The sequence below is a fragment of the Arachis ipaensis genome, chromosome B6 (genome assembly GCF_059453495.1).
Source record: "Arachis ipaensis isolate K30076 ecotype BB chromosome B6, ASM5945349v1, whole genome shotgun sequence".
NCBI classification, from domain to species: domain Eukaryota; kingdom Viridiplantae; phylum Streptophyta; class Magnoliopsida; order Fabales; family Fabaceae; genus Arachis; species Arachis ipaensis.
The window spans coordinates 149855235-149927323 of record NC_142441.1 but is presented as its reverse complement, the minus strand read 5'-3'; the positions used below and the strand labels follow the sequence as shown (position 1 = coordinate 149927323).

General features: G+C 32.5%; 5 protein-coding genes and 1 long non-coding RNA gene across 15 annotated transcripts; 3 read left to right on the top strand and 3 right to left on the bottom strand.

Annotated features, from left to right (window-relative positions):
* Positions 1-9744: 9744 nt before the first annotated feature.
* Positions 9745-12077, bottom strand: LOC148563126 (DNA binding protein). The gene is made up of 5 exons (XM_088491182.1): positions 11763-12077; positions 11493-11688; positions 10443-10528; positions 10319-10376; positions 9745-10041 (listed from the first exon to the last, which is right to left on the bottom strand). Exons 1-5 carry the CDS (start codon positions 11990-11992, stop codon positions 9892-9894), a joined length of 720 nt encoding a protein of 239 aa, XP_088347308.1. The 5' UTR covers positions 11993-12077; the 3' UTR covers positions 9745-9891.
* A 23147-nt stretch (positions 12078-35224) lies between these two features.
* On the top strand, positions 35225-40150 carry LOC107605573 (squalene monooxygenase SE1). 2 transcript variants are annotated; one of them, XR_002349521.2, is made up of 9 exons: positions 35225-35700; positions 36419-36530; positions 36993-37167; positions 37582-37750; positions 37980-38198; positions 38335-38610; positions 38751-39029; positions 39456-39642; positions 39931-40150. XR_002349521.2 is itself a non-coding variant. In XM_016307484.3 (8 exons), the coding sequence occupies exons 1-8, from the start codon at positions 35452-35454 to the stop codon at positions 39561-39563; spliced, it is 1587 nt and encodes a 528-aa protein (XP_016162970.1). In that variant the 5' UTR covers positions 35225-35451; the 3' UTR covers positions 39564-39828. The 2 variants fall into 2 exon arrangements, 1 of the variants encoding a protein (XP_016162970.1); XM_016307484.3 differs by lacking the exon at positions 39931-40150 and having other exon boundaries at positions 39456-39828.
* A 1737-nt stretch (positions 40151-41887) lies between these two features.
* LOC107605572 (uncharacterized) lies at positions 41888-45532 on the bottom strand. Of its 2 annotated transcripts, XM_088491994.1 has the most exons (6): positions 45333-45532; positions 44758-44886; positions 44187-44459; positions 43490-43547; positions 42195-42246; positions 41888-42103 (listed from the first exon to the last, which is right to left on the bottom strand). In XM_088491994.1, the coding sequence occupies exons 1-6, from the start codon at positions 45435-45437 to the stop codon at positions 42028-42030; spliced, it is 693 nt and encodes a 230-aa protein (XP_088348120.1). In that variant the 5' UTR covers positions 45438-45532; the 3' UTR covers positions 41888-42027. The 2 variants fall into 2 exon arrangements, with proteins under 2 accessions (XP_088348120.1, XP_016162969.1); XM_016307483.3 differs by lacking the exons at positions 41888-42103; positions 42195-42246 and adding an exon at positions 42971-43392 and having other exon boundaries at positions 45333-45529.
* A 2426-nt stretch (positions 45533-47958) lies between these two features.
* LOC107647725 (F-box protein At5g07610-like) lies at positions 47959-48845 on the top strand. Its single transcript, XM_088491181.1, has 2 exons — positions 47959-48688; positions 48775-48845. The coding sequence occupies exons 1-2, from the start codon at positions 47959-47961 to the stop codon at positions 48843-48845; spliced, it is 801 nt and encodes a 266-aa protein (XP_088347307.1).
* Positions 48846-56713: 7868 nt separating this feature from the next.
* LOC148563125 (uncharacterized) lies at positions 56714-61170 on the bottom strand. Of its 8 annotated transcripts, none has more exons than XR_015885758.1 (7): positions 60791-61170; positions 60346-60704; positions 60137-60247; positions 58972-59376; positions 58717-58842; positions 57643-58581; positions 56714-56940 (listed from the first exon to the last, which is right to left on the bottom strand). It is a non-coding gene; the product is annotated as an uncharacterized LOC148563125 (long non-coding RNA). The 8 variants fall into 8 exon arrangements; XR_015885755.1 differs by having other exon boundaries at positions 56714-56935; XR_015885753.1 differs by having other exon boundaries at positions 56714-57789; positions 58350-58581.
* A 1350-nt stretch (positions 61171-62520) lies between these two features.
* On the top strand, positions 62521-66363 carry LOC107605569 (putative pectin methylesterase CGR2). The gene is made up of 7 exons (XM_088491495.1): positions 62521-62642; positions 62757-62987; positions 63382-63421; positions 63532-63573; positions 64567-64941; positions 65335-65390; positions 65879-66363. Exons 2-7 carry the CDS (start codon positions 62874-62876, stop codon positions 66029-66031), a joined length of 780 nt encoding a protein of 259 aa, XP_088347621.1. The 5' UTR covers positions 62521-62642; positions 62757-62873; the 3' UTR covers positions 66032-66363.
* Positions 66364-72089: the final 5726 nt, after the last annotated feature.

Below are 72089 nucleotides of genomic sequence, written 5' to 3'. Positions count from 1 at the left end.
ATAAGGAGTTCGAACCTAGTTCATTCGAATCAGTTTTCGAATCTCATACCCCACAAAATTCCAGAGAAAACGACCCAAAACCGGCCCGAGAAAGTCTGGAGTGGCAAAGTTAGGCAATGGGGGACGATCCGGGAAGGCTGTATCGACTGGATGGAGTCGCTCATATAGCCAGGGTGATCAACGACGAGGTTAGTGGTTTATGATGGTGGTTTATTATATTTGTATATGTTAGTGGTTTATGAAAGCGGTATTTCAAGTGGTTTATGATAGCGGTTTTAAATGCGGTTTTATTGGCGGTTTATGTCAGTGGCTTGGGTTAGTTGTAGTGCATGCGGTTTATGTAAGTGGATTTGCCCATGGTTTTTGTAAGTGGATTTGCCCGTGGTTTAATGAGTGGTTTTGCTCGTAGTTTTCGTAAGTGGATTTGCATGTGGTTTAGTTTTCTAATTTTTTGGATGAGATTTGAGTACGCGGTTTTGCTTGCGGTTTTGATAGCGGTTTAGTAGAATTTGCTTTTGCATGTGGAATTTAGATGCGGTCTATGTGTGCGGGTTTTGTTTGCAATTTCCGTAGTGGACTGATATATCTCCTATCGCATTTTTTTTGTTACTTGTTTACGTCGTGAATTTTATCTGTTAGTGGTATTGTAAATCGTTCTAATTATGCGGTCCATGTAATGCGCAGCCCCGGCGTTGCATATCGAGCATGCGGCGGCAGCAGGGGATGCGACTTGATGAGAGGTACGTTCCATACTTGCAGATGGCCGGACTATACCATATTGCGAGACTGAACGACAGATGGTTCCGATTAGACGAGACCCTTGTCAGTGCATTCGTAGAGCGGTGGCGTCCGGAGACGCACACGTTTCACATGCCGTTCGGCGAGTGCACCATCACACTTCAGGACGTCGCATACCAGTTGGGGTTGCCAGTGGACGGACATTACGTCAGTGGTTGCCTGACAGACTTCCACATATACATAGAGGGTGGCAGGCCAGCTTGGCAGTGGTTCCATTAGTTTCTTGGTGTGTTACCTCCCGCGAACCAAATACAAAAGTTCGCAGTGAACTGTACCTAGTTCCAGGAGACTTTCGCAGAGTGCCCCAAGGGGGCAGATGAGGAGATGGTCAGGCGCTTTGCCCGTGCCTATATCATGATGTTGTTGGGCACCCAGCTGTTTGCCGACAAGTCCGGCAATCGTATTCACATCAGATGGTTACCGTTTGTGGCTAGGCTTGAGGAGATGGGTGGCTATAGCTGGGGGTCGGCGGCACTAGCATGGTTGTACCGGTGCATGTGCCGAGTGGCCAACAGACATGTAGTGAAGTTAGCTGGGCCGTTACAGTTACTTCAGTCTTGGATCTTTTGGCGTTTTCCGGAGAGGTCATAGGACACGAGTTCCACGCCGTTGTGGCACGGGGTCGCACCTCTTTAGATGATTTGTGTATCGTGGTATATGTTATTTCCTGATCTTTATTGTAAGTTATATCGTTTCGTTATCGGTGTTGTATGTTAATTTGTTAGTCCATCAGATCATGCAAAAGTTAGTTTAACATTGCATTATTGTGTACTAGTCACGGTGAAAACATGTGTATTTTCCTTAAGTATTTTATTTCCATAATATTTAACACATTTAACATACATGTCTTCTACGAGACAGATTTTTCAACACTGAAAACTTACTATTTAGCAAAGGAAGTACATCTTTTTCTAGAAAAAAGTACAGATGATCAAACTAATACAAAGTAGAACACAAATCCAGACATAACTATTCACTTCACCCTGCATGACTGGGTCCTCCGGCCTGTGGACAACTCCGGCGAGTGTGTCCGGGTTGCCTACAGAGGACACATCTCTTGGGCCGGTTCGGATCTGCCTCATCCATATTGGTCCGTATCTGAGTGGACCGCGGACGACCATCCCTCGCACGCCTCATATTCGGGTCCGGTATAACGGTCGGCCCGTCATAAGGTGGCCAGAAACCCTTCGGGATGGGAGGTGTGAATCCTATCCGATATACACTGAAAACCGAACTAAGTCGATAAACCTGGTGGACGTATGGCTGCCAAGTAACACGTGAGTAGGCACAGCATGCCAATGCGTGCGGACATGGAAAATGAAGTGCCTGGAAGTAGCCACAATCACATGTCTGCGATGCTAGTGAGACCCTGTAGCTACCCAGTGAGAATGAACCAGTCGGAGTCGTCTCTGCCACGGTGTACTCCGAATTATCCCTGTCATATACAGTCACCGTGAAGCACCTAGCCGTCTTCAGATTGGCCTCGATACACTTTACCAGGTATTGACTGAATTTTTGTCCAGTACCCAGCTGGGCCTCGGCCTCCCTCCCCTTGCGAACAAATAGTTCAGCCAACCTGCCGTATGTGGATTTTACCAGCGAGCACACAGGGAGGTTCCTAATACCCTTAAGGATTGAGTTCACACACTCAGATATATTGGTCGTCATGTGTCCGAATCTGCGCCCCTCATCACAATACTGTGTCCACAACGAGTACTCAATCCTGTTCGCCCAGTCACACATGGCCGGATTCTCAGACCGCAGAATGTCAAACCAGTAATCGAACTCCACTTCGGTCTTTGCATATGCGGCATTCACAAGAAGCCTCCAAGCGTCTTTGCCCTTGAAGGTGAGGGCGAAATTTGCTACTACGTGTCGAATGCAGAATGCCCGGTATGCAGCCGGAGGTAGCCATCCCCCATCAGGAGCCTCAAGCGCGGCCTTGATGCCGTTATGCCTGTCCAAAATAACTAGAAGACCTGGCTGCGGTGTAACATGCTGACGGAGATGAGAGAGAAAAAAGGACCACGAATCAGCATTCTCACCCTCAACTAGTGCAAATGCCACAGGGAGTATGTTGGAGTTCCCATCCTGTGCAATTGCGACAAGCAACGGTCCCCCATACTTACCATATAGATGGGTGCCGTCAATACTCACCAATGGCTTGCAATGACGGAATGCCTCGATACAAGGTGGGAACGTCCAGAACAACCTATGAAAATAAGCATGAGACTCGTCCAACTCGAACAGGGCATGTCCGAAGGACTGCTACTGAACCAAGCATGGTCAACTGGACTCCTAACACCCACCTAGGGAGCTCGTTGTACGACTCATCCCAGTCACCATAGATGATGGCAACAGCCTTCTGCTTCGCCATCCAGACCCTCCTGTACGTCGGCCTGAATCCAAAGTGTGCGGCCGTGGCATTTAGGAGCACCTTGATGTTGACGGATGCATCAGCCCTCACCATTGGCATAATGAATGTCGCTATCACATGATAATCCAAACTCCTATGGTCGCTGGAGATAGAGGTGGCGAGACACGTATGCGGTCTGTTGTACCGTTTCATTTCCCAGATGCCCTTGCGCTGCCGGAGACTCAACCGAATCAACCATGTGCACCCATTCCCAAACTCAGAACACTTTCCCACATACCGGCGATAGTCAGACTCAACTACCTTGTACTGTACCCCTCGACGGATGCTGTAAGTCTTCACACTCAACAGAGCCTCATCTTTATCCTGAAACTGCTGACCAACCTGGAACTCTGTCATACCAGCAGACCCGTCCACATCTCTAGCGCCAAATCCAGCAGCCTGCCCAGGAAGCCCGTCCTGCTTCATGGCATCCAGGTCCAATGATGAAAAATGGGGTGGATACTGCTGTGTGCCAGAACTAGATCCACCTGCAGCCCCTCTCGGATCACTCGCTCCGAGATCATCGCCACTGTCGTCAGCAATCAGATCCGGCTCAACATCATCGTCATCTGGATCATCAAACAATCCGTCTCCAACACCAGCTGGTGTAGCACAATGTACTGAGGTCGGAAGATGTTCTCCTGTACCAACCTCGTCGCTGACATTGTCGCTGAGATCAACAGCGAACGAAGGGGAGGCGACAGGCTGGGTCGGTGGCTTGTACGCAGGGACGGAGGAAGAAGCAACGGCAGGTCTCGAGCTAGAACCAGCCACCGTGGCTAAAGTGTGCGTATTCCGGTTCGAACCCCCCGAGCTGGATACCACATCAACCAACTTTGCCAACAGCTCTGGTGTCCTCACCTCGGGAAACTGCCGGCGACAATGATACATGACCTGCAAGTCATCATCACTCCCGATCGTGAAACAATCATACTTCACGGTATCTTAGAGCACCGTCGTTGGAATGCGATAGAAAAACTTCTTAACCCTTTTCAGACCCTCTAGACCAAGTTTCAGCAGTACATAGCTGACAAGGTCATCATAGCTCGTCGTTGGCCTCACGATAATACAGAGAGGATCCTTATCGGTGAACTTCACACCGGATCGAGTTTTTCTCTTAATCGATCCTCTGTGGTGAACCAACACTAGAAAACTATCCTCACTAGCCATCTAACCCCTCTATTGAGAGCAACTCACGTACACATCATATATATAGAGCTCTCCTTCTTAGTAATTCGAATCAACTTCATTCGCACTATATATATAATTCGAATCATATCAATTCGAATTACTTTTACTTAGAAACCAATAGTAATTCGAATCTACTAGATTCGAACTCTCTCTTGATGCAGCTGAAGCTAGTAATTCGAATTGACTCAATTCGAACTATGCTTACTTAAGTCGATGCATATTGATTCGAATTACTTAGGCACGTTACTTGGGAATAATTCGAATTATGTCAATTCGAATTACGTTGATATCTAATTCGAATTGTATTGATTCGAACTACATTAATTTGTCCTTTGGTGGATTGATGTATCAAAATTTTGTTTGACTGATTTGGGTAAATTTCAACTCTCCTTAGCGCATTTTAGTGTTTTGCCCAATTATTTAAATACATAAAGGTGCATTTTTTTTTGTCATATATAGATTATTGCAATATCTTTGTTTATTTTAGTGTAAATTAAATAGATGATGAACTAAAACATAATAAATCTAATTAAATTATTTATAATAAAAAATATTATATTTACATATTAATATTATATATAAAATTTTATAATCATCCTTTTGTATATGATATTGATAAAGGAATACACTACACTTGATAACTAGTCAATATATATAATTAATAATTTTTTTATATATAAATTATAAAAAACATTTCAAATGCATCAAGAGTACCGGTGCTCCAGTTATTTTAACTGTTAATCTGAATTATAAAATATATATATAATATATATTAATTGAAATCAACAATTAAAATAATTAATGCACCGGTACTTCCCGGTACACTTGAAATATTTCCTAAATTATAAATTATATTTATATTATTTGAAATAAATTATAACTTTTTGGTAAACTAAATTTACAAATAAATTTGTTTGTTGATAAATTAAGTCATAAACCGAATTCATTCTTCTTAGTTGAATTTGAACTTGACTCGATTAAATCAGCACATGGGCATGAAGTTAGTTATATAGGATATTATTATTTGTTGCACATTAATTTATTGATTATTATTTGATGTTGGTTATAAACTTATAAATGTTATGTTGTGTGTGATCCTTATCACTGGGTAGGAGTAGGACAAGACATGGCGTGATCACCGATCTGCCACGGCGGCCGGCGGGGCCCGTTGAACCGCCCACTTGTTTCAGCGCAATCTTCGCTATATTTCTAGTTTAATTTCTTTTCTTTAAATTAGGTTTACAACTCCAATTTTTTATTATATGTATTTGAGTTAAATTAATTAGTATTTAGTAGGTGTTGATTTCATGATTATTATTGTAGAAGAGAACACCCTAAAAAGTAATAGAAAGCAGTCAAAGCACCCATAAAATGATTAAACAAATTTAGGAAAAAATTAAGGGAAAAATATATGCATTTAAGGTAGTCAAATAAACACTTATAAAAACTATTATATATATATATATATATATATATATATATATATATATATTTATTTATGATGTAAATAGTGTGATACTCTCGAACATGTATGTAATGTTTTCAACTTTCATGGATGACAGCTCTTCCAATGATGACTCTCTAATTTTTCTATTTTCCTCCACTCAATAGAAGGTGGATAATTGTAGAACTCTCTTTTATGTGCATTATTATTATTATTATTATTACTTTTTTCTTTATATAATTTACAATTTGTTTAATTTGTCCTGTTTAATAATAATAATAATAATAATAATAATACACTTTCACTATGTACTATGTAGGACCCAATGCCGTGTGATGCGTCTTTTATTGCCTAATGAAAGGGATTAGGTATAATTAAAGTGAAGGTTAAGACACGTAGTGTGTCTCACTGTCTTGTTCTTCTTATATATATTACCTTATGTTATTTTTGTACTTTATAATTTAATATTCAAAAGGTCATATTGCATTGCCAAAGAATCATGGTGGGTCAATTTTGTTATTCGCAATTCAGCCCTAAACAATTCAATCACAGCTAAACTAATTCTGATTTTGTTGTATAATAATGGCTAAACATTGGACTATACGAGAGACTGTGCAGAATGTCACCGACACCTTTTATTTGAAAAACAACAAATGCTCTGAAAAAAAAACATATATTTAAATGGGGATTTTTTTTAATTCATTTTATTAATATAATGTTTAACATTAATATGCAGTCAAAGGAATATACTTATGTATTAATAGATATTAAAATTTGCATTTTAGATAACGTCTAGGGAGGCCATTACTACATAAACTAGCCCCCAATTAAGAAGGAGGTTATGCAGTCATCTGATTAGTTATGATTAATTCCACAAATATACTATGATTGTAAGATTCTTTTCATTCTTAATTTTTTTTTCTCTTTAATAATCGGACTCTCATTACTTTGTTAAAGATGCGATTTATTATCTATAATCCTTGATAACCCAATTATTGGAGGGGGAAGAATATTGAAAAATAGGTATGTCAATGAAGAACACCTGAAATCCTCACTATCCTTTTTTTTTCTCCTTTATTCTTTGTTTTTTCAAACTTCTGTTATATCCATTGCTTCAGAAACAACCCCCCCCCCCCCCCCCCCCCAAAAAAAGTGATCCTTTTACACTTTCCCTTTTTTTTTTTTGCCCCCTCTCTCCATTATAAATTAAGAGGTTTCAGTTCAACCACAAAATGTCAAAAGCAAAATCTCTTAGAACTTGTTCTATAATTTGTGACAACTTCACCATTCACAAGTTAATATGCCAATACAAAGAACATATTGCTTTGGAATATTGATGCATAGTTTTGTACTTTTCAACTTGCAAAAGAGAAAAAAACAAGGATCCAACTTTAGGGGATTTTTTTTTCTGTCCCTTAATTTTAAACAAAACTTTCCGAACCAATAATTCCGATTATAAAATTGTGAATTATTATTTATTTGAACTGTGGCTGAAGATGGAGCGTTCATAATTTGATCAATTGGTATAATAAAACCGAATATTCACCAAAAGATATTGAATATGTGTCTACTTATAAATCAATGCCCATGTTCTGTGGCCTTGATCCGTCGCAGAAAACAGGCCACGAGTTGGTCCAATCAAGACTTAAACACATGCAATTTTGTACCAGCTAACCACCAAAATTTGTTTTACTGATAATAATTGAGTGTGTAATTTGGTGTTTTGGGGAGACAGAAGGTAATTCTTAATAATATTCAAAAAGGAAGTTAAAGCTTTTATTTTGAGTTAAATTGATGCGAGCACACATTAAAATCAAAATGTAAGATGTTGGCATGACTAGAAAGATTGAAGTTATGTGAGTGATCTAATGGAGACGAGTTTCGATAACATATATATTATCCTTTTATATACTTGAGAATTAGCGCAATATATTTGTTTACAATATATATAAACAAGAATTCTTCAATTCAAGGTTTATTGATGTCCGATTTTGATAAAATTTTGTATAGATAATATTCACTATAAATTGTTGTTATCTAATAATTATATCGATAAAATACATATTCTGTGAAAAATATGATTGATGCAACTTTACTTAACCGTGTCTATGAAATTTTGACTAATACAAGGCTTGAATAATAACATTTCAAAATATAAAAAAAAAACACCATATTTAACTCTTAAAGAAAAGACCAAGTGAACAAATGAGATTATAGTTATACTTGAGATTATGTTCTTTATATATTTTTAGTTATGGTTTATTTGTTTTTTTCTGAGACTGATTTTATCTTATATCTATCTACATAAAGAATATGATGTTTCTTGCTTAAGCATGCACGACAGATCACAACGACACAAATAGAACCACCCACGAGCCTAATAGATTAGCACTACCTAAATAATAGGCTCATTCCTATAAGACATAACTGATCATAAAAACTTAAAAAGTGAAAACAAGTCTTCATCGCATCGGCAAAGTGTACAAATCTGAATGATTTAATGATTTTAACTTTTGAGGGTTGAAAAAAAAAGCACCAAAGATGATTAGATAAACCAAACAAGAGAATGATAAAGAATAATGAAGCCAAGGATGTCACTAACTTACAATCATTAAATGAGTCAATGTAAGTTAAAACCTTTTCAATTATCTATTTATTTATTATTTTTTAAAAAGCAATAGAAACAAAGTAAACATGTGCAGCCAATAACATGTACTCTATTGGTGAAAGGGTCCATCAGAAAGGCTTTTATGACTAAGCTATCCAGCAATTACAATTTAAGATGAATTTACCCCTTTGTTTCCCGTTTTGGGTTATTTCAATTATCTAAAATTTAACTGAGCTAATGTTATTTTGGTCCCTAAAAGTTCAATTTAATCCCTAATTTTTTAAAATGACTAACTAATTCTCCCACTTTCAGAAACACGACTCTTATTAATCCTTATCCAAACTTTCGTCTCACATTTGTTAGTATAATATTGATGTGTAGAGGTAAATATCACTCCTAAATCCCACACACCATCTAAACAGATAAAGACAGTGTGTTAGTTCAATGCATGAAAACAAGTTGAGAACATGTAACACGTCTCTAAAGTTAAAACAAGCCAAAAACATTTCAACATGAAAATCATGAGTCAGCAAAATTCTTGTTAAGTTGTAACATCAGGTTTCAGATGCTGCTGCTGCTTAATTATTCAAGATGCTATACAAGTCACTAGAGATGGTCACAGTGCTACACAACACAGACAAAAGTATCATCAAACAAGAAAACATCTTGTCTTTTTTGCTGCAACCACAAAAAGAGTAATGACAAAAACAAGTATGATAAAAGGGAGAAATTTTTGTGAGTTAGAATGTGTGTATAAAGTATAACTATACATAACTTTTAATTCATACAAAAAAAAAAATCCCCATTTTTACCCTCATACAAATTTCAATGTAGGCACGTTAAAGTAACAAAATTTCCCCATTTGTTGGTTTTCTTTGGGGTATAGTGAAAAATACATAAAAGTTTCAAAAACTGTAGCTATATGAAATGATTCAGTAACATATCTAGTTACAAATGCTAAATTTTGTAAGTATGCTTACATTATGGACAAGATCCTCTGAAGTGAGAACTTAAACCTTGGATGTACATCCTATTTCATGCTTTTCAAATTGTAAAAGAAGTGATTCTTACATTGTCAATAAGATCCTATCTTCATTATGCATCCTACACTATGGTTTCTGAAATTGTACAAGAAGCAACTCTTTCATTGTGGACAATATCCTCAGATGAACCAACAGCTACTGCACGTACTACATTATGCTATCCAAATTATATAATTAACCATTACATCTAATCCATCATAAGTGAAGTTTCAAGAAAAGCAATGTTAGCAACGAACAAGAATGATTAACTTAGCCACAACTTATATATTAAGATATTCGATTCGATAAGCATCAACGGACAGAACCTCCAAAAGAAGGGAGTAAAGCTAGCAGATCCTAGAAAGAACAGATAATTACTTGTTTCAATCTCATTTGTTGATAGGCTGCAATGTCAATTTTTCCTCTTTCTTTTAGAGTTCCTTTTTGGATTGGTCTTTTGATCCTCAATCAATTGGGGTGTTGATGACTTCCCTATAGCGTAACTCCACAAAGCCCTTTCTACATCTGATGGGGTGAAGGTATCCCCTTCTGAACTTAGTTCCTGCAGATTAATTTTCCACCAGATATTCAGGGAAAACAAAAAAGGAGCCGAATCCCCCAACATGATTACTCTGCTTCTCAACTTGATGCCAAAATTGAAACCAAAGGAGGAACTTCATTGAAATTTCGAAGCAAAGAGTACTACTTGTTTAATCAGGATATAATCTCACTCATCACAGTCAAAAGAGAGAGACATAAAGTTTCTTAATATTATAACTCAAATTAATGAGGAAAAATCATCAACCCAAAAATGGATGAAATGTATAATGATCTAATACTAATATCACGGCCTCACTAGCAAGCATTGGAATTTGCATTGCATATTCACATTCAAGTCTATTCCAATCTTCAGTTAAACAACAAACATCAATCCTTTTATATTAGATTTGGATACTATAATACCTTTGCTTTGTTCTGCATTTATCTGCAAATATTAGATACTGCTTCAGTGTATAATCCTTTGAGTTTCCAAGAGCTGCCTCCATAGCCTGCAGTCAATCACATAATCTCATAGTTACCACTTACCAGAAAAGATTAAATAAATAAATAAATTTTAGCCAATAATGAAACATACAAGACATATCCATCCAATTAACCTTCTAATATGTCCCCACAAAACAAATAGCTTTCTAAAAGATTTTTTTCAATATTTATAATGGCCATCAGTTAAGCCCAACAAAAACTATGTAAACATCAATTCAATCTCTTAAAATTAATATCTTACACATCAAAGAACCAAACCGATGTTTTAAACAGAAGATCTCTAAAAGGCTGAGTAAAGCTAAAACCAATTTGACCATGTATCCTACTAACACTAACATTCTCCACAATCCTCTTTGAACCAAAACATCAATATCATGGTGAAGTTAACCCAACAAAAGGTTTTCAGTCCACAAAGCTCAAATCCAACGCTTTAATTAAGGGAGTCAAACATATATCACTTAAACCAACATTGTTACTAACACTGACACCGATACTAATACTAATAATAGTAAAATTTCAAAGTTCAATCTCATCCTTGACTGAAAACACCAAAGACAGAGTAGTCCGTCTCCCTCAAGATTTTGAACGTGATACATCCTCACCATTGCTTTACCGAATATAGGACTAGTTCATTCATAAAATGTTCACAACTAAAAGAAATAGACATATTAGTCTTCGCATACGTGCGCACATTCTGGACAAAGGCATTAAGATGGATACTCATATGAGGATGTCTTCGGGGCAAATGAATCGATAAATGGCTTGACATGTTTGATTAAACTACTTAACATGATAAGTATCAATATCTTGACTATCATCTTCACATGAACTAATGTTCATGTGCCAAGAACTAATCTATCACCCTTTTCCTAATGGCGAGGGGCAAATCCATTATTTTCAAACGCCGAGAGGCAACTTTGTCTAAAAACAATGATAATATGAAACACGAAATTGAAATTGAAATTATACCTCATCAGACATGAATGGTGCTACCTGAGGAGCATAAGCAGCCAAAACCGCAGAAGCAGTAGCAGGACCAACTCCTTTCAAAACGCAGATCTCAGAAACGGCTTTCTTCAAATCAGGAAGACTCCGAAACGCCTTCTCAGAAACGTTCCTCACAACGACGTCGTCAAGTGCCTCAACAAACTCCAGCAACCGCGGCCTGAAAACTCAAAAGAAAAATTACTAATCAAGATTAACACTAATGAATGAAAGAGTAGTGAATGAAGTAAGTACCTCCATTTACCGCGCGTGAGCTTCCAGCGCATGAGATCAGAGAGCTCGGTGGTTGTGAGGAAAGGGTTAGGGTTGCGTTGTTGAAGGAGAGAAGGGAGGTGTTTGGTGTAGAATTGATCGAGAGAGAGCAAGTTGGGTTTGTTCTTTGTGAGGGAAAGAGATTCGATTCGAGATGGATATGCAGAAAGCGCTTCCTTCCATATGCTTGCGTCGGAGCAACCGAAATCCATTTTTTTCCCGCCAAAACTCCACTTTGATTCTTCTCAACCACCACCACTCGCTACTCTCCTCTTCCCTACGCAGTGAAATACTCACTCGTCTGAACCTATTATCTCGATTTTTCTTTTTAGAGAAAAATCAAAATAGCCTCTTACAATTATTTGAAAAGACATCGAGACTCTTTGACAAAAGAAAATTTCAATCCGACCTTGATAATTATTTCGACAACGAGATTCTTGTGCAAAAAAAAATTAATAATTTTTTTTACACAAAGACTAATCAGTTCCAAAAAAATATCAGGAGTCAGATTTGGTGTTTTTTTTTTTTTAGTTTCGTTGTCCTTTCGAAATAATTGTCAGAGACAGATGGAATATTCACTCTTTTTTAGGTTATTCAAACCAGCTACCTCTAGACGAGTATAAAAAATTTATATTATTTGAATTATAATTAGTTGATTTATTATCTAATTTGACTACTAAAATTTTTTTACTTTAAATAAGTTAATTAATTTTATAAAATTTATATTAAATTCGATAATTTTATCATTTAAATTTTATTATAATTTTATATTTTATATATTTAATTTTACATAAAATTTTAATTCTTTTTATATTACTCAAAAGACAGTTTAATTTTATAATTTAAAAACATTATTAGCTAGAAACTCATTTTTAATTTTAATATTACATAAAAATAATATATTTTTGCTATTTAAGTACATACCATTGATAAGAGGATTTGCTTATGATTTACCTCCAGACAAGGCTCCGATCATTTTTGTTTTTCTTCTGTATTTCACACAGCAATTAATTATATTAATTTTTTTTACCTTAAAAAGTATCCAAACGATATTGGTTTGAAATATAAAAGAATTTTTTTCATGTATTTAATGTATAAAAAAATATTTTATTTATAATATTCTTTACTTCTTGGGATATTTACTAACAAATTCTTTACAAAAATTTATTATTACTTTCTACACACGATCCTAATTCAAGGCATCATTGTTCAACATTTTTTCCAAATTAAAAACAGTTGTGTATATTTATTTGTGTTTTATATATTTTTAATGTGTATCTTAGGGTTTAATGTATATTCTATCTGAACAGTTTTTTTTTTTTTTTTGGACGTGATCTGAACAGTTGATTAATGAATTTTTAGCCTTTTTTTTTTTCGGGTCAGGCAGCATTTTTCCTTTAAACAATTTAAGTGCGCCCTTACTATTTAGTATTTTTTTAGTCGTGTTACTATTTATTATTTAACTTTGCCTGTTGACCATTTACATATAAATTTTTTGGGTCAAATAATATCACGTTGATACAACATCGCTACTTTGATAGAACCACTTCCACATGGCCCAACTAAAGAAATATAGGTTTATAAAACTTATATTGGGCCTAAGCCCAACATAATTTACATAAAAAAGGCTGTTTTTCTTAGGACAGAAAAACAAGGCCCTATTTCTTCTTAGATTTTGTCTAATTACCAAAAAATTAAAAAATACTTCATCTTTTCTTTTTATTTAACTTATATGTATTATTAGAGAAAATTTTGTTTTTGGACGTTATTCGCAGCAGTTAATTTTTTAAAATATATTCTGATAAAAAAATCATTGAACAATTTAAAATTTTATATTGAATTTTAGTGACATCATTCCTAAATTTATAATAACTAAACCTATATATGGTCCCTCGTTTAAAATAAAATAAAAAAGGCAAAAATAATCAATTATTTCCGAACTTTGAGTATACTCATAGTTTATCACTTTATATACACAATATTATCCGCAACTAATCAATTATTGCAACTTCTTTTGTTACAATTATCGGGTGTCATAATCAAATCAAATCTAAATATGTAAAATTTATATTATTGCTGATTGTGCTTGAAAAAGAGTTCAGAATTCGGCACGTAGTTGTATGTTGTTGACTCTTTATCTTATTTACGTTACATCCATGCAGTTCGAAAATCCTTAATATTAGTTTAGTATCGATAATCTTATCATCTTTTTGGATTAATTATATTTCCTGGTGATGGAGAATGATGGAGAAATATGTGTGATGTGCTGAAAACAAAAAGGGGACGACGTTAATAGAGTAATAATTATTGTAGGGTATACCACATTAAATAGTAATAATTATTGTACGATACTTACTTATTTTGTATGGAATTCTTGGCTTCTTATTTAGATTTATTAGACCCTTTCCTTCCCTTGTATTTGAGATGAAATATATGGTCCCCAAATCCAAGTTCAACATGTTACTTAGGACCACAACTTTGCTATTTGAATTTTGATGGGAAAACCGGAAAAGGATAAATAAAATATTGCATTTGTCCACACCCTGACTGATCTAAATACATTGTAATATAGGAACATGTATTCCACTAACATATGTTTTTATTTTTAAATAAATATTTTTTCAGTCCATAACTATTAATTTGTTCAAAAGAGAAAGCTATTATTTACGATATAAAATTTTTTAATTAATTTCTAACCATTTAAATAATTAGTCTAAGGGAGGCATGTTACTGATATATATCTACCACCAAATTAGAAAGAAAGCTACTTTGAGTTTGAAAGAAAGTGGACACTTATCCCAATAAATTTTTTTAAAAAATAATTAAAAATATATAAATACATACATTTTTTTCATTTTTATAATATATTCATTTCATATATAGTTTTAGTTTTCTTTGATACATGTACCTACCACCAGTTTTAATAGGTTAACATGCTTCATTCGTATTAATGCCTATATACATAACTAATTTGAAACTACAATGTGTGGAATTGTATTGTAAAAGTTTAGAATGGTTAGAAACAAGAAACTGAGAGAATAATATGAAAAGTGTATTATTGAGTTGTCATCAAAAGTACAATATACAAGAGGTATTTATAGCTGCTAAATGAATCAGAGTAATAAAGGCATAGAATCCTATAATTAATATACAGACATACTACATAAATAAAGACGATACTAATTGATCCTAATTGATGCTAATGATTCTCTAACATCCCCCCTCAAACTCAAGTGGGAGCTAACGATACCAACTTGAGTTTGGATAACAAAGTCCGGAAACGAGTCGGGTGATGAGCTTTCGTGAAGATATCAGCAGTCTGATCTAGTGTTCCAACAGCAATGAGACGAATAGCATCAATAAGGATACGTTGCCGAACAAAGTGACAATCAAGCTCAATGTGTTTGGTGCGTTCATGAAATACATCATTATGGGCGATCTGAATAGCACTGCGATTATCACAAAAAACATCAGTAGGGGACGACTGAGGAGCACCCAAATCTTCGAGAAGCCAACGAACCGAGACAACTTCAGCAGTGGTGTCAGCGAGGGCACGGTACTCAGCTTCTGTGCTTGAGCGAGCAGTGAACGTTTGCTTCTTAGCACGCCAAGAAATGAGAGCGTCACCAAGAAACAAACAGTAACCAGTAGTAGAACGACGATCAGTGGGATTACCAGCCCAATCAGCATCGGAGTAAGCCTGAAGAGATAAAGAGGAATGGGCAGAAAAATAAAGACCATGAAAGAGAGTGCCTTTGATGTAGCGAAGAATGCGTAGAACTGCTGCATAGTGAGTAGTACGAGGAGCTGACAAGAACTGGCTAAGTACATGAACCGGATAGGCGATGTCTGGACGGGTGACAGTCAAGTAGACCAGACCGCCAACTAACTGTCGATAGAGAGCCGGATTATCCAAAACAGTGCCATCCATAGGGGTAAATCGAACATTAGGCTCAAGAGGAGTAGACTCAGTGTGACTATCTGTAATCCCAGCACAAGCAAGAAGATCTGAAGCATACTTAGCCTGAGAGAGATAGATGCCATCATCGGTGGAGATGACCTCAAGACCAAGAAAATAGCTGAGAGAACCAAGATCTTTCATCTCAAAGGTATGGTGAAGTGAGGCCTTGAGAGCAGAGATACCATCAACATCATCCCCAGTGATTATCATGTCATCAACATACAAAAGTAGAAGAACAACTCCACGTTCGCTTTTACGAATGAAGAGCGCATTCTCATGAGGGCTAGAAGTAAAACCAAGACTGCATATGGTAGTGCTGAACTTGTCAAACCATTCACGAGGAGCTTGCTTAAGTCCATAAAGTGCCTTGCGAAGGAGACAAATCTTATCAGAAGGACAAGGATATCCTGGAGGTGGTTTCATATAGACTGTCTTTTTCAAATCCCCATTAAGAAATGCATTCTTCACATCCATCTGACTGAGAGACCATTTTTTAACCGCGGCAATGGCAAGAAGAGCTCGAACAGACGTAAGGCGAGCGACAGGGGCAAAAGTCTCTTCATAATCAATACCATACTCTTGCGTACAACCTTGAGCAACCAAGCGGGCCTTATAACGGTCAATAGAGCCATCAAAGCGAGTCTTGATCTTGTATACCCATCTACTGCCCACAACTTCCTGATCAGAAGGAGGATCAACCAGATCCCAAGTGTGTGCTTTTTCAAGTGCCTGTAATTCTTCTTGCATTGCTTGTTGCCAATTTGGGTTTGAGGAGGCTTCTCTGAATGTCTTAGGTTCATGTTGATGAAGAATAGTAGAAAAGCAATGGTAATCAAGAAGATGAGGAGGTGGATTCCTTACCCTAGAAGAACGAGCGGGAGGAGGAGGCATGACAGTAGGAGCAGGAACATCGTCCGGTCTGGAATCATCGGGAGATGGAGAAGGCGGAGGAACAGGAGGCTGTGGAGGGTCACTCGAGATAGAACCTGTAGAATCATCACTAGGAAAAAGATCAACATTGGGGTTAGTAAACAAAGGTGACTGAGTAGTAGGAATCGACTCAAAGGATGAGAACCGAGAAAACATGTGGTGCTCCCAAAATACAACATGACGAGATATACGAATACGTTTAGAAAGAGGATCCCAACAACGATAACCCTTGTGTTCAGTGCCATAACCAAGAAAACAACACATACGAGCCCGAGGTTCAAGTTTACTATGTTCATGAGGCTGAAGAAGAACAAAACATACACAACCGAAAACTCGAAGAGAACTGTAATCTGGGGGGGTATGAAAAAGACGCTCAAAGGGAGTAACATTACCAAGAACAGAAGAAGGGAGTCTATTGATAACATGAACAGCAGTAAGAACAGCTTCACCCCAAGTACGCTCAGGACACGAAGAGGAAAGGAGCATTGCACGGACGGAGTCAAGAATGTGACGGTGTTTGCGTTCAGCTCTACCATTTTGTTGAGACGTACCAGGACAAGAAAACTCAGACAGAGTACCCTGTTCTGCAAGAAAGGCTAAGAGTTTGAAATCACGGTATTCCATAGCATTATCACGTCGGAAAACCTTAATGGCCTTGGAAAACTGAGTTTTAATCATAGTAGCAAAGTTGATATAGATCTGAGGTAACTCATGGCGATTAGTCATCAAATAAACCCAAGTAAAACGGGAATAATCATCAATGAAAACAACAAAGTATCGAGCTCCGCCCATAGAGGCAGTGGGAGCGGGGCCCCAAACATCAGAGTGAATGAGATCAAAAGGAGAGCAAGCAAGAGATGAATTATTGTGAAAAGATAAAGCAGGTTGTTTGGCAGTTTGGCAAGAAATGCAGTCAAAAGATTCATTCGGAACCTGACCTAAAACACCCTGAGATACAAGAGGACGCAGTTTTCCTAAGGATGTGTGGGCAAGACGTTGATGCCATAAGTGAAGGGTAGAGGGAGAAGAAGCAGCACAGAGATTTGGTACAGGAGGAATATGAAGACTTTCGAGTTCAAACAACCTTCCGACCTTACGTCCAGTCCCGATGATCTGTCCCGTCCGAGGATCCTGTACACGACAACCAGAAACAGAAAAGGTGACGTCAAAACCCAGATCAACAAGTTGACCAACAGAAATAAGATTGAAGTTTAATTTGGGAATGTAGTAAGTATCAGGAAGATTAAGAGATGACTGAGATATAGAACCCTTGTGTGTTGCATGCAAGAGGGAGCCATTTGCAGTATTGACAGAAGGTCCATGTGTAGTTGCAGATATGGACGAGAAAATATTACGCAACGGAGACATGTGATTAAAGCAACCCGAGTCAAAGTACCATTTAGAAGTACCTGGAGGGCTCGATAAAGCAGCAGGGGTATTACCAGAAACAGAGAGAAGACGCTGTAGAAGAGATGCAAGATCAGATAGAGAGACAGTGGTAGGTTTAGTAGTAGCAGCAACAGCAGAAGCAGGCGCAGGACGTGGTGGACGAGTAGGACAGGTAGTAAGCAAATGTCCCAACTGTGAACAATGGTAGCTAATATGCCCTTTCTGGTGGCATGTACGACATTCAACAGAGGGACAGCTGGAGAACGGGTGCCCGAAACGGTTACAGTTGCGACAGAAGGCCCCCTTTCTGTCTGTGGTAGCAAAAACATCTGATTTTTCCATAAAAGTAGTCATAGAGAACAAGGAGAGGAGAGAAAAACTGCAATTTCGGAGCAGAAAATGAGGAAACGGATGGCAAAATCGGAAAGAGCTCACCAAAAAACCTTAGGGAGGGTCCCACTTGTCTGCCACGTCAGCGCCACGTCAGCAGCCACGTCAGGGCAACGGAGACACGTGGCAGCCCGTGAGAGGATGAGGAGGACGAGCTGGCGTCGAGGTGGCACGCGGGTCGAAGGGCGGGTCGGGTCGGGTCGTCGCGGGTCAGGGTGACCCAACCAGCTTGCGGGTGACACGTGGACGCTCCAGGAACGTCCGATCGGCACGAAGATCCAACGGCTGCTGAAGCCTCTGGAGGAGAAAAGAATGGTGGTGGACAGCAACGTTCCGGAGGCGCGTGGAGGCGCGTGCAGCGGTCTCTGGAGGCGATATTGGCGGCGTTGGAAAGCTGACGGAGAGAAGAACACGATGATGCCGGAGGTGACGACCCAAAGCGTCGGAAACAGCTCGAAAATTGCGAGCAAAGAGGCACGGGTGGCAGCGGGAGGGAAGATCAAACTGGTCGTGGCAGCGACTTTTGGCGGCGCGTGGAGGCGCGTCTGGAGGCGGATGGCGACGGTTCTAGTTGCGTTGGAATCACGGCGACAAGACGAACAAGATGGTTATGGAGGTGACGAACCAAAGCGTCAAAAAGAGAACGAAAAAGGAGGCCAAAGAACACTGCCCACAAGAAAAACAAAGGGGCTATGAACTAATATTCATCGAAAAAAAAAAAGACCTAAGCTCTTGATACCATGTTAGAAACAAGAGACTGAGAGAATAATATGAAAAGTGTATTATTGAGTTGTCATCAAAAGTACAATATACAAGAGGTATTTATAGCTGCTAAATGAATCAGAGTAATAAAGGCATAGAATCCTATAATTAATATACAGATATACTATATAAATAAAGACGATACTAATTGATCCTAATTGATGCTAATGATTCTCTAACAAGAATATATAGTATAGGTTTAGTTTGGTAAAATTTTTATTTTTTAAAAATAATTTATAAAAATTAATTTTTTAAATATTATAATATTTATATTTGATAAATTAAATTAAAAATAATTTTTAATAAGTATAAATAAGAATAAATATATTTAATAAAATAATTTTTAAAATTTTAAAATATTATAATAGACATTAATGTAAGAATTAAATTTAAATATTAATTAATATATCATGTTATATTAGATTTTTTAATTTTAATAAGTACAAGTTAATTTTTAAAAGTTTCTCTTTAGGTACTTTTAAAATTAAAAACGCTCCTAATTTTTAAAAGCTATAAGTACAAATATGTTAATTTTTTCATTTACCAAATGCAAAATGAAGTGTTTATACTTTTAAAAAACATAAATATTTTTTCAAAAAATTTTACCAAATTAAGTCTAAGTTAAATTTTTAATTAAAGAGAATAATAATAATAATAATAGCATCTCTCATAAAAATATATATTAGTTATTTATTTATAATTTTGATTTTTTTCTCGTGAAAGGCTATAATAATAATAATAATAATAATAATAATAATAATAATAATAATAATAATAATAATAATAATAATAATAATAATCAAAGATCATCAATAAATTAAAATATATGAATTATATTAGGAAGATTGTTTGATGAAGATAATTATATAAGATTGAATATTTTTAGTTGAATGTATTTATAACATAATAAATTTTATATTTAATAATAAAAGAACAATTCTCCTTCTAATCAAACAATAAAGAGAAGAAAAAGATATTTTAGTTTATATATTGTTCTATAATATATCTTTTGTTATATTAGAAAATAAAAAACTAAATAAGATTAATATAAACACAAACTAAACATGAAATAGACTCAATTTAAACCAAAGATATTTACAGTTTTAATTTTATGAAAAAGAAAAAAAATAGAAATTATTATATTTATCTACAGAAACACAAAATTAAATAGAATTTTGTTAACTTGTGCTCTATAATGGCATATATTAAGCATATTATAAAAAAATTGTTTTACAAAATTCATTGGAAATTTTTTTTTTTTACGAGAGAGGAAAGTCCTAACTCTGACCAAAAAAGCAAAATAGTAAAATAAAAAACTTAGAGTGAAATTAAAGGTGAGAATGGGTAGTTAGCGAAATATAAAACCTCAATTAATTGAACTATTTTTTACTTTTTCAAAATAAAACTACTCATTCTTTATAAAATCTTTGGGGACATGGCCAGCCATTGTCCAAACCAAACTTTGTCTTTGTTCCCATTTGACTAAGAAAATATACTAAGGTGTCTGTGGTTGGGAAAATTATAAATAATTTTTAAAAATTTTAAGACAAGAATATTTTTATGTTTTGTTTAAAATTTGAAAAGTTATTTTTAAGTAAATTTGGTTCTAGAAAATTAAAATACTATTATTTTAATTTTTACTTTTTTTTGATATATTTAATTTTCATAAAAATAAAATCTGAGTAACAAAATAATATTTGGACCACACACTCCTAAGAGAATATTGAAATTCATTTAGGTTTTAGATCTGCGACTTGTCATGTTATTGTGACTATTGCCCATCTATGACTATCACTACTGTATCATTCTCTAACTTTAGATATGGCAAGGGAAAAAAACTTCCAATAATAATAACACCATGCAAGTTTTTAAATAATCTCCAGAACTATACTCCAGAATATTCAGAACCATTATATTATTATTATTCTAGAACTTTCAATATCTACTTAATTAATTAATTACCCTAATCAAATCGTTAATACACTCACATACATATATAGCCCTTGAATGAAGTTGATCTGTTAGTTGTCCATATTATAAATACCATAAGAATCCATATAAATTAAATATGGTCCCATTACCAGTTAGCTACCTAACAAGCAAGTACTTAATTTTTTTTTATTTGCTGCCTATGTGGACTAACCACCTACACTACTCTATTTTGTGGCGCTGATTCCTATTCTTTCCTCGTTGGCTTTTTTGGCAAATTCTGAATTTTGATTTCTTTCCTCTTTCCTTTTTCTTTTTGATTAAGGAACTAGGCAATCTTACACATTTGATTTTGAAGTTGTGTATTGATTGTGTTTGACTTTCATTTCTTTTTTCTTTCTAATGTTAATAAATAATTTAATTATTTTATTAATTTTTATAATTTTACTGAATTCTTAATTAAGTTTTTGTAATTTAAAAATTTGTAATTCAATCTTTATATTAGATCATTTTTTATTACATCTTTATTCTTTTTTTTTTACAAAAATGCAATAATTATAAAATAGTTGTTTTAAAATATTTCGTAATTTATCCCAAATCAAACTAAACAAAAAAAAATATTTTAAAAATATTTTGTATTTTTTGACAGAACATAGTTAAAAAAGCTTAATTGAAAATATTTATCCACTATAAAATTTAATTACAAATATTTAAACTATAAAAATTTAATTTAAAATTTAATAAAATTATAAATACTAAGAATAATTAAGTCTTAATAATAAATAGAAATAAAGAAACCACATACTCTATAAAATTGTGATCTATATTAATATTTTAGTTCTCCAATCACATAATAACACATTACTAAAAATAACTATATATTTTTTATATTCACTATATGAATAATTATTCAAAAAAATGATTGTAATTAGATGACTCTATAAAATATTTTACATTATCAGTATATCAAAATTAAATTTAAAATAAAATAGGTCAACTTTTTTAATCATATAATTGCATTATTTCTTCCTCTTATTACTTCTTAAACGTAGTTTGTTTGGATGCTATATACACCAGAGCCCCTTGATTTACTTTGTTATTATCCGTGGGAGTTTTGTTTTATTTTCTTTCCAACCTGTTCCCATAGTTTTGTTTTATTTTTTAAAACTTGGAAATTATCAATTATATGAAATGAATTCTATTAACAACTAAGCTGAGAGAGAAAAAATATTAAAAATATATCCACCACATTCCACGTAGATATTTCATCCAATGAATGCAACCCACTATTTTGTAATTAAGGAATATTGTCCAAAAGTCTATACATTCTAGGAGGCAACGATTAGTTATTAGTAATATAAAAACACAAGGACAAATAAATACTCCTTTTGGGTTCGTTTCATATATAATATATGTTCTATTTGTAATTTTGAGATTTTAAAATATTTCTATTATTTATAGTATCCATATAACGTTAGTTTATCTTTCAAATTTATATTTAATAATAATAATAATGTAATTTAAAAAAAAAGAGAGAATAAATATAGTATTAAATGTGTGAATTAGAATTTATGTTTTTATATAAAGATAATTGTATTATTTATATTAATTTATACTATTATATTAAAATGTTTTTTCTTAATCCATCTATCTCCGTGTATTTCTTACTTTGTAACAGATATTAATATTATAAAATAAGAGAATACTCCCATAAAGACGCGTAAAACATTTTTTTTGTAAAAACGTTTACGTATCGCATTATTATTTGACGTATTAATAAATCGGTTATTTTTTAATTTATTAATAAATTAGAATAAAATCGATTTTTTTATAACAATAACAATAAATCTATTTTTTTTAGAAATTTAATTGTATTTTTAAATTTTTAGGAATTTAAATGTCCACAAAACAAAAAATTAGGGATATATTTATCTTTTTATAAAAAAATTTAACGATATTCGGTTTAGATTGTGTAATTCGATCGGATCAAATCGGGTCTAACAATTATAATGCAGACAATTGAGTTTATTATTATTACTATAATAAACCAATTTTGTTCTGATTTATTAAAAATTAAATTATTAACCGGTTTAATAAAGATATCCAATAATAACAAACACATATAAACGTCTTTAAAAATAAGATATTTTTAGTGTTTTTATTAAAGTGGTCTCCTTATAAAATAGAAAGAGTAACACTACCATTAGAACAATGATTAATTAACTTGTGTTGTAAGGATGGATATATTTTAAAAATATAATAATAAATTTTTTTAAATATTTTTTATGTATCTAATATATTAAAAACACAAAAAAAAAAATAATTTTTATAATAATTTTTGTAAAATATTTTCTTTTATGCTTAACTTCTGATCTTAGAATACAAGTTAGCAAATCCCTTCAAATAATGCTTATTTAATTAGCTGTTAATTTGGTCCATAAATTTTCACGCCACGGCTATGATATGCAATGTCTAAAATTATATATGAAATTTATTTATAAAAGTTTCACTTCGTTTCTGCTTGCAACCAATTATATTTGTCTTACAGATTTTCAAACAATCGAATAACAAGGGGAAGATTGGATGAAATCAAATATGATTCGTCAAGATCTAATTTTGCGGACAAAATCTATTCCTCTTTGTAAATACTAATTTTATGTGCATTAAAATTTTTATTTTGTTAATAAAAAAGATAATGACAACAAATCAAATAGTTTGTAAAATCATAAGCATGCACGCAAAGACGAACACTAATAAAAGTTCAACTAAAGTCTAACTAAATATGTTTTATGTAATTCATATAACCCGACCCAAAAATATTTGTACATACTAAATTTTGTAATATTTTTTTAAAGTAGATAAATAAGTTAATTATTATAATTATTAGATCTAGTTAAATTGGTTAAATTTTTTGTAATATATCTAGTTATCTATATAGCATAAATTAAAACATTTGTCACCTTGATATGAATAAAGTTATTGGCATAATTTAATCATTTAATTTAAATGGTGAAGCATTTATGTAGGGCCAAACAAAAATTAAAGGCGTAATATTCTCTCTTACAATCCAGATGAACAAGTATGTCCGGAAGTGGGTTGGTATTGGTGTGGGTCTGCTGCCAAAGTCTATGACTCACGCAATGGTTACTTGTGGTTGTGTAAGCAGCTATTTGGTTGGGAGGAGCGGGAGAATTGGCTTTGGCTTTGGCGTCAGCTTGTTCCGGAAAAGCATAAATTTTTGGCTTGGTTGTGTCTTAAGGAGGCTCTTCCTACTGCAAGTTTTCGCTTTAGAAGAGGGATGTCGTCATCGGATAGGTGTCCAAGATGTCTTTCTAGCCAGGAATCGGTTTTACATTGTATTCGGGATTGTCCAAAAGCCCAGCTTGTTTGGCATAGGTTGGATATTTCTTGTCATCCTTTGGATTTGAAGAACTGCATGGTTCTTGTATCATAGCAGAGAGCATCCGTTCAAGTTCTTTTCGGGACTTTGGTGGATATGAAGAGGAAGGAATAATGACATCTTTAATCCTCATGAAACTTGGCCTCCGGAAAAAAGTGATTTGTCTGGCATTAACTTCAGAAAAAGAGCTTAGGAATATTTTTGAATTACAACGTATGTCCCTTCCCTCTACTCTAAATGGTTTTTGGAATCCCCTATCCATTGGTACTTTTAAGATTAATTGTGATGCTAGTTATTTTGGTTCGGGTGATAGTGTTGGTTTTGCTTGTGTTATTAGAGATTGTAATGGGAGTTGGCAAAGGGGGTGTTTGGGAATGATTGAGAGTAATAGTATTCTTCAAGGAGAATTGTTTGCCATTTGGAGAGGATATCTCTTAGCTTGAGATGTGGGTCAACGAGATGTTATTTGTGAGACGGATTGTGTGGAAGCATTTAATCTTGTTATTCAAGATGGTTTTAGGTTTATTGATCCATTGGTACTCAAAATAAGAGATATCATGCATTGGAATTGGCGTGTTGACTTTCGTTTGATTATGAGAGATGCAAACACAGTGGCAGATACTATGGCAAAGATGGCGATGAAGTTACAACTTTCACATGTGGAGCTTCTTTCACCTTGGGAGGAGTTTAAGAGTAGTCTTAAACGGGACTGTCCCTCTATTTAAACAGTTCCTTGTTTTGTTTGTTTTGTTTTTCTTTGTTTAGTTTATTTCAGTCACAAAAAAAAACAAAAATTAAAGGCGACTAAACATATTTGATATCTCGAGTTTAAGTATTAGGACTTTGATTAGAGGCGAATTTCTTTAAGAATGACCTAATCAAATTAAGGCTATAAGAATGAGAACGGAAAAAAAATGCAGAGGATAGGAAAATCAGAGAGAAAAATGAGTGGAAATGTAAACTTGTATTAAAATGATGAATCACACATTTACATAACTGATCTTCTTATATTTATACACAGCTGGCTAACTACTGATTAGCATAAATATCTAACTACTCTAATCAGTTTTCTCTAACTAACTATCAGCAGACTCTCTTGTTAAGTAACACCCTCCCTTAAGCTTGGAGTGCTGACCGCGAAGATGTTCAGCAGCCCAAGCTTACTATGGATGTAATGGAAAGGACCTGGTGCTAGTGGCTTAGTCAAAATGTCTGCAACCTGCTCATGTGTAGAGATAGGTAGCAGAGTAATCACGCCTTCTTGTAGTTTATCGCGGAATGTGGCAATCCGCTTCGATATGCTCTGTCCGCTCATGGAAGACTGGATTAGTGGCTATATACACAACAGACTTGCTATCACAGTAAATGTTCGTTGCCTTCTGAAGTGGTGCGCCAAGTTCCTGAAGAACATAACTCAACCATTGGACCACCCTAGTTGCAAGCGCCAACGCCCTATATTCTGCTTCGGAGGAGGAAGCAGCGACTGTAAGTTGCTTCTTGCTCTTCCAACTAACAAGAGATGATCCAAGGTAAAAGCAATAGGCTGAGATCGACCTCCTGGAGTCAGGATACCCTGCCCAGTTCGAGTCTGAGAAGCCTGTGAGATTCAAGTCTGATTTGGCTGAGAAGAAAAGGCCAGCAGCTGGGGATCCTTTCACGTACCTCAATATTCGATGAGCAGCTCGCAAATGCGCTATGGTAGGACAATCCAAAAATTGACTCAACTTCCTTATAGCGAAACTTATATCCGGCCTAGTGTTCGAAAGATATAGCAACTTCTCAATGATTCTTCGGTATGGAGTAGAATCAGACAGCAGCTCCCCATCACTCTTACTAAGCTTTGCACCATAATCCATTGGTGTTGGGGCAGGCTTGCATCCCTCAAAACCTGTTTCTTTAAGCAAATCCAGCACATATTTTTGTTGAGACAAAGCAATTCCTTTCTGTGACCTAGCCACTTCTAAGCCAAGAAAATATTTGAGGTCCCCAATATCTTTGATCTGAAATCTATCATTAAGTATCTTTTTCACATTTTCAATCTCACTAAGATCATCACCTGCCAAAACCAAATCATCAACGTAAACTAAGATTGCTGTAAATCCTTTTGGAGTTGATTTTGTGAACAAACTATAATCTGGTTTGCACTGCTTGAAACCCAGCTCCACAAGAACATATTTGAGTTTTGAATTCCATTATCTACTAGCTTGTTTCAATCCATATAGTGACTTCTCAAGTTTTCACACTTGCCCTGGCTTTGCATGAAGTCCTTCTGGCACCTTCATGTAAACTTCTTCATCCAAGTCACCATGCAGAAACGCAGTGTTAACATCAATTTGTTTCAAGTGCCAGCCTTTCACAGCAGCAAGAGCCAAAACCACTCGCAATGTTCCCAATTTAACAACTGGGCTAAAGGTATCCTTGTAATCAACTCCAGGAACCTGCATGAATCCCTTTGCAATGAGGCGAGCTTTATGACGTTCCACGCTACCATCTGGATGATACTTGACCTTGAATACCCACTTACATCCTATTGCCTTCTTGCCAGGTGGGAGTGAGGTCAACTTCCAGGTTTTATTTTCATCCAGAGCAGTCAGTTCAGCCTTAATAGCTTCTTGCCAGCAAGCTTGAGATATCGCCTCTTCATAGCGCTTAGGCTCGATGCTTTGAATAGCTAATGAGTATGCAAGATGCATAGGAAAAATAGAATGATAAGATAAAAAATATAAGATAGGATATCTTTGAAGGTTTCACATGGTTTTTGAATTTTCATTGATGGCTGTCATACATTTGTAATCTTTCAAGTAAGCTGGCGGTTTTGAAATTCTTGTGGATCTTCTCAGCATAACATGAGTAGGGAGACTAGGTGAATCATGCACCTGTGTATCTAATCTAGGACTAGTGTCTATATTTGTGTGTGATGTATGGTCAGGATTGTCAAAAGCTTCCAAATGATGCATGGGACTATCATGGGGCATCGAAAGTGAGATGTTATCTTTGTCTAGACTATCTAAATGAATACTAGAATGCATAGGAGTTGAATGTTGAATATGATTCTGAATCATGTGATCCTGATTGAGTGTATGTGCATTATTGTTTGGATTTGTGATATACAATTGGTCAGCTAAAAATTTTTCATTTGTAAAATTGGTGTTAGTATTTTCAGATTGAGTATTAGCATTTTCATTTTGAGCCTCAACCTCAGAGTATGGAAACAAATCTTCATAAAATTGAACATCTCTAGAAGTGAATAATGCTTTGGTTTGTAAGTCAAATAACAGATCGCCCTTAACACCCTCCCTGAATCCAAGATGCAGACATTTCCTTGCTCTTGGATCAAGTTTGGTTCTGTTACGCATAATAGTATTAGCATAAGCAAGACAACCAAACACTCGAAGATGAAGTAGATTTGGTGGAGCATTGTATAAAACCTGATAGGGTGTTCGGTTGGTCAAGAATGGTGAGGGCAACCTGTTAATCAAATAGACCGCATGTTCAACACCATAGCTCCAAAAGATTTTGGGCAAGTGAGAATGAATCATAATGGTGCGAGCCACAGTCAGAATGTGTTGATGCTTTCGCTCAACGATTCCGTTCTGCTGTGGTGTCTCAACTCTCAACACAAGATCATTGGTGCAAAATTCCAAAATTGTTATAAAATAAAGGCATTGAAAATTCAGCACCATTATCAGACCTGATTATTTTCACCATTGTATTGAACTGAGTTTTGACAAAATTAATAAAATTCTTCACCAATTGAGCTGTTTCAGCCTTGGTTTTCATAAGAAAAATCCATGTAAATCTAGATTTATCATCCACAACTGACAAAAAATATTTGTGACCAGAAAATGAAGGAATGGAGATCGGGCCCAAATATCCAAATGAATCAACTCAAGTACATTTTCAGCGACAGAAACACTATGAGAAAATGCTAACCGCTTTTGCTTGCCAAGATGACAAGAATTACACGGCTCCTTGCTTATTGAACAATCTACAAATTCAAACTGTTGTTTCAGTGTTGCTAACCTATTATTAGATGGATGTCCTAGTCTATCATACCACAAATTTTTTTGAGATGTATGAGGGATGAGTGCAGTAATGTGTGATGCATGTGTTGGTCCTTGAACCTCGTGGTGCAAAATGTATAGACCATCAATATTTCTAGCTGCACCAATCATCTTTAAAGTGTGTCGATCTTGTATCTCACACATTTCATCGGTAAAACTCATTTTGCAATGCAATGATGATGTCAGTTTTGAGACTGAGATTAGTTTAAAATTGAATGAAGGGATGTATAATGCATTTGCGAGAAATAATGTGCCAGAAAACACAATTGTGCCCATGATGCAGCTGGTAGTGTGGGCACCATTGGGTAATCTAACAATTATTGGTTCAATTTTTCGAAAATCTTTGAAATCTTTGATGTTATATGAGACATGGTCCGTGGCACCAATGTCTATTACCCAGGGTTTATGCTTTTGAATGCATACATCTAGAGCATGTATGTGAGAATTGAAATGCAAAAGATGAACCATTCTACCTTGATGAGGTGATGGTTGAGGTTGTGTTGTAATCTGGCTGACACTTTGGAGATGCTTGACCTCTTGCTTGCTAAGTAGAGCTAGTAGGGCTTCCCTTTGATCTGGAGTGAATCCAACCCCTGTGATTTCACTCGCTTCCAATTGGCCTTGATTGGTACTGAGCTCATCATTAATACCCTTAGTACCTGCATTTGCTGACATGCAATTGAGGACTGGTGTGGCAGTGTTTTGAGAGTTGGAATATTCATATCGTTGTCTAAAGTTGGGGGGAACCCGTGTTTCTTGTAACAGGTATCAACACTATGTCCAGTCTTGTTGTAAAAAGTGCACTGCAGCCTACTTCTGCCACCTTGTCCTCTCCCAGGCTGAAATCTACCTCCTCTGCCTCTCCCTCTCCCTCTACCTAGTGAAGGCGACGCAGTGTTAAAGGGATGAGCAGAGCTAGTCAAAACCTTAATGTCCGAGGTAGAGTCAGGACTGAGAAACTGTCATTCTTGCTGCGTGATCATAGCAAAGACCGCATTCATATTTGGTAAACTATCCATGAGCATTATTTGTGATCGAATAGTGGAGTGTTGTTCATTTAAACCTCGAAGAAACTTTGTCACCTTATCTTCCTCTCTTTGCTTCCTAATTATAGATAAGGCGCACGAACACCTTTTATCACAGTTACATTGTGGCAAGATTATGAAATTGTCGATTTCTTCCCAAATTGACTTGAGCTTGGTATAGTAACTCGTCACATTCATGTCTCCTTGTCTGAGTGCATACACTTCCTCATATAATTCAGCCACTCAAAATTTGTCCCCCTGATAATATCTATGCTTTAGCTCATCCCATATCTCATAGGCTAAATTGTTCCACAAGACACTTTGGTAGATATCTGGGCTTAGTGAGAGGTTAATCCAACCAACGACATATGTGTTGCACCTCTCCCACGCCTCAAACAATGGATCTGAGCTATCCGATTTTTCAATACTACCATCTATGAATTTCAGCTTATTTTTCGACTTGAGAGCTAACAGCATAGCTCTACTCCAGGCTCCATAGTTTGATCCAGTCAGAACAACAAAAGTGAGAGGTATACCTTGACTCTCAGAAGGGAGAATGAAGTACGGATTTGTAGGATCCTGACTCGGATTCGCGCTTTTGCTGATGTGTGATTGGATCGCGGCGATTTGATTAAAGAATGCAGCAAACTGAGTTGCGTCCATGGCGGGAAATTGCACTCCACTAGAACTTGAATCGGAGCTCATAACGACGGAACTGTGGATCTGGTGTACAGATCTGAACCTTCCTCTTTCAATCTCGTTGATCGGAACACCTAATCGCTTCGATATGACTCGTCGAACTATGAAGTAATTAGGCTCTCATCAAGCTCTGCGGTGTGAGTTTAAAAGAGGACAAGAAGTTGTAGGAGAAGGAGAAATTGGAGATCAAAGAAGAAATTGCAGAAAGAGATGAGATCGAAAATCGAAGAATCTTGGAAAAAAGAAATCAGAACGCTCGAAGAGAACTTGAACTAAGAGAAATTAGTCTTGAAGAGGAACCTGGATCCATCATCTCTCTCCAACCACGATTGATGCTCGTGAATCGAAGATCAAGCCACTCTCTCTTCAATTGCTCACCGCACCATGTTGAAGGTTGCGCATGAGAACGGGAAAAGAATGCAGATGATATGAAAACCAGAGAGAAGATTGAGTGGAAATGTGAACTTGTATTAAAATGATGAATCACACATTTACATAACTGATCTTCCTATATTTATACACAGCTGGTTAACTACTGATTAGCATAAATATCTAACTACTCTAATCAGTTTTCTCTAACTAACTATCAGCATACTCTCTTGTTAAGTAACATATTAGAAATAAGATTACGTCTAGTTTAATCTCTTGTTTTTTAACATGGTATCAGACCTATGGTATCCTCCTTGAAGAGGATAGTTCCGTCTACGTTCTCTCGTGGCAGTTCCGTCTGCGTTCTCTCGTGGCAGTTCCATCTGCATTCTCTCGTGGCAGTTTCATCTACGTTCTCTCGTGGCAGTTCCGTTTGTGTTCTCTCGTTGCAGTTCCGTCTGCGTTTTCTCGTGGCAGTTTCGTCTGTGTTTCTTTCCGGCAGTTTCGTCTATACTTCCTTCAGACAGCGGCAGTTCCGTCAGCGCTTCCTTCAGACAAGCAACAGTTCCATCTGCGCTTTCTTCCGCCAATTCCATATGCACCCGTTTTATCAGTTTATGTAGTGTTTTTTTCTCTTTATTTCGTTGTTTTAAATAAGTTTCAAACTCAAGTTGTCACTTGAGTTTGAGGGGGATGTTAGAATATAATTATGATCAATTAGGATCAATTAGAATTATTTAGTATATCTGAATATTTATTATAGGAGATTACGTATTTATTATTATGATTCTCTTAGTACCTATAAATACCCTTTTATGTTGTATAATTCTAGACAATTTAAATAGACGACTTGAATACACTCAGTAATACACAAATCTTTTTGCAGTTTAGTTTCTTATTTCTAACATAACCGATTTGCTTATATATAAATCATAGATAAGGGTGTATCCGATGAAAGCGTCACCACTAGGTCATAAGCCTATTATTTGATGGGAAAAATTGAGTCATATATATATAACAATAATAAATAAAAAAAATTAGGAAGCTGAATTTTTTTTTATATAAATGAATGGTTAATAAATACAAATGTCAAATACAAATTTTTTATGGCAATAATATGAGAAAAAGAGAATGAAAAACGAAAAACGAAAAACGAAAATAATAAAGTTGGTTTAATATTTGCATATTATATTGTGGTAACTATCAACAACAAAACTTATTTGACTCAGACATAAATTAGAATGAGAATAAAAAATAGAGAAATGTTAGCTAGGTAAACAATGACTATCTTAAACAACATGAATAATCACTAATTAAATAAAATACATTACACCCTAATTTAATGTTATTAATTAAATTTATTCTTTTAACTCTATTAATTCACTTTATTTACACATTGTTTAAAAATATTATTGGTTACCTATACTTTTCCTAAAAAATAAAAGCAAACGCTAATTGATTATTCAATAAGAAATTATGTAAATGTGGGTTATGACTTATCAGGTACTTAGAAATTTAGGATAATATATGAAATTTTACCTAATATTTTTTGTGAAATGATTTTTTTTATTTTTTTAATTAAAAATATAAAATATGATTTTTAATTTTTTATAATTATTTTTTCACCAATAAAATATATAATAAAAAATTACACTTTATTTCGTCAAGTAAAAAAAAAATGAGAGAATTAAAAAATTGTTTTTCAAGCAGGTTTAGATTTTGTGCACACAAAATCTTAAAACTTAATTCACTTTTTCTCGTAGGTCATGTCATTTTGTTCCAATTAATCTATGATATTTTTTTTTTCTGCTCTCTCTGATCCTACCAAAATTATGTTAATATCCTGTAAATCTTATGCAATAGTGAGTTAGGTAGCTTAAAATAAAATATAGTGTACACAAGAATTGCTTCTGCAATCATTTTAATCAAAACATATTTTTCACCTGTTCACCATAGATTTCTCTTTTAAAATTGAATATTCTTTTGAACTTTATTTTTATAACTCCAAAAACAATTTTTTTAGACCTCTGCCCAATTAAAGGGAGGCCTAGATATTTATCATGAGCTCGTATGTGTCTAATATTCAGAGTCTCTAGTTGTTGTTTGATATGAAGAGAGATGTTATGGCTGAAAAAAATTGTAAATTTGTTTAAATTGACTTTTTCACCACTAAATATCTTATAGTCGTAGATCATAGTAAAATCATAATAATATAAAAACACATATTTCTGTTGATGCTTTACAAAACAAAAAAGAATTATCTATAAAGAAAAGGTAGTCAGACACCTTCTATAAATTTGTATCCCCTAAATAGTTATATTTTGCTTTACTTTGTGCAGTAATTAAAAACTCCTAATTAATTTAAAAAATCTAAAATATTAATATTTTATAAGTACAAAATAAAAATCAGTAAAAACCAATTATTGAATCAATGAAATCTATTTAGTATCAACATCTATCATACAAAAATTTCCATTTAATTTTATTTTACAGTTTAAAGATCATTGTATTTTCCAAGCCTAATATTTTTATTTAAAATAATACATACAATCATGATTTATTAAAATATTAACCTTCTTTTTAAAAAAATTCTTTAATTAAAACTCATAAACTATTAGAATATTTTTAGATATTAAATAAAGTTATTGTATCATATCATATATAATAAAATTACTTACACAAATATTTTTTAACTAGCTTATATATTTATTTTATCTAAAATGAGATTCTCTTTATAATATTAGATAATGCAATAAAATTTACCTTAAATATTAAAAAGTATTATTTATTACATAAAAGATGTCGCTCTAAGTAATTTATTTAGAGAGTGATTTTTAATTCATGGAATGTGAAGGGTTGAGGGACGTTAAAAAATAAAAAATGATAAAAAAATTTAAACATAAAAATAAAGTGAATATGTTAACATTAATAAAGGCAAAGAAGAAAATAATTACTAAGTTTGATGTAGTGTAAATTTGGAATAATGATGTAGTAGGTTGAGAATTTGTGGGATCAGGTATTTTCAGAAGTTAATTAATAGGTTGAGTAATTGTTATAGAGGAGAGTGATGATTGTGTATAGAAAAAAAAAAAATTAACAAACAATAATTTTTATTATACAGTTTGCTTGCTGTATGGTGTACATACAATGATGGAGAAGCTTGGTTGAGTTTCTCTTTGCTACATGGGTAACTTTAACGAGGTTATGTAGTTGAAGAAAAGAAATGTGCTAGGATAGCGGAAGACTTTAAAATTTGGATATAGGATATAAAACTAAATGACGGTAAATTTACGTGGTTTAGGAGTTAATCGTGCAATTGAATTAATAGAATATTAGTGAGTTTGGTTTTTGCTATCATTTGGAGCACTTGATTAGAAAGGAATGATAGAATTTTCAAGAATCAAGAAATATGTGTTGTAGAAATAGTCAACACGTCAATTAAAAATTACAAAGAGTGAAGTGATATTTAATCTTTTGAGTCGTTGATAACATTATCGAAGATAATTAAGAATTAGTTTATTTTATCTGTCTAATTTTTTTTGTTGCTCCACTTTAATGTATTGAGATTTTTATTTAAAAAAAAAAAACTTATTTGGATCATGTAGCCTATTTTTAAAATATTTAAATTTTTTAAGCTAAATTTTAAAAGAAAAGAAAAAATTAACTTCAAATTTTAAAAATAATAAGCTTCGAATAATCTTCTTCCACAATAAATTAAAGAAAGAGTACATTAAAAATATCGGTATTTAATAATTTTATTCGTTAATGTTAATCATCAAATTAACTATATTAGATGTACTCAAAAATTAATTACTAAATTCAGTTATCAAAATAAAATATATATTAAAATAAAAAATATATATTAAAAATAAATTAAATTATATATATATTTATATACAAATATATAATAACTATTTTTGATAATTTTTTAGTGTATAGATAATATTTTTATTATAAAATATTATATACTTAATTAAAATTAAAGAATAAAAATATTAAAGTAAAAATAAAGACACAGGGGATTAAAATTTTTAGAGATGAAAACTGAAACTTTAATATTTTATACTTAAAATATCCGCATTTCAATTAATTAATTCCAATTTTATCCTTTATACAAATTAAATTAGAATTTTATTATTATTTCAATTTTTGTCTTCTATTTTACATCAAACAAAATATTAAAATTTATTTCAATCTCTATTTCTTAGTCTTTGTCTCTCCGCTTCACTCTCTCCACCAAACACTATCTAAAATACTAATATTCATGACACACTCGAAAATCTCCTCAAATTATACAATAGGCCAGGTGAAACTAACCTATTTTCGATGAGTCAATTTTCGTTAGCGGCAGGAGTCTCCGTCAATAATCGAAAATTACGCAAAACAATTTTCTTTATCTGAAAAGAAAATACAAAAAAAGGTAAAAGTAAAATAGGCGTTCCGCGTTGGTGTTCGTAACAGTGACAAGTGCCAACCAATACCACCCATTATACTCAAATGAGCACCGCAAGCATGCTCCTATAAATACGCTCATTCTTTACCCTTCGTTTCCCATTATACCCACTACTAAACCGTTCCATTGTTCCAAGCTCCTTTTCCAGCTAAGAGAGAGAAACAATAACAAACTAGAGAGAGAAACAAGAGCGACAGCCAGCGAAGGAGCGAGCGAGAGAGAGAACTCCACCTCCTCGCTCCTTCTCCTCCTCCGATCCGTCGTGATTCTTTTCATCTGGTGATATTGCATTCTATTGAAATGGCGGATCCATATGTCCTAGGCTGGATCCTTGTCTCTGTTCTCAGCGTCTTCGCGCTCTACAGCTTAGTTTTCGCCGGAGGAAACCGCCGCCGTCGTGCTTCGCAGGAGAACGATGCTCAGCGTACGGGGAACGTGAAAACTTCCGTCGGAGAATGTGGATCCAAGAACCTCGATGGCAACGATGCTGACGTCATCGTCGTCGGAGCTGGCGTTGCTGGCGCGGCTCTTGCTTACACACTCGGCAAGGTAAAGAGAAAAATAATATAAAATGCATAAATGAATGAGTAGGAATTTCATTTCAATTTTCATTCGCGTGTTTTTGTCGTTTGCGCGTTTTCACGTGGTTCGTGCTTGCACGAAATCCTCGTTGATAATTCGCAACAAATGAAGAATGTGCATTGTTTAATTTTCTCATTAACCGTTACACAATTTATCATTTGAAGGTGAAGGATTAAAGGAGCCAAATCTGATAAGAAAAATTATTGTTGTTTGTGTTTTCTTTTTAAAGGACAAAATTAGCTGTTATCGAAGTAATAAGTTGCATCATCGGGCATAAGAAAAATTATTTATGGCTATTATAATATTATTAGACGAGATATAGCATTTTGACATAGAATGGTTCTTGAGTAGTGATATATATTTTTAAATGGCAACAATAGTTTCGTCATATAACAGTTTATGAAGAATATTTCCAGGATTAATTTGACGAATTATTGATATAATGCTTAGGGGAAAAATTTGTTAACTCTGAGTGCCGTTTCTTACCCAGAGAAGTTCAATAATGCTTTGATTATTTTTTAGTACGAAATATTTCACAATTACAAGCCTATGTCAGACAAATTTTGACGGAAAAAACAAGGCATTGACATTGCAAAGTCCAAACTAATTTTAGGTATATAAAATAATAGAACTCCCTTTCCATGCACAATTTGAAGTACTAAGTAATAACTGCTATGTGGTACAGGATGGACGGCGAGTACTTGTAGTTGAAAGAGATTTGAGTGAGCCTGACAGAATTGTTGGAGAGTTGCTACAACCTGGCGGCTATCTCAAATTGATTGAGCTGGGACTTGAAGGTGCGTAATTTTCAACATCATAGAATTGGTACTTGGAATTAAAATTAAAATTCTATTTTCTATATAATATTTCAAACGTAAAAATTAGAATTGAGGGGAAAAGTCTAGTATCATGTCCAATTTTAGATTTACGTATTAGATTAGATTTCCAAATTGCCTAGAGATAAGACATATGTAGCCTTTATAAGTGTCTAACAACTCTTATTTCTTGAGCTAGATTTTAGAACTGAGTTAGATTCACTCAATTCTAATATAGCATTAGAGCCTATACTATAATTGTTATTGGGTTACTCCAAGTCCTTCTCTAGTCTGGAGTTGCCTTTTGAAGTTAGATTCACTCAATCCTCGTATGTTTTATATTTTTATTTCTAGATTGACTGACCACAAGAATTCGTGGATTTAACTCTGTTTACTAGAGGAAGGCGTGCTTAAGGATTAACAAATCTTGTGTTTCAACTGCAGATTGTGTGGAGGAAATCGATGCTCAGAGAGTGTTTGGTTATGCACTTTTCAAGGACGGAAAAAATACATGCCTCTCTTATCCCTTGGAAAAGTTTCAGTCAGATATCGCTGGTAGAAGCTTTCACAATGGCCGTTTTATTCAGAGGATGCGGGAAAAGGCTGCCACACTGCCCAAGTATTGATTTCTTCCTTTCTGTGATGTATAATTTGTGCTTTGTATATGTATTTTCCTCCTCCAGTTCTCGCTTGTCATATAAACTATTGACTTTTTTAGAGTGTTGCAAGTTGCAACTTCACATGACTTTTTACTTAGGATTTTTTGTTTTGGCAGTAATTGTAAAATTGGTCTTGGTTCCTAACTACCTATACTTCAGATAGATGTCATTTGATTTGTTTTGGTTAGATTATTTAAATCATGTGGATTACCAAAGTGATTTTGTTGGAAGGTTTCATGCTATTAGCTTCTGTCTAGTATTTGATTATTACGAAATAATTTTTTATTTCTTCAGTTTCATTCTTCTACTGAGAGCTGAAGGTATTTTCTTGCTAAGTAATATTCTCATGCTGGTTTGTTTTTATCATTCTGCAGTGTCCGGTTGCTGCAAGGGTCAGTCACTTCCTTGATTGAAGAAAAGGGGACAATTAAAGGTGTTCAGTACAAGACCAAAGATGGTCAGGAGCTGAAAGTACATGCACCTCTTACCGTTGTTTGTGATGGCGGCTTCTCAAACTTGCGCCGTTGTCTTTGTAATCCTAAGGTTAGAATTGAGAATTTGTTTTAGGTTGATTGTGTGAAGAGTCATGCCATGGAATAAACAAAATTTATACCATAAATTAAAATCTTTACTATAGTCAATTCATTTCTTCTCCCTTTTCTGTATTCTAAGAAGCTATCTCCTTTCTATGTTCTTGTGAGAAAGAGAAATCTGTTGAATTATTTATCATTAATATTAATAATATTAATATTTTATAATGGTTTATATGCAGGTTGATATTCCCTCTCACTTCGTTGGCTTAATTCTAGAGAATTGCCAACTTCCATATGAAAATCATGGTCACGTCATACTCGGAGACCCTTCCCCAATTCTGTTCTATCGCATAAGTAGTACAGAGGTTCGTTGTTTGGTTGATGTACCTGGGCAGAAGGTTCCTTCTATCGCAAATGGTGAAATGGAGAAGTATTTGAAGACAATGGTGGCTCCACAGGTATGCTTCAAACACTGCAAACTTTTTATTAATCCTTGGCATGTGATTAGATTAGCCTTCTTGCATTGAGAGAGAATTTTGTTTACACACGAGGGTATTGATATGTTAGATGATGATCTATTGAAAACTACTGCAGATCCCCGCTGAGCTCCATGATGCCTTTTTAGCTGCAGTTGAGAAAGGCAACATAAGGTCAATATCGAATAGAAGCATGCCAGCAGATCCCCTTCCTACCCCTGGAGCCATTTTGATGGGAGATGCCTTCAACATGAGGCATCCTCTAACAGGGGGTGGAATGACCGTGGCATTGTCAGACATTGTGGTGCTGAGAAATCTTCTCAGGCCCCTGAGTGACCTGAATGACGCACCCACACTCTGCAAATACCTTGAATCCTTTTACACCTTGAGAAAGGTAATATTTTTCAATGCAAACAAATAGCATTTAGTAATCTATCTGTGTTTTGCTTATTTTGTTTTAAAGATGGGGTAGTGTGTCTCGATGCAAAAATCTCAACCCTGTTTAGTAAACTAACTTGGTGTTTCAATTTGCAGCCTGTGGCATCAACCATAAATACATTAGCAGGTGCCTTGTACAAGGTCTTCTCTGCATCTCCAGATCAAGCAAGGAAGGAAATGCGCCAAGCTTGCTTTGATTATCTGAGCCTTGGAGGCCTATGTTCCCAGGGACCAATCTCATTACTCTCAGGACTAAACCCTCGTCCTTTGAGCTTGGTGGCTCATTTCTTTGCTGTTGCAGTGTATGGTGTTGGCCGCTTAATATTTCCCTTTCCCTCGCCCAAGAAGATATGGATTGGAGCTCGGTTAATCTCTGTAAGTATTCTGTCGAATATGTTCTAGGAAGATTAGGTAATTTGGTCCCATATATTTTTCATTTGATTTCTCATTCGATCTTTATATTTCAAATCATTTTCAATTAGTTTGTTTCTTTATGTTTCAAATCGTTTCCAATTTGTTCTCTCGGTCAAATAATAACAAAATACTGACATGGTTCACATGTAGAATGAAATTTAAAATGACTTTAAGGCAAAGGGTTAAACTGAGAAAAAAAGTGCAAGAGACCAAATTAGAAACGATTCAAACCGTCTCAGAGTATAAAGATTGGGGGTTTAAATTAAAGAGGAAAGATAAGAGATCAAAAATATATTTTTGGCTATTCTCTGTTGTCAAATGTCTTTTATGCATTTAACTAAATCACACAAAAATCAACTTATTTAATGCAAATTCATCTTTTGGTAGAGTGCATCTGGAATCATCTTTCCTATAATTAAGGCAGAAGGAGTTCGCCAAATGTTCTTCCCTGCAACTGTTCCAGCTTATTACAGAGCTCCTCCTGCTGCAAGATAGCGAGTATCGGTAAAAAAATTTTGGGGAAAAAAGAATCAAGATGCTTTCAAGATTTAAGAGCTAGGTTTTCTCAGTTCAGGTAATTTGAGGGAAGGTCGATGCTCCAAGATTTAGATCTGTTAACATTTTGGGTTTTTTTTCATTTTTTTGTTTGTTTAATGTAAGCTTGTACTGTTTGTAGTATGCATTATGTAAGTATTACGATATGAGTTAATGTAGCATCTTTTTACTACATTAGAAATTAAAATGAATAACATGACTACCATCTCCATGGCCAATTTAATAATATAACAGTTCACAACAAGCAAAAGTTATCAAATATCCAATCTGATAAGTTGAAGTTGTTCTCCTTGGTTAAATAATGAAGGTTGAAATCGATGTCCCTGCGAGCTGAGAAGAAAGGACCTGCACCTGATCCAAGTTGCATTTCTTGCTAGATGAAATGGTTCTAAGATTACTAAGGAAGAAATAGAGAATATTTTTCAGAGGTGTATTTTGCTGAACTATTTCTTTGTTTTTTGACGAAAAAAATTATATCTGTTCAAAAATTTTATTATTACTGAGATAATGATATTGTCCTTAATTTATTTTTGGGTACTCTTACTAGATTTATATTATTATTATTATACTCATACCAAAAAATTATATATATAGTGTAAATGGGTAGAAACAAATCCCCTACCTCAACGATGTCGCATGTCGTTGCTGAACCTGTGAGGCGACCAGAGGTGCCAAGGCTGGCCATCAATTTTCCCGGCAACCCCTCTGGCCACTTTATAATTATGGGTGTAAAAATAGTATCCAAAAATTTATTTTACTACCAAAAATACTTTCGGAAAAAACGAGTAATAAATAAATTATCAAAAAATAGTTAAATCAAAATAAATATATGACGGTTAGGTAACTAGTTTTTAAAAAACACTGACATGACAAATGTCGGTGATTAATCCACTACCAGATACTATTTAACAATTTTTTAAGAATTTGTTGTTTGCTTTACAAGTTTTTTGTAAATTTCTTGAAATCAAAATTTAATTAAGAGTTTCTAAATCTTGTGATATATTCCAAAATACCAAGAATTATAGAAACATATTTTTACTTTATTAAAACTTGTTTTTTAATACGATAAATTAATGGGAATTGTTTTTAATATTCTCAAGAATAAATTATAAATATATTTGTTTTATTATATATATTGCTAAAAATATATTTTTATTTTCAAAATACCATTAATATAAATAAAAAAAAGAGGTCTCGGACAAGAAATATAATAATTGAGAAATATAATCATAATTTTATATACTAATTTATTCTTAACAAAGAAATATTAAATATTCAACTTTTAAAATGAGAAAAAAATTTAAATTTAAAATAAATACTGAAATAATATGTTTTCATTCCTAGAAATAAAATTTTGGATTTAAAATAAATACTGAAATAATGTATTTTCATGGACGATTCTTGAAAATAAATTCATTTTCTTTTAAATAAATGCCACTAAATAATATATCTTTCTCATCCACTAATCTAACAATAGTCTATGCAATAAAAGGGGATTTCTATCTTCCATTGGTTGTAATGCTCATATAACAATAGTACTTAAGGGATATTTCTTATTCATATAATGCCTATAAAAAAATAGGATTTAATTTCATGCAATAACATTATAAAAAAATTTACAATCATTTAATCGTGTATTAACATATGAATAAAAATAATTTATTTTTAAACATGTCATTTAGGTAGCGTTTGTTTTGAGATATTGAAACAGAAACTGAAATACTGAAACTCATTATCATATTTGTTAGCCTAAGACTGGTACTAAAATTTCAGTACTCAAAAAGTGGGGACACAATAGACTGAAATTTTTAAAGATAAAGACTAAAATTTTAATAATATTTTATACCTAAAATACCCCTATTTCAATTAATTAATTCCAACTTTATTCTTTGTGCAAATTAAATTAGAAATTCATTCTTATTTCAATCGCTGTCTCTTACTTTACACCAAATACAATACTGAAATTTATTTCAGTCTTTGCCTCTTAGTCTCAATTCTTCGATCTCTATTTCTTTTTCAAACGCTACCTTAAAAAATTATTTAAATACACAAATCTAATTAAATGGTGGTATATTTTTTTTTGAGATAATGACGTAAATAATCTCTGAAATTTTTAACTTGCATCAATTAAATCTCTCACTTTGTAAAATAATCAAATTGATCTCTCACTCAAGAAACGTAAATTCACCTTAGTCCAAAACTCGCCAATCGTATTAACATTTTTTATGTGTGCTAGCAGCACGTTAATATAGATAAACAATGACTTCAACTCAAATTAGTATCCAAAATTCATTTAAAAAAACTCAAATTGGTCCATTTTCAATTGTAAAATCCTAACCATCAAATTTTATTTTCATCATTTGTTCAGTGTTTGGTTGGGGCTGAGGTTCGTCTTCAACGGAGACTAGTCGGAGTTTGTTGGAAATGGCGAGGAGATCGGAGTCAGTGGCGACTGGGGTATCATCTTCAGGAACATAAATCTATGCATTTCAAAGGAAATTAATTCAAACACATAATTTCATGAATATGAATGAATACAATTTAATTAAAATAAGAGGTGGAAAATTGAACCTTCTGTTGGTCGGGAGGAACAAAAGTGAGAGAGGAGTTGAACTTGAAAAACCTGCAATCATGAATTGAAAGAAAGAAAAGATTTGTGTGATTGTTAGCAAGAAAGAAAGAATGAGTTTAGGGATCATTTTGGGAGAGAGATTATTTTGAAGCCATCGTCGGTGTCAAATTCGATATGACAGTTGGAATCATTGTGGAGTACCTGAAATTTGCGAACGATCATTGATGCTCCTCTTCTTCTTCACTGCTACTTTATTTGAAGAAGAGAGATTGGAACATTGAAACTGCATCCTTTTTTTAGCAATTGGACTCTTCACCTTGAACTACGTGGTTTAATAGACTGCTAACTTGGCACTTAACAACGCATATCAACAACGTTAACACGACTAGTGACTATTAAACTAACGTGAATTCACGTTTCTGAGAGTAGATCAACTTGGTCATTTTACAAAGTAGTTAGGAATTCAGGAATTATTCTTTTTTCATGGTTAATCCATCAAAATTGAACTCTAGAAAAATATAGGAAATCATGTCATAATGATAGAAAATTTTAGTTATTTTTTATGATTCTTATACCACAACCTTGATATTAATCTTATCAGTTATCACATCTATTCTATTGGCTATCAAGAGCAGAATGAGAATTAAATATTATCATTTGAATGTTTTCATAATCTTATCCAATTGATTAACCAAATACACCAAACATGGCACCTATAAAGCTATAACATGTAGTCAATGGTGATTGAAAAAAAAAACTACTACTAGTCTACTACATAAGAAACAATTCTCAGATTGATAATTGCAACATTTTTCAAGACCCACGTTTTTGGCTTAGTTTAGTTTCCTTCAAAGTTGGAATGCTGTTTATTTATGTACATATCTTTTCTGTGAGTTTCCTAAAGAAAAATACAATGCTTCCGAGGTTAACAGCCTTATAATACAACATCGTTGTCTATAAATATACATATATGTAACGTAATAATTGCCCAAAATTTACTCTCAACAGAATCATATTTTAGCTGAATGGTAATTCTATAGTTAGGAGGAACTTTGGAAAATTATTTTGAATACTTCACATCCCTCCCAGTCCCAGATAATCAGTCAAAGTTAGGCATTTACAGATTCTGGTTCTTCCTTTCTTTTTGAATGGCTTCATATGAACACATTACTTCTTTGAACTTAGCCTCAGCAGCTTCTGTTTCATTTTCACATCCATGATGATAATATTGTAAGTAGTAATGCTCTGGTTTAAGGTTAAAATTAGTGTTTAGTGATAATTAGTCAAGAGTTACCTCTATTATCCTGGTTTTGATCAGGGTGATACTGCTTCGCCTTCATCCTAAATGCTACCTACAATGCAACAGAGATAGCATAAATATTTATAGAATGAAATCAGCAATTATGTTCAAGTAGTAAGAACGTCGAAAACCAATGCAGAATAATATGGATTCCAAGGATATCCTGGCAACAAATCTATTGGTTGTTATATAAATATCTACTAATATGCTGTTAGGGACTTGAGTATTATGGGGTGTCCAAAGTCTCGGATCGAGTATAATATAGGATGCTTGATATTGTATTTAAGGAGAGTGGTTTTTCCCTTTTAATAGCTAGATTTTAAGACGTGGTTTTCCACTTTCCTTAGGAACTTCACATATGCCTTTAAGAGTTTCCTCATTGGTTGTCAATCACAAAAATTCTTTTATTTTCCAGTATTTCTCATTGCACCCTCTTAAATGCTACTTTAAGCTAAATCACATTACAGGGACGAAACAACTTGTTTAAGAAACAAGAATGACACTTAACCAAACCAACCATCAAAGAATATCGAACAAATTGCCAATCCTATCCGTGTGCTATATATCACAAAAGAAATACACAAACCGCTAGCTTCATAAATGATACATCAATCTTTTTATCAAGACAAGTTTGCAGCATATAATTAGCAAACTTTTAAGATATTTGCAAAGCTTATGAGAAGACAATTACCTTGATCTCGGCATCTGTATATGGTGTTGTTCTAAACCTGTCAAGACCCAGAACTGAGTAGTGATGTGATAATGAATAATATGCACTCTCCCTCGGAGTATCTCGATAATTAGTCCTCTGGTCTCTGAAGGATGTGTCTGCCTTCCAATACCAATCATCTCTCTGGAAATGTTGATGATATGCACCAGGACCATTTTCCCTCCACTGCTCATAGCTTCTTTTATACTTATTTCTTTCTCTGCTAAACACACTCTGCATATGCTTTATTCGTTCCTAAAAACAGCAGAAAAGGAAATTATTTGGGCTCAAGCCCCGGCACCTAACATTAACCGACAAAGAAACCCCCTAAAAGTTACATTTCTTTATGCCTTACCACAATAAAATTGCTATGAAATCTGTTTTCTCTCAAATATTATGATTCAGATTCACACTTTTGAGAGATCACAGACATGTTTAATCTCTCCCAAGCTCAAATTCCATGAATGTGATATATACTCTTATTATGAAGTAATGAACAATAATAAAAACAAAGTATTGTAGTGAATGACATGACACCTCACACACAACTCACCACCCTCTCCATCTCCTCCTCGTACTCCTCTCGCAATCGTTTGTTGTACCTCTTCCATGCTTCCTCTTGAAATGCTGATCGGAAAGAACTGCCACTCCCTCCTTTCCACGATGATTGCGACCGGGACAGCTGCAAAGAGTTCAAGAGTACAGCATGGAAGATCAATTTCACTATGATTTGTGCAAATATCTGCATTGCAGTTACAATATAATTGAAACAAAAACGCATTCCGCAGTTCGATGATTCGACAAAGTTTTACATTGACTATCAAAAATGGCTAATACAATTCCAATGCCGGTGGACAGAGGCAGAATTCAATATAACTGAAAACTTTAACCCTAAAAAAAGAATTATCTTCACAAAGAAAAATCACAAAAACACAAAATGTCAAGCATAAATTCTTAGAACATGATGTAAAGCATAATTCTACTTTATAAAAATTAAATGATTAAAGTTCCATATCAGTATATGACAAATTCAACGTTGGTCTAAGTGCGAAGTCTCAATCAGATTAGTAAAACAAATTCGAAGGTTTAATCAAATTAAAATGACTTTTGAGAGAAATGAAAACTCACTGCGATTCTTGAAGCGGTGGCGCCAATCAAACCGAAGAGAAAAACTCCCCAAAGCTTAATATCCTGAAATTTATCGTTCTCTCCATCACCTGTTTCGTCCTTCATCTTTCAAAATTCAAAGAAAACACCGCAAAAGTAGAAAGGGAAAAAAGAAAAAGAAAAAAATATAATCGCATCCAAATAAATCTGGTTTTTTTTTTTGGGTCTTGAAACTTGAAAGAAATCTGATTTTGAAGTACCAAATTTTACAAGACGTAAGATTGTTTTTTGTCAGAAGAGAGGTTGTTAAAAAAAACAAACGCGGGCTTTCGTTAGCACCATGTTGGGCCAGTTTCTAACTAAGGTTTATATTGGGTTTATATTGCAGGTTTATCTAAATTAGTATTGAGAGTTCAAATTCACATTTTCTCGTTAGCGGCAAACTCTCTCAAATAGAGCACAGATCTACAAAAAAATTAGTCCTTAACTACATTGAAAAACCAAAATATTAGTGGCAGAAAGATATGTTAAACAGTAAAATATATTTTTTGTTTCTAAAATTTGACAAAAATTTAAAAAATATGTCTAAGTTTTATTTTATTTTAATTTTGTACCCAAACTGCAGGTACTCAACCTGGTTAGAATAGTGTTGACAATACGATCTGCAATGGATAGGGTAGGATTTTTGTGTGAGTCGGGTAGAGTATGGGTTGAGCCTCAACACTATCCGATCAACCTGCAATCTATATATGTATATGTTATATATTTATATAAAAATATATTTCTTCTGTGTTTAAATAGCATAGTCTTTCATATTCATTTAAGAAGTTGCAGTTCGAATCTCCTGTTTCCGGTAAAAAAAGATTTTTAGAATACTAGCTCAGCTCATAATGGCTACTGATTGCATGTTAATTGAACTCTACACAGTAAAAAAACGTGTGTTTGTTTATTAAAACTTAAAAAGGAGAATGGAACTTGTAATTGTAATAATGTTAAGAAGGAAGATTATTTCAATATGAGTATTTTACTTGTACATTTTTTTTTTCAGAGGGTGGCTTCGCCATCATAACTAATCTGAGTATCTTATTCTCACCTTCTGTAGTAAAAATAATTTTCTAATAATTATAAGTATTTGCTAGCAGATATTTTAAGAGTATTATTTAAAGAATCTAGTAAGTATTGATGATTTAATTAAGTTAATGATTTTTTTTTTATTTTTTGTGATTATCTTGATGAGTTTAATAATAATATAATGAGTGTTAAATAATTAATTCATCATCTTATATTTTTATTTATCTTTCTTCATCTTTTTTTACATGTAAGGTTATCTTTATTTTATTTTTCAACTATTTTTTTTACCTTCTTTATCTTTTAATTTCATTTTATTTCATATTCTTTCATGTGGGTTTTTTTTATTTTTTAATGTGTTTGAAAAATTTTTAATAGTAAAAGTAAAAGAAGAATAAAAAAAATATTTTTTTTGAGAACCAGTAATTTACATTTTTTTAAAAGATATTTTTTTTAAAAAAAGATATTTTTCATATAATAAATAAACAAAAAAATACTTTTATATTATTATACCCAAATATAATTGATAAATAAAAAGATCTTTTTACATTAGATATCCAAACATAAAATTATTTTTACTTTTCTATAAAATCTTAAAAAAAATAACAAAAAAAAATCTTTTCTTAAAAACCCACCCATAAAAACCTTTTGTGACTTTTACTTCACAATACTAATGTCATCTTGATTTGCTTTCGCTATTTCCACACACTTATTTCTCTCATTTTCAACGATCAAAGTATGTAAATCTCTTTCTTCTGCTATAATTTTATTTATTAAATAATTTTTATATAAAAAATATCCTTTTCTATTTTAAAATTTGTTAAATATTATTAGTTCACTCCAAATTAAAAAAAAAAAAAAGGTTTTACCGTGTACCACTTATCAAGAGAAATATCTGATTGGACATGCCAATTTACAAGTTTTAATATGTATTGAAATGTATGTCTTCACAAGTTTATCAATATTTTTTTGTTATAAATATAATCAATTTGTCCACAATGTCAATTATGCTAGAAATTTTTAAGAGTTTATATGTTATAAGATATGTATAATCAATTTTGTTACTCATTCTAATTTTATAAACTCTTTGTATCTAAAAAAAATATATGTTACACGTAATTTTAAAAAATAAAACTTTTTAAATACACGGTGTAATATATAATTTAAAAATAATAAAATAAAAAATTATCTAAAATTTTATAAAAAGATCATTAAAGTGCAATTTTTAATATTTTTTCTCATATCTTTTTAACCTTATTTATAAAATTAACAATAAAAAATTATATTAAAAAAAATTTAAAAAATTCTTTTATTTGTTTAAATGTCATTAAATTGATAAAAAAATTATTTTTTAATAATTTTTTTTTTATTTTTTAATGAGTTTGATAAATTTTTAATAATAATAATAAAAATACTAAAAAGTAAAAAAATATTTTTTTATATAATAAATAAATAAATAATATTTTTATCTTATTTTATCCAAACATAATTGATAAATAAAAAGATATTTTTATATATTTTTATATATATAAGCAGTAACCCACTCTTGGAAGATACACAAAGCTAAGTGAAGAACAACATGAGAGACAACACAGAATTCATCTCTTCTTCAATGGAAGCAATTGAAAGAAACGATGACTTGCTCACTCAAATCCTTGTTCGTGTGCCTCTCAGAGATGTCATAACCTTCAGACGTGTCTCCAAGCGTTGGCTCTCTCTCATCTCCGCCCCTTACTTCCGCCGCTGTCACACCAGCGTAAAAGTAAAACAAAGAGTCTCCGGTTTGTTCTTCGATTTCGCCCCCGACTCTGTATTTCACCAGGAAGTGAAATTCTTCTACTTAGACAAGGAAACCTGCCCCTCATATTCTTCATCTTCATTCTCCCCCAAAATCCCCGATCTAGGTTCTTCACTGATAATACAATCTTGCAACGGCTTGATGCTGCTCCAATCGGAAGAAGCCGCGTTTATCTATAACCCTACTACCGGAGACAAGAAAACCTTGCCTTCTTCCTTTCCATCGTCTGATCCATCAGATTTGTATTACTCTTTAGCTTTTGATCCCTTGCTCTTTCTCGGTTATAAGGTTATCTGCATTTTTGATGGCCTGGATTCAAAGGATGAATGCTTCCAAACCATGATTTATTCTTCTGAATCCGGTGGCTGGAAGCGCGGGTGTTCGTTGCCGCCTACCTCCCACATTCATTTCGATATACCAACCTATTTCAAGGGCTCAATTTATTGGAACGGAAGAAAAACGACACTGCGTTTTGATTTGAAGGAAGAGTGCATGAAGAATGACATGCCTCGTTTGCCGCCCAAAACTTATTATAGAACCGTTCTTGTGCCTTCAAGTGGTTACATGAATTTGGCTGGATTTGAATCTGATGATGAGTTGTCTATATGCATCTTCCGGTTGAAAGAAGACTATTCTTCACCAAGGTGGGTGCACATGCACAGCATTGATCTTCTACCTGTAATTGTTCAAACTGCTTTTGATAGAATCACTCTTCATGAAAAGGAGTTCTTCTGCAGCGTAATCCATCTCATTGAAGATCATGAAGATGGCATGAGTTTGTTGTTGCATGTACCGGGCGCAGTTGTTGTTCTGCGGTTAAAGGATAGAAACTCTTACTATGTGTCGGACATACCAACAGGCAATGAAATATTACAAAACACTTGGGGGTGGTTTAGAACCTTTGAGTACATGGAGAGCTTAGCTAGTGTTTAGAAAGTTAAAGTTGAAGGGAGATTTAAGGTTTAGTTTAGTAAAATTTTTACTTTTAAAAGTAGTTTATAAAAGTTAATTTTTAAAAAATAGTTTTTTAAAAGTTATATCATTTATGTTTGGTAAATCAAATAAAAAATAGCTTTTAATAAATACAAGCAACATCAATTGCGTTTGGTAAAATAGCTTTTAAAATTTTAAAATATTATAATAGACATAAATATAAGTATTAAATTTGAAAATTAGTTAACATATGAAATTATATTAGACTTTTAAATTTTGAAAAGCACAAACCAACTTTAAAAAGCTCTATTTTAGATGTTTTTAAAAGTACTCCGATCTTTTAAAAGATGCAAGCATAAGTACATGATTTTTTTTATTTACCAAACATAAAATAAGAAGCTTGAATTTTTAAAAAATTCAAATATCTCTTCAAAAAGCTTTATCAACAAGATAAAATTAATTTTGTTTAGATATAAACATATCTCTTTCTGACAAAAGAAACTGTTTAAACATAATATAATTTTTACTAAGATTTTTTCACACATATCAAAACCTCCCCCCTCCCCAGTCCCCCTCCATCATCGCTTGATCCATAGTTCTTTTTAGTTGGAGGTGTTATTAAATAGTTTTTTTTTGTTTAAACTAATAAAAAATAATATAAATAATTATAAGACTTTCTTTTAAATTTGTTTAATTTTTTTGCATATAAAATTCTGACATCATGTTATAAAATTTTTTTTAATTTAAATTAATAAAAAGAGATAACATAAATAGCTGTATGTATCTCAAATAGAAGAAAGAAAGAGTATTATTCTTCATCAAGTAGTAGATAAAACTCTTAAATGTATGCGTGAGTGTGTGATGCTTAATTAGGATTAAGAGCTTAATTATCGGATCCATGATGGAATATATCCATAAAAGGGCTGTTTGAAAGCTGGACGGGAAAGCACAATAGGAAACATGAGCAGCGGCAGTGGTTGACTGGGTTCTTTGCAGTAATTTAGAACATTTGGGGGAACGGAACGATAGAATTTTCAAGAATAAAGAAGCAGGTGTTGCGGAAATTCAGAGCAAGACGGTTTTGAGCTACCAAGAATGGACTTCCGGTGATTCCGGTGGGTGTTGATGGCATTAATTGGGGGCTAAGGAAATTGATATCTCTACTTAGGCAGATTTCTTTTTTCTGGTTTTTCACGCTCCACTCTATTGTGTTGAGCTTTCTTTGTTTCAAAATATATATATATATATACGGTACACATACATTATACTCCCTCTCGTCGAAGATCATGAAGATGAGATGGTTTTGTTGTTGCAACTTTCGGACAAAGTTATTGATCTGAGATTAAAGGATAAAACGTATTATGATGTGTTTGAGAGCATTAGTCTTATTTTATTCTATCGCTGATCTAAAATCTGTTCCTTCTGCCTTGCCGGATTGTTCCACTGGAGAACTACCAGAACAACCGAAATCTAGGGCAGACTAAGGGGAACAACGGTCAGAAGAAGTTTTTATGGAAAGCGATTTTCAAGCCCTATGAGAATAAAGAAAATAATTCACAAATGGCGCAGATCATGGAGTCACAACAGATTTCTCCTTTTGGAACTTGGATGGTCGTTAAAAGAGTTTTTAGAAGAGGAAAGCAATAGAATCAGAAACTAAAAATCATTCATCATGCTGGCCACTCCCAGAAAGGAAATAATCAAGCCAACAAAAAAGGCGCTATCTCCACTAATCAAACCAAGAGGAATGCTCCAATTAATCAAAAAGGAAAACAACAAGCAGATTCTTTATCTCCTTATTTATTTATTATTTGCATTGAAAGATTGTCTCATTTAATAAATAAGCTTGTTATTGATAAAAAATGGGATCTTATAAGCCTTGCTAAGAATGGCCGTAATTTATCTCATTTATGTTTTGCAGACGATCTAATTCTTTTTTGCTAAAGCAGATAATAACCAAGTTATGGTGATCAAGGAAGCTTTGGATTTTTTTTTTTTTTGTAGAAGCTCGGATAAAGCATTAGCTAGGGAAAATCCTGTGTGTTCTTCTCAAATAACTTGCATCATTCCATCAAGACAGAGCTGAGTAACAACTTAGGTATCTCCCTCACTTCCAAATTGCAGCCAGCATCAATTTCATTATATTCTCGACCAAATGCAGAAGAAGTTAAATAACTGGAATAGCAAGACGCTCTCTCTAGCTCATTCTGTTCTTTTCACTATTCTTAGTTACGTTATGCAAATGATGAAAATCCTGGTGGCTGTGTGCAATAAAATTGATAAGATTTGTCGTAATTTCATTTGGGGGTAAGACGAGAATAGGAGAAGAATTCACCCTATTAATTGGGATAATATTTGCAAACCCAAAAGCGAGAGAAGACTTGGTTTCAGAAAAAGCTCAAGAAAATAAAAAACTTTTCGTCATGAAGTTGGCGTGGGAGTTGATAAATAGCAAAGATACTTTGTGGGTTAAGGCACTTTAAAGCAAATATGGTTGCAGAGAGGATGCTATAGCTAAAGTTAATGCTAAAAACAACAGTTCTAATACTTGGCAGGGCATTCTAAAGGTTTGGAAGGAATTTAAACCCCATTGGATTGTCGGCATCCCTAGTCTCAACGAGATTGCTCTAGTTGACATCCAGCCTCTTCTAAACTGATTTAGATGGAAACTGGAACTTTATTGGCCTCAACCAACTACTTGCCGGTGAAGTAGTTGATATGATTAGAGTGGTTAAAGCCCTCCAAAGGGATTTAGGAGAAACCTTCCTCTACAGGGAGATTCTCTATCAAATCTACATACCTAGCAAGACATCATCCTAACGCTAGCCCAAAATGCTCTATGTTCAAGCTTGGAAAAACAGGAATGATCTCATTTTCAAGCAGTTATCAACCAACTCTGATAGCATGCTTAATCAAGTTACAAATTTGGCAAGAAACTATGAAAGTTACCTCTGTACTAATGATGTTAGCCGAGCAGCAATGTGAGCCCCCGATGGCCGATTGTTTGAACCGGCAAGCGAAGCTAGCTGTGGCGGTCTGATTAGGGGTTTGTATGTGCGGATCAAGTTAGCTTTCGATTTGAGACAGACTCCTTGTGTGCGTTCCGCTTTGAGCAAACCCAAGGTTCAGTCAAAGCTTGTGCAGATTTACTCGCTAAGAAAGCTCAGAGTATTCTGATTAGTCTCTCGTGTTTTTCCTTATGCTCTAATAGCAGATGCTTTGGGGGTAAATTAAAGTTTCCTACGATGATTCCTCCATAATTCTCTCTGTTTTTCGACCTTTGGCCTTTGTGCTGATAAAAAAAATGATGTGTAGTTATGGGGTGGTGGGGAGCCATTCAGTACATTGAGAGCTTAGCTCGTGTATGTTTAGCCATATATTAAAATCTCTAGTATAGAATTATGAAATAGTTTAACATGATGATGTGATTAAAGGGATAACTCCTCTTTTGGTTCCTATGCTTTGGAGTTAAAATTAAGATCGTTTATAATTTTTTTTTATATCAAAATCATCCTTAAAATTTGATTTACTTGTAAATTTACAGAAATTATTTTTTTTAATAAAAGTTACGGTGGTGTATTAGCAAAATATTGAGAATGTAGATATATTTTCTAATGGTGGGATTCAGTTTTAACATAATGAAAGGCGCGTTGACAGTGCCTCAAAAGTGTGTCAGGCAATGAAAACAGGCATGTGGGCGTGGTGAAGTGGATTAGAGGGACGTGTGGCACAGTTCTGCCAACACGCAGAGGGGCGTGTTGCCTCTGAATCTAGCCAGTCCAGCAGAGTCTTCGCTCCTTTTCAAAGAGCATGGAGCAGCACGGAAGGGGCGTGTTTCAGGTGGTCTGCATGCAGGAGACATTCCCCATTCCGATAATCAGCAACGTTCAAAGCCCTTTTATAAATCTCTGAACCATTTCTCATGCATGAATGCTTTATATGTTCATTGTGAGAGGAGAAGTTGAGAGAGTGAAGATAAGTATTTTTGTGTTGTTGTTGAATATTTCACAAGTTGATCGTGATAGAAAAAATTGAGAGGCTGAAGAAGAGTGTTAGAGTTAGGGTTGTTTGAAAAAAAAATTATATAAAAAATTATTAATTTGTAGTATTTAAAAATGGTACGTATAATTATTCAACACCTGAACATATTCCGTTTATGTAAGTTCATAAAATTTATTATTTTATGTATTTAAATTAATTTTTTTTAATTTATGTTGTTGTTAGTAATAATATATGAAAATATAATATCATTATTTTAGTGCCATCTTTTTTAGTACTATTTACGAATAATATTTTTAGTTGTCTAATATTATAATTATACATGTTTTGTTTTATATAATGTTTTAGTTATCTAATATTTTTTTGTCTAATATTTTTTATGTAGATGTATTATTTTCTCTCTTTCTTATAATGTGGTGTTTGAGAACCAAAAAAATTGAATAACGATAAATTTAAAATTAAGAGTATTTTAGTCTAAAAATTTAAAAAAAATTTAAATGTAAATTCAACTTCAAGGATGATTTTCATATAAAAAAAGATTAAGAATAATTTTCATTTTAACTCTAAAGTCTAAACTATAAGAAATAAAAATAAGTTATCTAGTGATTAAATAATTTAATATATAACATACTACACATACATTTAGTTATTATCTTTATATCTTACTTATTATTTTTATATAAAATATCATTTTTATTCCTCACACCATTTATGTTATATGTATAAGAATATTGAACAACAAAAGATGAACATGTATATTAATTTAAATAAAAATGGTTAGATGAATTAGTATTGTATAGAGAAAGTTAGAATAAAATTTATTCTTTTTAAGAGAGATGATAAATTTTTATCTTAAATGATTTGAATATACGAAGAGAAAATTATTATAATATTTTAGTAGATTAGTGAATCAAAAACAAATTCACAAGAGGTCAATTGATCTCAAATAATTTGTATCTGAGCAACAAAATCAAAAACTGCTTAGCCACGTAAAGCTATGAAATTCCTTTAACAATTGGTACTGGTGAGAGAGAATGCTTTGTCAAATGATTTCATACCTCTTTAGCAATTTCAAAACCCCTGAACTGCAAGTGAATACTCAAAGTAGAAGTGTCGCGAAATATCACCAGTCACATAGCGCCATAATTTTCGCCTTTCAAAAAGCATAGCTTCAATCTAATTAGCATAGTTCGAGCCATTAAGAATAATAGGAATAAGTTGAAAAATATCCGATTTTCATAATAGTAGAAACAAAGATGAAGAAGAAAAAAACTGCAAATTCGGGACAGAAAATGAAAAAATAGAGGAAAAAATCAGAAAGAGTTCACCAAAAAATCTTAGAAAGGGTTCTACTGCTAAGTCAACAGCCATGTCAGTAGAAAAGACCACGTGGCAACGTGTGATAGGAGAAAAAAAATGTGTTAGCGCTGATGCGGAGAGCGAGGTGACACGCGGATCGGTAGACAGGCCGGGTCAGTTTTGATGTGGGCTGAAGCGGATCCGTGGGCATTTTGACTTTGACACATAGCGTTCTGTGGTGCCGTTGATCCTAAGCGTGGATCCAACTGTGCTGGAGGCGTTTGGAGATACGAGAACCTGACACTGATTTTTAGGCGGCGCGTTTAGCGGCTACTGACGGTTGGAATCGTGACGACGAGACGTGCACGATAGTAACAAACAAAAGCGTCGGGATAGGATCGAGAAATGAGGGTAAAAAATACTTCCGGAAGAGAAAACAAAGAGACTTAGAGAACGAATTTTCATAGAAAAAAAGAAATGCTCTTGATACGATGTTATAAACAAGAGAGTAATCTGAAAAATATATTATTGAATATATATTCAAAGGTCAAATGTACAAGAATATATATAGGTGTTAGAAAAATCAAAACAATAAAAGTATATAATTCTATAATTAATATACAGATATATTATATAAATCTATAACAATATATAGAAAGAATAGGAGAGTTTGGTGTCCAATTTCTGTTTTTCCATCTTAACTCTATTAATAAATAGTGATTAATATAACTGTTATCTTAAAATTTGGTCAAAAATGTAATTATCAATTAATTATTTTTTTCATTCTTGGTACAGTTATCTTTTTATTTTACACATAACTTTTATCCATGTTGTCTTCTTCCTTATTCTATGGAGTATATGTAGTACTTTCTCTCCGTTTTTATTTTACTTAATGAAAAAATAATGATAAATATATGTATAAAAAATCATAAAAAATAATGAAAATAAAAATTAAAAATTAAAAAAAATAAAACAAAAGATGATTTAAGATATTGAATATAAAATTAAAAGAAAAAAAATTTAGCAATTAAAATTATGTGAGAAAAATAATTCTTTAAATTTAAATTTTTATATCTGTTTCAAATTAAATAAGATTAAAAAAATAAATAAATTTACAAATATTTATAAATTTTTATTTTGATTGTTACATATAATAACAACGTAATGATTTTAGTATTATACTTAAATTAATTTAAATTTTATTATTCTATATATTAAAAAATTAAATAACTTATAAAATTTTTATTTTTTTTATTTATTAATAATTTATTATTTATTAAAATTTTTTTATCTCAAATTTATAATTTAAAAACATAAAAATTAATTTCCTAAAAGTATTAGAAAAAAAAAACAATATAGAATTTACTATTTTGTTTTGAAATTAAATAAAATTTTAAAAAAATCTTAAAAATTTTATTATTTAGAGACATAGAAGTTGATATATTATATCTAGAGAAAAATTAAGAATTAACGTTGAAAAAATAATTCTGTGAAAAAATAATTCTTTGCATAAATAATTCATATTTAACGTTGAAAAACATATTCTGGGAGTAGTGTGTTATTTCATGTGTCATTTTTACCATGATAGTCGTATTTAATTGTTTATCATTTGTTTGTCACAGAACCTCAGGTTTCAAGCTCTGTGTCAAGTTAATAAATATTTTAATCCTCTTATGTTGCATTTGGTTTTTTATTTAAAGGATCGAGCTAATGAGATATACAAGCGGGTTGAAGATCAGAAGTCTAGTAGATGAAGAAATCAGGATGCATTATTGGTAATGAATAATCAAGCTGTCAAAGCTGCCAAACCTTTGAAGAACCTTTTGCAGCCCTTAAAATGTAGAGCAGAAGAGAGCATAAAGGCCATATTTACAATTACATCTTAGATGCTATGGGAGCATTCTGATGGACATAAATGATCCAATCATTTTAAATTACCAGCAACTCAAATTTTATGTTGCTGAACATTCAGCAAAGGGAATACTTTGCTTTTCATCTGTAAAAGGGTTAAAGTTGAAGCATACACAGCTTGGGACAAGAGAGAAACTGTGTCTAGGTTCCTTAATAAGTGAATATAGTACTTTTTTAATTTAGTTCGTTATCAATATACTTAAATGAATTGTAGCCTTCGTTTAACTGTGGCTAACTGAACAGTTTTAATATGTTAAGATCATCACAGCTAAGTTATACTATTCGTACATGAATATAATATTTAAAAAGAAAGATAGAATAGTAAATAAAAAATCCATTATTTATATAGATAAACAAAAGAAACGTATAATATCAATTTAATTTTAAACTTCTACATAATAACAAATAAGATTAACACCTTCTCGTAAATACGACAAAAGATTGAACAAATACACATCTGTGTGTGGCATGTCACCAAAGAGAATAAGCACTTCATTCTCATTTGCCATTCTACTAAACCAAGTCAAATAAGTAGCCAAGCCAGGATCAATTAGGCTCTTTGAGTAAATAGAACTACCACAGTGATCTGAATGGTGGAACTTCTTCTGAAGTGGTTCTAATCTCCAAAGTTAGAGGCACAAAGACAAAGACATACTCAAGTCACAAATACGAGAAAAAGCAGATCAGGCTAATGCAAGGAGTTAGGATACTCGAACTACTTCTTTTTTCTTTTTCTTTAAATTAAAAAAAAAAAAGTGTTCCCTTCCATGAACCAAAACAGACAGAGAAGGCCACTTCATTACTGTTTAGGAGTATATACACCTAAATGAACAATTTTCTAGCCTAATAAGAACAAATTTCCAATCCACAAATCTATGTAACTACAAAACGTAGTATTTTTGGAATTCTACAAAATGTAGTGCAAACAGGGATGGTCTCGCAGATTCAATTCATAGAATAAACAAACAATGCAAAAGTAATTCAATTCGCAGATTTCTACAGCTAGATAAATGCAACCAGGGATGATTTAAATTGATTCTAATTATATCCTAACAATATCTCATTAATTCAAAATTTAATTTTTAAAATTAAAATGAATTTTCCTTTTTTTACTTTACGTTGTTGAAAAAAAAAAAAACGTTTCTATCTTTTCTCAAATTCAAAAGTTAGTTTGCTCAGCTCCCTATCCTAATTGAAAGTGAGATATATATAAACAGTAACACACTCGTGAAATATTGAAAATGAAGTGAAGAACAATCATGAGTGACAACAAAGAGTTAATCTCTTCTTTAGCGGAAACAATTGAAGGAAACGATTACTTACTCACTCAAATCCTTATTCGTGTGCCTCTCAGAGATATCATAACCTTCAAATGTGTCTCCAAGCGATTGGATTAAGAGAAGACTGACTCTGAACTTGGTAATCTGGAGATCATTAAGCAAGTTGGGAATTGCCTTGAGTTTTGGGTTTCTGAAAGGATAAATAAAATTAAGTTATGATAATAGAGAGTTAGAATATGATTTAAGATTACTAGACCTGCTCACATTTTCATATAACATGAAACAGTTTATAAGGGTCAAACAGTTTCGTACTGAAACATTGTTTCACTCTCATAAAAGAACTCTATTTTCTCAAAGGAAGAAAACAGGGGAGATCCACATCAATTACAAAACTTTTCTCTCTATTTTCTCAAGAAATGAACATTTAATTGTAAAAAACTTGCCAATACTTAAGCTTACATCATAATGAGTTCTTAATACATGGAACAATATTGGTGAAATGCATGTGTAAGTGTTGTACAATGTTGCAACCTGAGGTAGCAACATATGATTCTTTGATATTACGAGATCAAACCAAACAAAACGCGTACTCCACACCCACACACACATGCATCACATTGTCATTGAGTATCTAATTCGTTATCAAATATTATTTAATTATTATATATCGCAGCAAATGATAAAGAGACCTTTTCCTGAATAAAATATGGCCTCTAGCCCTCATGGTTTTCAACAAATACTAAAGAATACCTCAGCCAAAGCCCGAATCTTCATCTTGATTCCAAAAACCCAAGAAATTTACCAAGTTACAGATACCTATCTGAGATAATAAGCAAAGACTTATAATTGCCATTGGAGAATGGCACCAAGAGGCATACAAAGAAACATATAGATCCTTCCCAGCAGGATTTACCAGTGATTGCTTCAAAAGATCTCGGATCCCAGATAGTTCCAATGATATAAGTAACATCAATTTCAGAGCCTGAAAATTTTGTTACAAAAGAGGGGGGGATATTAAAATCCATATCAATACCACTCTACTACACAGGATTGGCTAAAGGCCTATTAAGTATTGTACACAAAATATTAAAATGCATATCAATGTGAATCAGTATACTTTCTATAGGTCTGCTCAAAAGAGAAAAAACAGAACCATGGCCGACCCGGGTGACCAGTTCAGAGATACTTTTCAAGCCGCAAGCAGGACTTGTACCAGATCAGACTCCAACCGAACCATGAGAACCTGTTTAAAATTCCCAAAGGGAAAATGAAATACATCAATTAACAACACAGCCTCAATATTAGTAACATAAACATAGCATTATGTGAATATCTATGATCATCAAACAAGCATCTCATGACTTTAACTGACCTGGCACTCTCGATCCTCTAGATACTCCTCAACAATGACCCTACAACCAGCATTGAATCTACAGCTTCATATGCCTCTTCCAGTGACATGGCAACAGTAACTCCTTTTCCAGCAGCCAGTCCATCTGCTTTGATAACTTCTTGAATATATTGTTTTGCAACAGATGGAATTAATCCAGGATTAATAAGAAATAACACATCCAAAAACCAACAGAATACAGGTTTGAGTAATCCTCTTAGAATTAGAATGTTCCGAGATTCAATGAGACTACTTATTAGAAACAATGCATGAAAAATTCATGCACAAAGAAGCAGAAATATTCCAATAGAATAAGGATCAATTACTCATCTGATCAATGAGAAAACAGACCTTAGCAGTTTGACTCCATCAATCACTAATCGTTCTCTGCCACAACTAAAAAGCAATATTAATGTCTGCTTATAATAATCTTGAAGCTTAAACTAGACATTGCAAATAAGACAATGAAATGAAGAATAAAATTACCCTTCAACATGCTCTAATTAAGATAGAAAGAATCCAACACTGGATATATCCAATGAATCTCAATATCAATCTAAGATAGAAAACTCAAACTTTGAACGTGGGAAATATGATACTGACGAGGAAAATAAATTCCACATGGCTTGTTATTTGTTTATATTTTAAACGTATCGATACGTATGAATTTATCATCGTACCAAAGAAAACACCTTAAAAGGGGAGAGGGATAGTTAAAATTTCCAATAATAGAGTTAAAAGAATTTTTTTTTTTAACTTGATTTGGGGTGATTTTTTTTTTAATCCTTTGTAACCTACAAATTGTACAAATTTTTTATTATCTAGCAAAACCATATAAATAATAATAATGGATCTAAATTGATTCTAATTATACCCTAAAAAATATTTCATTAATTCAAAATTTAATTTTAAAATTAAAATAAATTTTCCTTTTTTACTCTAGGTTGTTAAAAAAAAAGGTTCTTTCCTATCTTTTCTCAAATTCAAAAGTTATCTTGCTTCGCTCCCTATCCTAATTGAAAGAGAGATATATATCAACAGTAACACACTCGTAAAAGATTGAAAGCAAAGTGAAGAACAACCATGAGTGACAACAAAAAATTAATCTCTTCATTAGCGAAAACAATTGAAAGAAACGATTACTTACTCACTCAAATCCTTATTCGTGTGCCTCTCAGAGATATCATAACCTTCAAATGTGTCTCCAAGCGGTGGCTCTCTCTCATCTCCAATCCTTTCTTCAGCCGCTGCCATGCCACTGTAAAACAAAGAGTTTCCGGTTTGTTCTTAGATCTCGCCCCTGATACTGAATTGTATCAAGAAGTGAAATTTTTCTACTTAGACAAGAAAACCTACCGCTCATCTTTTTCATCATTCTTCTCCAAAAACCCCGATCTACGTTCTTCACTGATAACACAATCTTGCAACGGCTTGATGCTGCTTGAATCGAAAGACGCCGTGTTTATCTATAACCCTACCACCGAAGACAAGAAAACCTTGCCCTCTTGCTTTCCATGGTTTGATTCATTAAATTTGCATTACTCTCTAGCTTTTGATCCCATGCATTTTCTCGGTTATAAGGTTATCTGCATTTTTGATGGTGTGAATTCAAAGAATGAATGCTTCGAAACCATGATTTACTCTTCGAAATCCGGTGTGTGGAAGCGCGGGTGTTCCTTCCCGCCTACCTTCTCCGTTGATTTCCATAGGGCGACCTATTTCAAGGACTCAATTTATTGGATCGGAAGCAAAACGACACTGCGTTTTGATCTGAAGGAAGAGTGCATGAAGGATGACATACCTCCGTTGCCGCCGCAACCTTGTCATTATGGATACGTTCTTGCGCCTGCATGCGGTTACATGAATTTGACTGGATTTGAATCTAGTGAGTTTTCTGTATGCGTCTTTCGGTTGAAGGAAGATTATTCTTCACCAAGGTGGGTTCACATGCACAGCATTGATCTTCGACCTTTAATTTATCAAACTGCTCTTGATAGAATTGAAAGCCCTTATACTTATAGAAGCGGCGACTTATCCTCTGTAAGGTACGGACGCCTTTACAGTATAATACATCTCATTGAAGATAATGAGGATGACATGAGTTTGTTGATACACCTACCCGATAAAGTTGTTGTTCTGCGGTTAAAGGATAGAACCTATTACTGTGTGTGGGACGTACCAATGGACAGATGGTATAGAATATTCCCATCGGTTTGGGGTTGGTCTAGAGCCTTTGAGTACAGGGAGAGCTTAGCTAGTGTTTAGAAATTAGTCAAATTACCAATTAGAAGTTAAAATAAGGGTATCATTTATGTTTTTTTATAGTATATATTGTATTTTATATAATATCCTATCTAATTCATATATATATATATATATATATATTTAATTTAATATTTTTTATATGAACATTTTTTAAATTAATTATTTTTGACTGAGGTGCAAATTAATTAATTTTAAAATAAAAATAATAATTAATATGCAACTGACTTTCGTTAGCGATTTTGTAATCGGATTGATAGAGTTCTAGTAAGATTGGAGTGGTTGGAGATGTTTCGACGAATATACAGTTAGGAGTATAAAATTAGGAAGGAGAAACGCCAAAAATGGTTGATGAGTTTTTTGCTTTAAATATATATATAAATAAAATAAAAAATAATTATTTTGAGAAGAAAAATAAATGTATATATAATTATTTAATTATATAAAAATATTTAGATAAATTAGGATGTGTTTAGTTTAGCATTAGAAAGAAGAGAAACAAGTTTGAATGCATTGAATGCTTCCTCTTTTTGTTTGAATTTTTTTTCTCTAAACGCCAACATAGTGATAGTTATTGAATTTATTTTTTTTTATCGATTCTACCCTTTATTTCCTTGTTGGTAGTTTTTTTAGTATTCAAATATTTTAAATATATAATTATATTTTTTTATTAAATTTTTATTTTTGATTTTGTATAAAAAATTTATTTTTTTATTCCGTTAAAATTTGTAAGTGTAATTTTTGTATATTAATTTATTATTATAATTTTGTTATAATATAAATTATTAATCCCATTAAAAAGATCAAAGTTAGAAAAATTTTAGTTTTTAAAATTTAAATTAATCTTAATTATAAATATATATCTAAAAGATAGAAATATGTTTTAATTAAAAAATAATTAAATAATATTAAAGACTGATAAAGACTGAATTTTGTCGTACAAGTTGCATTTTTTTTAGATTATAGATTTAGTTTGTAAATTTATTTTTTCGTTGAAATATTTCTTTTTATTTACTTTAAAAACTATTTTCTAATTTATATTTTAATTATTATAAAGTTACTCTTTTATTAATAAATTAGGATTATATAATTAAGAGGCAGAGTTAATACTTTAAGTTTTAGAGTGTAAATTTAATTTGTAAATAGCTTTTATTCTTTATGATTTGTAAAATATTTTTGCTATTAAAGAAACTAATATTGCTTTTATTTGTTTTAACAATATTTTTATAAATTATAATATAATTTTTTATAACTTTATTACGTGTAATGCACTTTAACATGTCTGTGCAATTCAACAAGCAACAGAACAGAACAGAACAAGACGCGCATAATTCAGATCTAACTCTTCCATCGTTCTCACAATTATGCACTCTTCAATCCCAATTCCCATTGTACGGATCCATTTCTTCGATTCCTACCGCATCTAACACGTTGTTTCATTCCTTTGATTTTAGTTGCCTTGTTTTCAATGCTGATGTTATAATCTTGTTCCTTTTTTTTTTCAGATTGATTAATACTAGTATATAGTAACAACAATAATAATAATAAGGCTAAGAAGAATAATAAATTATTGTTATTATTGTTGTTGTGGTGGTGGTGGCGAGTAACTGAATCGGGAAGAGATGTCTCGGAGGCCGGTGAATCCTTCGAGAAGGTTCGGAGACAGTGGCGGTGGATTGTTCTCAAGTTCGAAATCGAGGTCCTCGTCAATTTTGCCTATTGGCCTCGTAGTCTTGGTGACTTTCTTTCTTTCATTCATTCATTCTTCTTCTTTTTCAAGTTTCACATTGCAATTGTTGGATTTATACATTTTCGGCTTACTTTGATAGAGAGTTTATCTAAACCAGCTAAGATTTGGTATAGTGATAGAGTATAGTGCACCACAAATTAAAGTAGCTAAATGCGGTTTGAATCTTAAAGTAGCTAAATTACTTTTGATGCCGACAATGCTTGATTAGGATTGCATCTGATAGATTTGGATATATAGATTACAATATTATAATTATAAGATATAATATATTTGCAGAGATGCCTTTGATAGATTTTCTTTGTGTTCAGTTTAGATTTTCAGTACTCTGTGTGTTTGGTGAGGTTCTGATTCTGGCTTTGATTTTTTGCTATTTTTTATAGGGTGGTCTGTTTTTCATTGTCTATATGCATAAGGGATCAGGTTTGTTTTTATCTGTTATTGTTCTCATTTTGTTGCTGTGATGAACTTTTTGTTTTCTGTATATTACAAGCAACAGAGCTTATTAATTTTTGGTTATGAATATATTATAGGTGGATCTGGTGGTCACTTAGATTCTGTTAGCAGGATTGAAGGTAATTTTCAATTTTAATTTCCTTGTCCTCTTGGTTATGATTTGTTCACTTTCAAGTTATTTACCATTTAATATAGTATTGTGGTTTTTAACTTGCTTTGATTTCATTATTCCGCTGCATTTTACTTTACTTTTGTATTGATTATGAGTCATGGTTTACATGGAAAGCTACTTCCTAGTTAAGGAACCCCATAATGTCATGCTAGTGGGGAAGTTTTGTAACTCCCTTGATGGATTTCCAACTCTTAAGAAGTCTTAATTAGCGATGAAAGATTAATTGCCTGTGATTACTTTCTCCTTGATGATAATCTGAAGTTGAACATCGGCTTGCTGCATTATGTGCAATTTTTGGCCTCCAGTACTTCATCGAGTTATATGAAGAAGGGTTATTGAACACTCTGTAGTTTGGGGTTGGTTGTTACTGTGAATTATGGTACTTCAATAAATCATAATCTATACTAAGGTGCCGTGTTAGAACTTAAGATGCTTATCTCACTTTGGGTCTTGGTTACATTGTTCTCTAGATGGATTTCATTTTCTGCCATCCTTCACTTTATAAATAGCTCGTGCACATTGTTTTGAATTGAACAATAAATATAGCATTGCATCTTGTAAGTTTGGACGTTTTGTGGCAAGGGAGAGGGAACAATCCAAGGGGAAAAGGAAGGAAAATGAGTGACAGATTATTGCAACTTTCCTTCCCATAGTTTGACAAAATCCTCATACATGGAGGACCTTTGAATTTTGTATATTTTATTTAATGATGGTACGGGTTGGATATCACATGTTCGTCCTTCATTTATAGACATCCAAACAACCTTTTCCTTCCTTCCTTTTCCTTCATCCTAATGCCTGTAAAAGCAACGACTATGTAGTGTTCCATATCATCAATATTTTGTTCATTTGAATTGGCACAATTGACCAGCTTTATCTATCGGTAATTAGCTTGCCATCTATGTAATGTCAAAATAATATTCATAAATTCCAAATGCAGGTGATTATTTGTGCAGTGGAGAGGTCCAACAAGCCATTCCTATTTTACAGAAAGCATATGGAGATAGCATGCATAAAGTTTTGCATGTTGGACCTGATAGTTGTTTTGTGGTCTCCAAATTGTTAAGGCAGGAGGAAACTGAAGCTTGGGGAATTGAACCGTACGATATAGAGGATGCCGATAGTAATTGCAAAGCACTTATCCGTAGAGGCAGTGTGCGTGTGGCAGATATCAAGTTTCCTCTTCCATACAGGCCAAAATCTTTCTCACTTGTAGTCGTTTCAGATGCTCTGGATTACTTATCTCCCAGATACCTCAATAAAACACTTCCTGATTTGGCAAGGGTATCAGCAGATGGTATAGCGATATTTACTGGTAAGAGCATATTATAGAATCTTTGAGTTATTGATGATTCCTTCCATCAATGTAATAACCCTTTAAAACCTGCACTAAATAGAGAAGATTTATAGTTATAACCTGACATTGGGAAGTGAAGGTAGGGCATGCATTTCCAGAATTCTTGTTCAGTTTTTGATGTTGCTCAATAGTATCAATTGATTCATATTGCTGAGCTTGCCTAAGATCAAGAGCGGTATTGGTTTTTAAGAGCAGAAGTGTTTTTCATGTGAACTATACACTTAAAAATCTGTTTCCATTATGACTTAAAGCATATCATATATAATCTCTTTGATGGTAAATTCTAAACAGTTGCTAAGAGTGATGATTCGTTGTTGACTGGATTCTTGATCTAGTATTCTCTTGATGTAGGCTTTCCGACTCAACAAAAGGCCAAGGTTGCAGATGTTTCTAAGTTTGGAAGAGCGGTAAGTGGATTTTACATGAAGAGTAATAACAATCATATATTTTTATTTTCCCTTTTCTAACCATTTCTTCAATGTCAATTACTGAGCTTGTATGAATTAGAAGGTCCTTAATAATAGACCCTCGGTCTTTATGAAGCAAGGGATATTATCAGCTTCATCTACATCTTATTTATTAAAAATTAATAGGCACTTTGTGACTAGTGATGTATACTTTTTAATATTTTTAAAGTTAAAGTATGCCTATTTATTTTTAAAAAGATGTTAATTTAAAAGATAAGGTGAAAATTTGCAAGAGTAGTTAATTTTAAGCAAAGGCTTTATTTTTAACTGAAATATGTTGTGCATTTTTGTTTGGGTTTTAAAAGCCAGATAAGGGTATTCATATAAATATGAATTTGTGACCTAGTAACAGATTTTTTGCCTCATGTCATTTTCTTTAGTATTGAATATTCATAAATTAAGTGTAACAAAATATCTCTTTCTTGTAGGCCAAGATGAGAAGCTCATCCTGGTGGACCAAGTTTTTCGCTCAGATTAACTTAGAAGAGAATGAATCTGCTTCTAAGAAGTTTGAACAAGCTTCAACAAAGGGCTCATATGAACCAAAATGCCAGATATTCCACCTAAAGTCCCTCCCTTGATTCCTGGATATGATTACATTTGTAGCATTGCAGCTCCTGATAGCTGCATCTCGCTTCATTTTTCGTCGGAAACACACTACTTCTATAAAGGTAATTTAATTCTTTGAACCATAGATGATGGTGTACCACTTATGTTTGTTTCCTGTAATAGCTTTATTCTTTAAAATGGCATTTAGCTAAGTTATCAGTTGAATTAGGTGAGCTGTAAGGAAAGTGGCGTTGATTTTTGTATTTAAAGTTATAAGTTTCTTTTTTTCCCCCTTGAGATATAAATTAAATCTCATTATATTTGTCTGAATAATCTAGCAAAAGAAAGGATTTTCTTCAGTTTACCTTCTCTGCACCATTGCTGTTTATAAAATGTTGAATAATCAGATCTTGGTATTTGTGGCTTTTAGCATCTCACTTCAGTGTAGATTACACACAGGTTGGTGCAATAGATTAGATTGGGAATTCATTTGAAGAGATAGTTCTCTTCATTTTTCTTTTTTAAAGGGGAAAAAAAAAGATTAAGTAGCGCTATCATGGGCTTGAATTCATGATTAATGGTACTTTATATTTATAACTATATATTATGATATTAGGACACGTACAATATTAATTGACTCTCTATGTAGTTCTCTAAATTTTCCACTTTTTTAAATAATAATTTTCAAATATACTTGAATAAACCGAGAGTAGCCTTTCAGTTGATGTGCTATATACACATTCACATTAGATTTGGAAGTTCCACTTTAAAGATTCTAGTTCCTTTATTCTTTTGATGAGAAGACTAACAATTCAAATTCTTATATATGCCCACTAAGAACGTATATGGATATGTAAAAGCAAAATGGTTTATTTTGTATACATAATTATATAAAAATTTATACATTTATTTATGGCTGGTCACATGAGCAGTGCATGAACTTTTAACTTGAATAATTTATTGTTGTTATTTTGAACATGAGTATGTCATTAAGGGAGTTTATGTGTATTATTAATTTCCTATTAATATACTAAGGCCTAAGGGACAAAGGGAGCACATTTGACATTTCGTTCGGGAAGAGAAATGATGGTTTGGCCGTTTGGTCTCCATTCGTAAATAAAAATAAAAAATATAAAAAAAATTAAGCTTGATGAATATAAAAATGAAATGAAGATACCATCTCAAACCCAATTTGGTAGAATGTTAATCCTGCGATGGAATAATACGTAATTTGTTTTATCGTAATATGTAAGTGCAGAATCATTCCACTCGGGGGCGGAACTTGAGAGAAAAAATTTTTAACATAAAAATTAATAATAATATTTATATTAAAATAAAATTTATAAATACAATTATTTTTTAAATTTGTTACTAATAATATAAGATAATAAATAAATAATTCTATAGATAAAAATTATAAAATAGCTTATAATGATACTCTTTGAGTCTTTAGTGACTTGAAATCTTTAATAATTAAATCAGAATTAAACTTTAGTAATTTTTTTTTCAATGTAAATAACCAAACTATCCGTAGGAAAGTCATCCTTCATCTTGTTTCTTAATCTTGTTTTCATTATTTTCATTGCTGAAATTGATCGTTCTGTAGTAGTGGTAGAAACTGGAAGAGTTAATACCAGACGAATCAATCTATCAATCAAGTAATACACTTTTGACTTTTTTGTTTTTGCTAAACATCTACACAATTCATGAATAGTTGACAAATTCTTCATTTCTGGATGCTGACGAGCATCAATAATAAAATGCTGAAGTTGAAAAAGCAAATTAATCTTCTCTTGTTCAGTAAAGTCTTCGAGATAGTAGCTGTCAACAAGAGTAAAAATCTTAGTGGATCCATTGCTTGATCATTAAATCTGCTATTTAATTCTTGTAATTGCTTATCAATTGTGACTACAAATATCTTAACTCTAAAATAATGCTCAACTGTAATATGATCTTTTTGGTGACGCAAACGTCCTTGTCTTTCAACATAAGAAGCAGTAAATTAGGAATTAGAATATCAATCTTGCTCACAAAATGATTTCATATTTTTTAATAATTCCTCCCTTATGTCATCTCTCATGCTTTGGATAAGTGTTTTTATAAAATAAACTAGTTGCACATCATTATGTCTTGAGACTGCTTTTGTAAAGCTTGACAAAGGATATCAGTTATTCCCATAAGGCCATAATATCTTTCATCAAATGCAAGATCAATACAAACTCAAATGAGGTCAGGTATTGTAAGCACTATCTACATCACCACGCTGAGAATAAGTTGATCTATCAACAGTAATTTTTTATAAACTCAAATGAGCTCGTATAACCTCATCTCTCTGGGTTGGGTGATATTGCAAAATTTGAAGCCGTTTTCAGGGTCTTATTCCAAAGAATTAAGGTTAAACTCATCATATGCAACTCTTTGAACCTTTAAAGGTTGTATCTCACTTTTTTTGTGATTCAGTAAAGTAGAAGAACTATCTACAGGTGTTGATATTGTAGAAGTTATATATTCTTCTTCTTAAATATTAGCCTTTCTCTTAAAAAATGCATCACTTTTTTAATTTTTTATCATTATTTTATATAAAAATTTGAATATATATCCGGTAAAATATGTAAAAAAGAAATTAGAAGGATAAATATTAAATTTATAATATTTATTGAATTTTTTTATCAATTTATATAAATATAATAATATCGATACTTATTGAATATTCTAATATTTTTTATTATATAAAAAATTAAATTAAATAAACAGTAAAATATAAATAATATTAAATCAAATAAATAAAAAATATCTAATTTTTTATATTTGAATTTAAATATAGAGAGAGTATTGCTTGTTGAATAGAGAGCAATAAAGAAACTGTTAGTAAAGCAGCGTGTTTTTATAATGATGATTTTTATCTTTTATTTTGTTATATAATTTTTTTTTATTTTTATCTTTTTTTTGTTAGATAACTTTTTTTATTTGATTTGATTGTTAGATGATTTTTTTTTATAATGATGATTTTTATCTTTTATTTTGTTAGATGATCTTTTTTTATTCTTATCTTTTTTTTGTTAGATAACTTTTTTATTTGATTTAATTTTATCTTTTAATTTTGATGTGTTGTGAAAGCCAACAAAAACCTACCCAATTCAGTCCAAATCTAACATGTTATTAATGTTTAAAATTAAAAATTATTGTGCAATAAAAACAAAAAAATAAAAATTAAACCTAAATATTTTAAATTATAATAAAATATTTAAACCAATTAAACTATTTTTTATTTTTTAAAAAAATACTACTACTAATTTTTTTATAAAGAATTTAGAAAGACCATCGTCCCTATTCTCTCAACTAAGCTCCCTCCTGATTCCACTTCGGCCAAATAAGTGCATCAAATGAATGAAATGAAAACACGCCAATAAAATAATAAACATGCCAAAAGAGAAAATTATGATAACACTACGATTTTATTTGAACAATGCTTTAATCTTTACAGACTTCAAAAAGCATTAATGTTGTATTTATTTTACAGGAAATAAGATGATTATATATTTGATTTAAGTAAGAACTTGTATAGTAAAAGAAACTTGAATGTAAATTGAAATGAAAAGGATAAGAACATTAATCAGACAACTTGTAAACCGTTTTATCTCCTAAGAGCTTTTTCGATTGGAACACCTTGTAGTAAGGTTCTTGACTTCAAGCCTTCAATCAATCTTGTCATTAACCTTTAAAATACTTGCCAAATCTTTTCATGTAGAAATCTAACTATAAAATAATTTCTGGACAAACCCATTTTACTAAAGAAATTTATTTGAGTACAACACTTGAATGATTTAGGTGGTAAAGGTGGTGTAGCAGTTGGTTGTGTGCTATAAAAGAAAATAGGTGGAAACTCAGTTACAGTCGACTTCACGTGAAGTTGATAGGTGGACTCAAACTTGCAACTTCTTAATTGAGTATGAGGAGACTATGCCATTTGAGCTATTACTCATTGACTTTTTTTACCAAATATATGAGACTCGAACCCGCAACCTCTTAATTGAGTATGGAGAGACTATGCCATTTGAGCTATTAGATAATGAATTCTTACATAAAAAATATGGCGTGAATTAAATAGATGATATATTAAAATAAACGATGTCCTCTTATTTCATGGAAATTAAAGCATATTACTACTATCTCTTCCGTAGCTTCATTTGTGTTCATATTCATGGTGTAAATAAATTGCTTCTCATGCATCTTAATGGAAAAATTCAGCTAAAACGTTAGTTAAAGAAGCTAAAATAGAAAATAAAAACTAAAATCAAACAAATGCTTATATTTTCTATTCACAAGTCCTATTTATAATGACTTTAAAAAAGTTCATCCTTAAAGTTCTTTATTGAATAAAAAGGAAGAATGTTAGGGGCCAGCAATTTTGATGTTTTGTAACCATCAATTGGTCATCAATAGTGTTTTTAATGGTGTGAGATTACATCTAATGGTGAAAGATCACTCACTTTTATTTTGATGGTTAAGTGCTGGCCAGAAAATACAAAAATTGTTTGCTTCTTAGATTTTTCCTAATAAAAAATGTTATCTTATTTATTAATAAAACAAATTCTAATTTTATATTTATTATATTTTATATCAATAATTTAAATTTAAAATTTAAAAATTAAATTTTTTTTATTTTTTTATTTTTTATTTTTAATAACAAATTAATTTTTAAAAGATACGACACTTCTTAATTTTCGCGGAAGACGTTATCATTCATTCTTATAAAATATTCTTAAATTTCTTTTATTGGTACGTCAAGTTTCAAAATGTCAAATTGCTATGGAAATTGAAACAACAACTATTTCTTTTTTTTTTTTTTTCTCTTTCAGAAAATGACAACTTTTAACGCCAGAAAGTGAGAATTGAGAGTTTAAAAAACACACGAAAGGTCATCTAACCCAATTCGGTATACTTCCATCGCCGGGGGCCCACACCACCGAAAGCCACCCTCCTAATTTTGTGGATGAAAATTCTCGTATAGATAATTTTACGTGAATTTAATAGTTAAAAATTATTAAATAATTTAATTAATTTAACAAAATTTTTATTTAACGATTTTTAGTTATTATTTTATATAAAATTTATTGCACTTAAATTTCTACAAATCTTACTACACAAGTCGGCAAAAGATTATTGCCTTTCAGGCCATTATTGCCTTAAATTATGCCACATGGAACTATCATGGATGATGGAACCTGGCATAATTAAATTTCTTTTCTTTTCTATTTTTATCTGGTAGTGTGACACAATCATTAATTCATTCATGACATTTTGTTTCTTTGTTTCTTTTTTTGTTTGGATATTGTATTTTAAAAATCTTGGTTATCTACTTTCTACAATTTAAAAAAATTTAGAGACAGTCTTTTTAACATAATACATCATGTATATTATCTCTTTCTGATAATTTTGATTTTTGACATATCACTACGTGGCTTGTACTCGTTTGTTTTTTGACATAATTAAACTTATAATTTAATTTATATAAAAATTAATTATCAATTCGATATCTAAAAAAATTATCTGTTGAAGAAAAATCTTTAAAAAATATTATCAAAAGTAATTTTTAAATAATTTAAAAATAAGAATAATCAATAAATATTATATTTTTTGTAAATATAAAAAATTATATTCGAATATTTAATTCAATCATGATTTCTATTAAATAAATTTACTATTGGATAACATATTTAGCTCATAGCAATTAAATTAAACTCTTAAAATTTTAAATGATTAATTAAAAATCATTATTAATTATTAGATAATTGAAATATAAAATATTTTTATTTAGCAAAGAAAATAAGACAAGAAAAATGAAAACCAAACACACAATTATGAAGTAAAGTATACAAAAAATTAAATATAATTTATAATAACTGTATTAACAAAAATATTTTTATATAAAAATAATTATTATTTAAGATAATATGTATTTATATTTTATCTATTATTTTATGAGTTTAATTTTAATGTATTGATAGTGTAAAATATTTTATACAGTTATATAATTTTTTTTAGATGACAATTTATACAATTAGTGTAAAAGTAGTTTTTTTTTTATAT

Bases quoted from the DNA above. Each gene is read 5' to 3' on its own strand.
- LOC148563126 (XM_088491182.1), bottom strand. From the start codon at position 11,992: ATGGATTTCGGTTGCTCCGACGCAAGCATATGGAAGGAAGCGCTTTCT. The intron at 10,529-11,492 runs GTATAATTTCAA...GATTGACTGCAG, and splicing joins CACCATTCATGTCTGATGAG to GCTATGGAGGCAGCTCTTGG. The intron at 10,377-10,442 runs GTATTATAGTAT...AGATTGGAATAG, and splicing joins AAATGCAGAACAAAGCAAAG to ACTTGAATGTGAATATGCAA.
- LOC107605569 (XM_088491495.1), top strand. From the start codon at position 62,874: ATGTCTCGGAGGCCGGTGAATCCTTCGAGAAGGTTCGGAGACAGTGGC. The intron at 62,988-63,381 runs GTGACTTTCTTT...TATTTTTTATAG, and splicing joins CTATTGGCCTCGTAGTCTTG to GGTGGTCTGTTTTTCATTGT. The intron at 65,391-65,878 runs GTAAGTGGATTT...TCTTTCTTGTAG, and splicing joins TTTCTAAGTTTGGAAGAGCG to GCCAAGATGAGAAGCTCATC.
- LOC107605573 (XM_016307484.3), top strand. From the start codon at position 35,452: ATGGCGGATCCATATGTCCTAGGCTGGATCCTTGTCTCTGTTCTCAGC. The intron at 36,531-36,992 runs GTGCGTAATTTT...TTTCAACTGCAG, and splicing joins GATTGAGCTGGGACTTGAAG to ATTGTGTGGAGGAAATCGAT. The intron at 39,030-39,455 runs GTAAGTATTCTG...ATCTTTTGGTAG, and splicing joins TTGGAGCTCGGTTAATCTCT to AGTGCATCTGGAATCATCTT.
- LOC107605572 (XM_088491994.1), bottom strand. From the start codon at position 45,437: ATGAAGGACGAAACAGGTGATGGAGAGAACGATAAATTTCAGGATATT. The intron at 44,460-44,757 runs GTGAGTTGTGTG...TGCTGTTTTTAG, and splicing joins AGGAGGAGATGGAGAGGGTG to GAACGAATAAAGCATATGCA. The intron at 42,104-42,194 runs GTTCAATTTTCC...TGAAATGCATAG, and splicing joins TTCCTCCCGACCAACAGAAG to ATTTATGTTCCTGAAGATGA.
- LOC107647725 (XM_088491181.1), top strand. From the start codon at position 47,959: ATGAGAGACAACACAGAATTCATCTCTTCTTCAATGGAAGCAATTGAA. The intron at 48,689-48,774 runs GTTTGCCGCCCA...TCTGATGATGAG, and splicing joins CATGAAGAATGACATGCCTC to TTGTCTATATGCATCTTCCG.